General features: G+C 44.5%; 1 protein-coding gene across 2 annotated transcripts; it reads left to right on the top strand.

Moving 5' to 3' along the window:
- Window positions 1-34,706: 34,706 nt before the first annotated feature.
- SLC2A12 (solute carrier family 2 member 12) lies at window positions 34,707-69,426 on the top strand. 2 transcript variants are annotated; one of them, XM_075597371.1, is made up of 5 exons: window positions 34,707-35,006; window positions 61,617-62,957; window positions 63,772-63,852; window positions 67,622-67,754; window positions 68,861-69,426. In XM_075597371.1, exons 1-5 carry the CDS (start codon window positions 34,901-34,903, stop codon window positions 68,943-68,945), a joined length of 1,746 nt encoding a protein of 581 aa, XP_075453486.1. In that variant the 5' UTR covers window positions 34,707-34,900; the 3' UTR covers window positions 68,946-69,426. The 2 variants fall into 2 exon arrangements, with proteins under 2 accessions (XP_075453486.1, XP_075453485.1); XM_075597370.1 differs by having other exon boundaries at window positions 63,772-63,894.
- The last annotated feature ends 2,663 nt before the right edge of the window (window positions 69,427-72,089 follow it).

The raw sequence follows: 72,089 nt of genomic DNA, 5'->3' as shown, positions 1-72,089 counted from the left end.
GCGCGGCACGCCGAGGGGCTGCCACTTGCAAGCCGGGAAATTTCCCGGCTTGCGGAACTGGCCACACTTCAATAAAGTGTGTCGCCAGTGTACCATTTGACACTCAAATGTGATGTCACATGCCTTATATAAGACCTGTCCCATATAATTTAAGGCCAAGAAGATGAAGGGAAAACATCTCCGGCCCCTTTTGGATTATACAGCAGAGAAGACAGAGGGAAGGAATGAAGAAAGAAGGTAAGAAAAGAAAGAAGAAAAGAACTTAGGTAGACGTCTCTTCAATCAACAGATGATCATGACTTCTTCGCATTGGCTGTTGAGGAGCATTGCATCGTGGGTCAAGAGATGGTGCCCGAGTAGGATTCGGAGGGTGAAGACAGCAAAGGTAAGAAACGCATTGATTGTATATTATTTAATTTTTAGGCTGCCAATGTGCTTATCTATGTCCCTTTCTGGGTATAGATAATCGCAATTACATGCAATGCATTTTTTGTCAAATGTTTGTTTTTATTTAATTGTATTTGTGTTATTTTTTTTAGTTTGCCCATTCATTGTCAGTGCGGCAATCCAAGCACATATCGGGGGCATGGTTTACAACTGTGACAATCAATGGGTAGAGGGGGTGGGGGTAGTTGCCCCGGAGAGGGTGATTAGGCATCCCGGGTAGATATCGGATGGGGGTGGGGTTAACCCCTTAATTACTATAGCGGTTATTAACCGCTAAGGTGATTAAGGGGTTAATGGCCTGTAATTTGTTTTTGTAATGTTGTTGCTGACGGAGGATGAGGACGATGAGGACGATGAGGGGGAAGATGAGGGCAGCCTTCATCCTGGCAGGGTAAGTACAGCTTTAATTAACTTTATGCTGGCTGGGTAATGTTTTATTTTAAATGGGTAAATGTGCTTTTATCCTGATCTGGATAATAGGAATTTTGCCCATTATTGTACTGTATGAGTTGGGGTGTGGGGGGCGGGGGGTTGGGGGTAGAAGGGGTGGGTAGTAGGGTTGTTGTATTTTAATGTTTATTGATGGTAGAGGGGGTGGATGAATGGGGGTAATTGGCCCAAGGTGGGTGGTTAGGCCTTCCGGGTGGGTAGTGGGAAGGGTTAACCCATTCACTTTTGTAGCAGTTACCACTGCTATGGTAATTAAGGGGTTAACTTCTCCCACAACATTCCTTGTAGGCCTAACCACCCACCCTGGGCCTAGTACCCCCATTCACCCATCCGCTGTACCCCCAATAAACCAGGTAGTCTGGCTTAATCCCTTCATTGCCCTAGCGGCTTGCTGCTATGATAAGGAAACTGTTTTAATGTAAATTTTAATAACAGAGTATTGAAGCATGGGGTCTCCTGAGCTGAACCGCATTAATTTTAGTCTCGGGACCCCCTGCTTCCCGAGTTACAGGCCCTGGTTTGGGGGGCCGGTTGCTTCATTCTCCCGCGTAACGTGACCGGGTCATTTAAACGCACAGGAGATACCAGCACCCCATACCGGTGCCTGTAACTCAGGAAGCAGGGGGGTGCCCAAGGCTAAACTTAATGCGGTTCAGCTCAGGTGACCCCCTGCTTCAATACTCTTATTAAATTGACGTTAAAACTGCACGATAGCCTGTAAGAGCTCCATTTTGGCTTTATTTTTGTTAAATAAATCATGACACGGTGTAATATGTCATGTGGTTTTGTTCATCTGAGGTTGTTTTTACCTAATTTTAAGACCTGCTAAGGAACAGATGATTGTTATTATGTCCTGATACAATATGTAAAACCATAGAATTCAAAGAGGGTGTACTTTCTTTTTCACACCACTGTATATCAGTTATAATGGTATACATTTTTTTTGCAAGTCTCAGGTTATACTACTGATGATGTTCTGGGGTAGACAGTGGATACTGTTGTGGGTGGTGGCAGGCAGAAAGTTTATTTTTATGAATGATATGCCTCCTTTCCCTAGTCCTCCTTAATATTTTAAAGTTGTATACTACTGGTGGCGGCTGCTGCTGCTGCCGCGCATGCTGCTGATTATGTGTGTTTAACGTTAAAACCACATTTTTATTTTACAACTGCATTGAAACACATTCAAGGTATTTCAAAGGCATGGATGGAGATAACAATGCAAGTCACAAAAGCAATATCATTTTTCATTTTAAGCTTATGTAACACTCTTTCTCCCCCCCCGCCCCCCCCCCCCTCCTAAGGGAGATTTGCATATACAGGGCATTATAGTCCTAACCTGCAGGCTCACAGAAGGCCTGAGCCTCTGCTCATAGGGAGCTTGGGGGAGCTCGGTGCAGCGCCTTCACCCCTGAGGATCCTGGCGTAGACGGAATGGCTCCTCATGGAACATATGTAGGTCTACAAATATAGAAATATAACCTGGCGCATGTGTACATAAATTATGTGAATAACCAATATGAATATATATAGTCCATAAAAGGATATGAGTGACTAATATGAGTAAAGTCCTTTCTTCCAGACTTGAGTGGTTGATGAATGGGGGATGGACTCAGTTCTCAAAGCACATAGAGAAGATATTCCTCTTCACAGCAAATACTGTCCTATAGATTGAGACATAAACCGGGGAAAAACAATGCGCAGTGTTGTTTTTCAGCAATGAAGCCCTCACTTATGAAACTCAAATAAATTCCCACTTACTAGAGGTAGGTAGGCAGCATGCAGTGGAGAGAAACTGTATATGGTGTCTTCTAAGTCCAAAGGTTTTCAGGGTAACACGAACCCCACGTGGTGTCCCCAATTCCGATGGATATAAAAAGAACCTCCTTCTCAGGAAAGATGTCTCCTGAACCTGTCCCAGGACTCCTGTATCTTAATCTCCGACAACGGATGAAGAGAAACAGAGGATTGCGCAATATATAAAAACTTTAATGACGCCTCCAGAACTAAAACAGAATAATACTCACAAAAAGCGTGAGTTTAAAATCAAATTAGAAGTGCCCGACCTGGCACACACATCAGCAGTACTCAGTCTCTGTTAGTCCTTGCCAGTAACGCGTGTACCTCGCGTTGTTCTGGCGCGACCGTGATGATGTCACCGTCTCCGTTCCAGACTGGTAATCAGATGAGTGTCCAGGGCAGCGTCTCCTTAGGCTCCTCCCTACGCGAGCCCCTGACGAAGTGACGTTCCCCGTCATGAAACGCGTAGGGAGGAGCCTAAGGAGACGCTGCCCTGGGGAACGCGTCCCTTCTATGCCCCACATAATTTCCATACCTTCTGTACAGGTGGTGGTGGTGTGGGGGAAGGTGGAAATGGGGCATAGCAGGGGCTAAAATATTACATCAGGGTCCCTCCTGCCCATCTAACCCCCAATGGTGCTGGATCTCCTCGCTCGCTCCCCTCAAGCAGCAGCGGAGAGATCACTGGGATAAGGGAATGAAAGAAATTGTCCTTTGAAACAAAATAAATTGTCCTCTGCTTGCGTGGTTATGTGGTTATTAACCCCTTCACTCCTGGACTGGTTGCTGCTGTACTGGAACAATGTCTTGCATCTTTACATCATGGATTAAAATTCAGGAATAACACTGGGAATAAATGGGAAGCCACATTTATAGACTGCCCAAAGCTATCTTTAACATGTGGATCCAATACCCTCGTGGGAACAAAAAAAAACATGAATAGCCAAGTGACCCACAGTTCATAAGACTGGTCAAAAGGCTGTCCGGTGGGCAGGGCGCATGGGTCAGGTTGACGCCCATGCCTCTTAGCATACCTAGGCTACACCCATAACTTGGGGCCACTAAGTCTGATTTTTGACCCGGAGGGGTCACTAGCCTGACATCTGCTGTGCATCAGTATGTCAGTTTTGTATACATTATGGGTCTCTGGGTCTTGTCATAATTGACACTCTTTTAGACAGGGGGACTCTAAATCTGTGGGAGCCTTTTGAGGCTCCATCATAAAAATAATTACAACCCTTTGAGGCTTGGTCATAAAAATACAGAAGCTCATTCACCCATATCACAGCTGGATGTCCAAGTAATTCCTGCTTGAACTTACAAAAAAATACCTCCTACCTTACATTTAAAATCTGCTATCATGTGTTGGTTAGAGGGTATGGCAAGCAATGTATCTTGTCTTTTACCCTCGCAGACATGGAATGGCCTGCACATGGGGAATAATAATGGCAGGGACAGGGCAACAACAGTAATGCATGGCAAATCAGGTATTAACCCTTTCCTCCCCGTCACACCTTCCACTTATGATTTATAAAAATTTTCAATATATTTTATTTATTATAACCTGACTAGTTTTCCTAATTCACAAACTACCATGACAATTTTGCATGTCTCTAATCACAAGACCAGCTTTGTATTTGTTCTGTATGTGTTTCTCGCAGCTCTTTTTTTTCTCATGTCCAGGTACCTGGCTGAAATGTGGAAGTTTCAACCAAGAAGTTGCCCCACCAACATCCATCCCACAATTTTTTTAATATGGCTGCTGTGACATAAAACATATACTTTACTTTATTAGTGGAATAAAAGGTATTTTATACCCCACCATCATTATGTGTACGACATTCACATAATATGACCACATCCGGGGTTGCCACCACTCCGGGTTTCACCCGGAGACTTCGGGTTTTGACCAGGTGTCTCCGGGCTACGGGTTTACCCAGTAAACCTCCGGGTGGTGAGGGCAGTCCGCTGACGTCACTACTCATGACATGCTGTCTGCCGCCAATGTGGACAGTCTGGCGATCCGCCACACAAGCACTCCGATGTTATTAAGGGAACCCCGAGCCCAGCGCTTCTCTGTGCTCTGATGGTCAGCTACGAGTGCAGCACTCAGGAGGGGAAATCCCCTACCCTGTGCTTCTCCCTGCTCACACTCAGCTGTAAGCAGGGGAAATCCCCTACCCGGTGCTTCTCCCTGCTCGCACTCAGCTGTAAGCAGGGGAAATCCCCTACCCGGTGCTTCTCCCTGATTGCACTCAGCTGTAAGCAGGGGAAATCCCCTACCCTGTGCTTCTCCCTGCTCACACTCAGCTGTAAGCAGGGGAAATCCCCTACCCTGTGCTTCTCCCTGCTCACACTCAGCTGTAAGCAGGGGAAATCCCCTACCCTGTGCTTCTGCTCGCACTCAGCTGTAAGCAGGGGAAATCCCCTACCCTGTGCTTCTCCTGCTCGCACTCAGCTGTAAGCAGGGGAAATCCCCTACCCTGTGCTGCTGCTCGCACTCAGCTGTAAGCATGGGAAATCCCCTACCCTGTGCTTCTGCTCGCACTCAGCTGTAAGCAGGGGAAATCCCCTACCCTGTGCTGCTGCTCACACTCAGCTGTAAGCAGGGGAAATCCCCTACCCTGTGCTTCTCCCTGCACTCACTCAGCTGTAAGCAGGGGAAATCCCCTACCCTGTGCTTCTCCCTGTTCGCACTCAGCTGTAAGCAGGGGAAATCCCCTACCCTGTGCTTCTCCCTGCTCTCACTTAGCTGTAAGCAGGGGAAATCCACTACCCTGTGCTTCTCCCTGCTCTCACTCAGCTGTAAGCAGGGGAAATCCCCTACCCTGTGCTTCTCCCTGCTCTCACTCAGCTGTAAGCAGGGGAAATCACTTATCGGCGCTCCGGCGCTTCTCCTCTCCTGGACGGCCAGCTACTAGTGCAGGGAGAGCTGAGAGATACTTCCCCCCTACCTGTCTGACCTCTAGGTACCTAAGCAGAGTCTGAGGCAAGTATACTACCAGGACTGTGCTGCTGCAGAGTTACTAACCTCCATTCTATCAGGGAATACCTACCCTCCCTATCCTGGCTGTCCACCGTTTATCCCATACTCTGCAACTGCATCAGCCTGCCAATACTCATAACTGGATCTAAAAGGGTTTTTACATTCAGCAATTGCTCACTTGAATCTATAAAGACTATCTGGAATTTATAAATGGCTCAAAAAAGCCCCCTCTTTATCTAGATGCTGGGACACTTAAGAGACCTAATATTCACATGTGCATTGTTGTAGTTAAATTACAGGGCAGTCTGAAAAATACTTTGGTGAGTGCCCAATTTAATTTACAGGGCAATGTGAACAATATTGTATTGATTGCTGCTAATAACAGCACTAATATTGTTCCACTTTGAGTGATCTACACTACAGTCGACTATACCTCCATTGTTATATGCCCCATGCGTTTTTAACAATTTTTGTGCCCCATTATTTTTATCTTGTTAGAAATAAAAAAATATTTGAACCATATCACTAATACACTATCATAGGGGTTACCTCGAGGTTTTTTCATTACACTGTTCACAACAGTATTTCAAGTGCATTTCTGAGTCTGAAAACTGATACCAATTCCGAACAAAATAGATCTGTGAGTGCATGTAATTGGGGTTTCTATACTTTCCCTGTCTTTGGGGAAAGAGACCTCTTTTTATGCTATTGCCACTACCCTAGTGCACCCAGACTAATATCTAAGACTAAGAGTGAGCAGGTGGTCTTTTTTGTTTATACCCTCCGTGTGGTGGCAACGTCTTCCGGCATCTTCCCCTGCAACCACTGCGTCAAATGATGCCGCGTTGCCATGACAACAGGAATGGCACGTGACGTAACAGAATCACGTGACGTAACAGAATCACGTGACGCACATTGTAATATAACAAATGCTACTTTACGTCACAAAGTCATGCGGCATCATGTTGTCATGGCAACTTGATGCCGCGTGGCGTTGTGACGCGCGCTGCCGTATTGAGGTGAGTTGCAGGGGGAGATGCCGGGAGGACGCCAGAGGTAGGGGCTCTATTTAAAAAAAAAAAATCTCCGGGTTGGTCTTCAGTCGAAGGTGGCAACCCTGACCACATCTCAAAAATATAAATTCTTTATCTATATCTGACTTGGCACATCCAATTAGAAAAGTGGAATGGCTTTGTACTGCACTAGGTATTGACTATGCAAATTGACAAGGAAGCTACAAACCATAACTATATAAACAAGGCTACTGTGAACACACAGTTTATGAAGTTGATCAATTTCAATATCACGGCTCACTCATTAGAGTTTTGTGTTAGAGTATTTGACATTTTTACAGCTATAGAATCACACAATACAAGTCAATATTCCTTGGCCAACATTAAGAGAGTCATATTCTTAACCTAGTGCAGGTCTAACTTGATTCCCATGATTATGACTGATTTAAATGTGTAAACTATTTAAAGGAGACAATCTGAATGATTTGAAAGCTCCCTCAAAATATATATCAGATCTTAGCAGCAAAAGGGGAATATGAATAGAACAACATATAAGTCACAATGCACATGGAAACCAGTGCTTGTCTCATGAATGAAACAATTAAACAATGTTTGGACAATGCTGAGACAGTCAATCTTTGATTCCTTCCAGCCCGGTAGAAATTTGGAGAATGAAAGGAAATTGGGGATGTGCTAGAACTTCCAACCTTGTAATCTAAACAGAATAATGAGGACATATGTTTTAACCCATTGATTCATCTGTAATCCCCTGTTTTAAAGCAACACCCCACCCTGTCTGTATTATTGATCTCTGGTATGTTAAGAATAGCAAACTTGATTTGTTAATTGTGTGCTGTTAATTGTCCATCTTGTAACAGGCAGATTTATTGGGGGGAGGTCATGTGAATGTTTAGATGTATAAATCTGATACTACTTTAAGGGAAGCATTAGCTGGCTAGCATTAGCATCTTCAGGCTTCGCTTATAGTGCCGGCGACGGTCAGGTGACATTCACTGGAAAATCAAATAGAAATTTCCAGTGATCGCGACTAATCCGTAGCTCTGTCGCGCCGTCCTTAATATAAGCGCACGCAACGGCGGCAATGCATTTGTTTTGCCGCGATGTCACACCGCTGTCGCCGGCACTATAAGCAAAGCCTAAGAGTGAACATGTTTAAGTGAATATATATATAGTTAGTAGGTGGACTGGGGACTGCATCTTTCTGCAAACTCATCTACACAAGGCAACAAAGGTTAGCTTATCTGACCACACTATTATCCCATGCTTGTTATCCTGCACAATTAACTCCACCCCTGTACACTTTATTTACTGCTGCCTCACCCAACACTTGTCTGCAAACAACTGCCTCTCGCACCCCCAATCCCTCTGCAAACCCTGAGCAGACCCTAGCATTGCAAATGCAGCAAAACATTTTGCCAAGGAAAAGGCACACCTCTGCTGTTTACTCTGCACACACACTTGGCTCACAACAGTTTCATGCAACATTACCTACCTCTGTGATGATGAAAACAAACAAAAAGTCAAAAGGAGCACAGCAAAAAGGATGAGAACTGGAGACAGGATAAAAAATAAAAATTACAAATGTATTGCAACATGAAGCCAACGGAAGAAAAGATAAGGTAAACTCTGACGCATTTCCCGCTGTAGCTGGTGCTTTATCAAAGAATGATTCCTTCAGGTTAAAAGCAACGTTATAGAGACACCTCCGCAAGAGCAGCAATCAGCGTCCTACCTGGGAAACTAACCGCAGATAAGGAAACAAAATATCAAGGACAAGACGCAATAAAGATGGCTGCTCCTTGGTAAGAGGATCCTGAACAAGATGAACAAATACAAAATATACAAAATGATAAACCAACTATAAACAACAACATATAAATAAAAGAAACATTTATCCCAAAATACCATTAAAAATGGAGACTAAGTCAATATATATTTATTTGTTTATTTATAAAATGTTTTACCAGGAAGTAATACATTGAGAGTTACCTCTCGTTTTCAAATACATACATACCCAGCATTAACGTACGCAATGGGTCCAGAGTATGTATGTAAAGTGAAAATGTACTTAATGCATGTACTGTACTGCAATCGTCATATACGTGAATAACTGATGTAAATAACGCATTTGTAACAGGCTCTATAGTCTCCCTGCTTGCGCACAGCTTCGGTACAGGTAGGGAGCCGGTATTGCTGTTCAGGACATGCTGAAAGGCGCATGCGTGAGCTGCCGTTTGCCTATTGGACGATATGTCCTTACTCGTGAGTGTACTTAAAGTGAGTGTCCTTAAACAGGGGTATGCCTGTATATCCTGGGGCACATAGTTAAGATGACAAATAATACATGGTTACATAAGTGAACAGGGTATACATTATACACAAGACATAGCATGCACAGTTAGCGATAATATATATTATAGGCGTATGTAACAGTTACAGACCAGATTAAAATGTGAGACAGCTTTAGTTTTGAAAGAACTTAGACTGCTGGTGACTGTGAGAGTTTCCGGTAGATTGTTCCAGTTTTTGGGTGCACAGTAAGAGAAGGAGGAGCGGCTGGATACTTTGCTGAACCTTGGGACCATGAACAGTCTTTTGGAGTCAGATCTCAGATGATAAGTGCTACATTTGGTAGGGGTGAGGAACTTGTTCAGGTAGACGTGTAGCTTGAAATAACTAATAGTACACCGCTCACCAAATAGCAAATAGTATAGCCGGTGCAAAGGGATGGTACTGGCGTAGCAAGTAAAAAGGAAGACAATAGGTTGATCTTCCACAGATCCCTTATAACACTGCACAGACAGGCTAGTAGAATAGATAGCAAGAATATAGTGCTTGTATTTCTAAAGGGAGTGGATTAAGGGGAGGACCCTGGTAATTGCACCCAATACTAGGATAGAACAATTACCTAAAATGCCCAATGGGCAAAACAATAAACTTTTATTAAACGTATATATAGACGCACATTAATACGACGCAATAGATCAGAAGGTGGTAAAAACAACTAAAACACAGGCACGGGTATATAAGGAGGTAGTGATTAGATAGATATCAATAATACCACTACATAAATGAAGTCCTCCTGTGATAGCTCCGGTAGGGGTGGTATGTGGTGGGAGTAATTATGCCTAAATGCAGATAGCAGTAGGTGCTAATAGATATGTGGCAGGGAAAACCACCAAAAACCTGGGAGGGTGTAGTGGGTGTGTACAGTACTATTGATATAGTGATACCGGAAGAAATTGCCTCGCTTAATGATAGTCGTGAGAGGTTCAGCCTGTATTAGGGTCGATATAGCTGTGCAGCGCAGTGTTCTAATAGTTACACTGTCACCTAATACATCCAATGCAGTCCTCACTCTCCAGACCCTCAGGCAGCGGCAAAAGCCGATATGATGCACATAAGATGGCAAAGCAGCTACAAATAGTGACCTCCGGTACACAAACTGACACCCTCCCTCCCCAGTAAAGGAGCGATCTCACCCGTGACCTCTGACATCAACGCGATGACGTCATCCCGACGTACGTTTCGCGCTCGGGGGCTGGCGCTTTCTCAAGGTAGGAGGTCCCTACTGAGTCATGGTGAAGCGTATTTGTACACGTATTTGAAGGCGGTGCTTGGGAGCTCCCCAATCACGCTCCACTATAGTGATAGACAGTGTGGAAAGCGAATAGTAGCGCTCGAGGGGTATTGAGGGACTGATTGTGCTTTAACCCCAGACATGCTGTGAATCATATGGCGGCTAGGCGCAAACCAAATAAAAATATGTACAACACCTGTATGGGTATAAATATAGCTGTGTGTGTCTCTCGTAGTACACCACTTAAGGTAGTACACGCTTGCCAGGTAGGTGGAATATCAGATATATGGGCATCGGCTACATGATGGTAAGCCTGTCACCCTCCAGGTGTGTTAGTTGCACAGTATTCACTTGGTGCAGTGCTGAATGGATGGCAAGTGTGATAAAAAGTGCCTGATTACTGGTACATATGATGGTTATTTGGGACGGTTCAATAGACCTATACAGCTATAGAGTCTGATGTATGATATGTATTGATATCAGTGGAGGGATAGGTGACCAGATGGATATAGGTATAGTCCCTCCATGGATATTATCTTGGGGCCAACTTATAGATATAAATGGGCTGAAGAGCTGGGCATGGGGGTCCGGGTGTGTGGATATTTGTGGGTAGGTAAAGAGTGTAGGACTGTTCTAACCTATGGCGTCCGCCCCGTAGGTCAAAACGGACTCTATAGTTAACTGTATACCTGGATCCCAATCCAATGTAGTGTGCTGTAGAGGTTACAAATAGGACTTAGAAATAAACCCCTCATTAAGGCCGATGGGACTGAGTGTACTGAGCATGTATATCCATTTACACTCAGTCTGTAATAGTGTCCTGTCCCAGTCACCCTTACGTTGGCCCCATGGAATGTGTTGGATACCAATAAAGGTTAATTGGTCACTGTTCCCGTTGTGTTCATTTGTTACGTGGCGTGCCACAGGAGTGTCTGCGGCGTTCCGAATGGAACCCAGATGTTCAAGGATTCTCTTTTTGAACTGCCTAAACGTTTTGCCTACATACAGCTTGCCGCAGCCACAGACTATCAGATATATCACCCCCTCAGTGACACAGTTAATGAACTCATTATTTCTGAATGTTCGTTGTTTATGAGAGTCCATAAAGTCTGTTCTTTTTGGTACGTACCTGCAGGCCTTACATCGGCCGCATGCGTACGATCCAGTTGTTTTTTTGGCAAGCCAAGTGGTGTTTGGTTTGGCTTGGTAGTGACTTCTAACAAGGATATCTTTCAAGTTACGGCTTCTTCTGCTGGTAAGCTTAGGTGTGTGAGATATAGCCCCTTGTTGATCTTGATCATCTAATAATATGTGCCAGTATTTATTGAAAATGTGAGACGTGTAGCTTGCCTAGAAAGTATTTGAAGGCAATACAGGAAAGATGAACTTTGCGCCTAGACTCAAGTGATGGCCAGTATAGTTCTTTGAACATTTCGCAGTGATGTGTGCTGTAGTTGCATTGGAGAACAAAACTGCATATTGAATTGTAAAGGGTATCAAGTTTGATAACGTAGGTTTGGGGTACCGAGCCGTATACTATGTCCCCATAGTCAATAATTGGCATAAGCATCTGCTGTGCGATACGCTTTCTGACTAGCTGTCTTAGGGAGGATTTGTTTGTCTCCCTTTTAGAAAAGTGTTCCTGGCATTCACCTTCTAAAAATATCTGTCTGTATTTCTTTATTGACATCAATTTATAGTATTATGTCAAGATAACAGATATGGTAAATATTTAGCTCAAATGTGAATGTAAGATTACATTTGTTGGTATTAAGTGTATCAATAAAAGTGACCAGTGTAGGTAATTCCCCATCCGAAATAAAATTAATCGTCTCGCGTCTATAAAAGATTATGTTCTCCCAATACTGATTACAATCACCAAACAAAGTGGATTCCCACATACCCATAATAATATTGGCGTAAGAAGGTTCAAATGAGGTGCCCATGGCAGTGCCTCACTTATTCCAATCCTCAAATGGTATGGTGGTCCTTTCTGTCAGAACGTGATTACATTAAGTTTTTTAAATACTACTGATCCTTATGAAGTTGATTATTTTATAACAGGTCATATTTCTATTTCTCAGATGACATTTAAATGTATATATGATATGTGTACAAATATGGGTAGAACTATATCTATGTTATTGATGGATTCTATTCCTAGGTATAATTATTCCAGATAATCATATGGAAAGACTTTGGATGGTATTTTGTCAGTTATGAATTCTATATTTCTAGTATTCATTACCTAAGGATAATATTGTGTCCTGCTTAAAACAGGCTGCTGGATACAAAACCTTTTAAATTTTACTTTTTTTTTAGTGTGACAGTTATCGAGAGGTTACATTATTGAGTCACAATTCTTGAGAACATGGTCTGCCAGATACTTTCATTCTTGCCTTTAGTGAGATACTGAGAATGATTACAGGTTAGAGGCTTTTAGAATGTTTATATATTAGTGATCTCAATCTCTGTTTGACATTACATGCTCATAATATTTTGTATAGATCAATGTTAATTATAAATATATTTGTTTATCATATATATTCTGGCATTCCACTTAAGCCCAATCATTGTCACACTATTATGATGTGACATGCAAGCTCTTTACCTTGCTTAAATTATGACGCCTTTTGTAAACAACACACATCTCCATATATCCCTCTGCAAACCCTGAATAGGCCCTAGCATTGCAATGCAGCAAAACATTTTGACAAGGAAAAGTCACACCCCTGCTATTTAGTCAGCAAACATTCACTTAGCTCACAACAGCTTCATGCAACATTACCTACCTCTGTGATAATGAAACTGGTATGTACTTCAACTTTGTTCTTTCTCGTGGCCTCATTGAAATGTTACTCTGTCTATCCAATACAAACTCCTCCCTCCTGGCCCATACCCAACATCACCATACACCCTGGATTACTCAAAAGCCTTGCACTATCTACTGAAAATTGGTGGAGAACTCTGAAAACCAGCCCACCAACCACCGCACACTCAAATGGCAAACATCACAAATTTACAACTTGCAAACAACTACTCAAATTTCTACTCATACTATTACTCTTTTAAGCAGGTAAAATTAACCCTAACCCAGGCCCTCCCTTTTCAACACTGTCCCATACCCCTGAGAATACCCCCCTTCAAATTCCAAAAAGGTCTATCTGTCGCCTTATATTTCAAGATTTTGCAAAGGCTTTTTATACTGTTGATCATGGTATCTTGCTAAACAAACTCCAGTGCTCTGGATTAGGGGAACATGCTTTAAACTGGTTTCTTTTCTACCTATCAGGTAGATAACAACATATGTCCATCTCGGGCTCCAACTCCAACCCCTTGGATATCACCTATGGTGTCCCACAAGGCTCCTTTCTGGGGCCCCTACTCTTCTCAGTTTCCATCAATGATCTTCTTATAGCTTGTAAGGGAGCTTCAATACACATGGATGCGGATGACACAATCTTATATTCACACAGCCCTAACCTCTCTAACCTTCAATCTGACTTTTTGAGACTTGAAAATTGGATTTCCCAAAACAAACTGTTTTTAAACACTGATAAGACTGTAACAACAGTATTTGGGACCAAGGCTACATTTTTAAAGCTTCCAATGACTGAGCTCAAGATCAGAAACAACTCTAATACCATCCTAGCCCCTGTTACTAGTTTTAAGTACCTGGGCATATGGTTTGACTCCCATTTAACATTTGGGATGCACATTGATACCCTGACATCCAACACCTATGCCAAACTAGGTGTACTTTATAGGAACAAATCCTTCCTAAGTCTACTGGTCAGAAGCATCACACAGCAGATGCTAATGTAAATTATCGACTATGGGGACACAGTATACGGCTCAGCACCCCAAACCCACCTTAGCAAACTTGATACTCTCTACAATTCTATATGCCATTTTGTTCTCCAATGCAACTACAACACATATCACTGTGAAATGCTCAAAGAACTAGATTGGTCATCACTTGAGTATGCTGTAGGAGCAAAGTTCATCTTTCCTGTCTTGCCTTCAAATACTTTCTCTGCAAGCTACCCATCTATCTGATCAAGCTCCTCACCCCTACCACATGCAGCACTTATCATCTGAGATCTGACTCAAAAGACTGTTCATGGTCCCATGGTTCAACAAAGTATCCAGCCGCTCCTCCTCTTAACGTGCACCCCACAACTGGAACAATCTACCGGAAACTCTCACAGTCACCAGCAGTCTAAGTTCTTTCAAAACTAAGGCTGTCTCACATTTTAATCTGGTCTGTAACTATTACATATGCCTATAACATATTTTTTTTCTTCCTTTATTGGAGACATATATAAGGGTTACAAACAGTGGTTACAATCATTTCGGTACACTATGCATTGAAGTCATCGGCACATGACTGTAAGGTATAACAGGTGTCTCAATAAGTTGTTTCCTTGGTTTTTTAGTAGTGATAGAGGGGGAGACATAGGGCGGGGCGATAGATGGGGACGACAGGAGAGGGGGAAGATGGGGAGGGGGGGGGGATAATAGGATTTCTCTCCGATTCTTTCCACGCTTCAGTTGGTTAGTTATTCGTTAGTACCTGTTGGAGGGGTAGGGTTCCTGGGCTAGTCCAGGGTTCCCATGTGTTATAAAATTGGAGCATTTTTTGTTTTAGCATGGCCGTTAGTTTTTCCATGGCCATTACTGAGTTTATCCTGTTCACTACAGTCCTCCTTGAGGGAGCTTTTAGTTGCTTCCAGGCCGCCGCCACCGAGCATCTCGCCGCCGTAAGTATAGCGGAGATCAGCCTGGCCGCGGGGGCTCGGAGATCCTCTATTGGCTTACTCAGCACGTATGTCAGGGTGTCCAGGGGGACCTCCAGGCCCAGGGTGTCATCCAGGAGTCTTTGGATTCTAGTCCAGAACTTCTGGATCTCAGGACATGTCCACCAAATGTGGGGCATGTCACCCTTTTGTCCGCATCCTCTCCAGCATAGGTCAATTGTGCCAGGGAAGATCTGGCTTAGTCTACTCGGGGTCAGGTACCACTGAAATAGTATTTTGTATATGTTTTCTTTTGTGATGGTGCCTATAACATATTTTAACCTTAACTGTGCACGCAATGTCTTGTATATAATGTATAACCCTGATCCCTTAATGTAACTATGTATTTTTAACTATGTATTTGTCATCTTAACTCTATGCCCAGGACATACTTGAAAATGAGAGGTAACTCTCAATATATTACTTCCTGGTAAAATATTTTATAAATAAATACATAAATAAATATAAACTGGATAAACCCAATATCACTAATCTAAGCTAGCAGGTGCATTGAACTGGTGGTTCCAAATGTTGTCCGAAGAGTATAGCAAGGCTCCAGGATATGACCAAGGCTCCACATGACCCCTTCTGAAATGTAGGCCACAAAAGACCAGTCTTGTAAAAATATGTATTAACTCAGGTGCAGGAACACAACAAAAGCAGTTCCCATCTTTATTGCCATTTAATATCTAGAATGTGTACACAAAGAGATTCTTACATTCCCAATTTAAAAAACAAACAAAAAAACCCCCATAAGATTTCACATGTTTTGCTGCTTTCACCTTATTTTTGTTGAGAGAAAATGGACACAGCACACTCTTTGGCACATATTCACTAAACAGTGCTATGCTATAGCAAGCACTAAATCCCATTCAAATGAATGGGAGTTAGGACGTACTGGAGCTTACCATCCTCTAGTAAATATATTGGGCATTGCAGTTTATTCCATTTATTTTCAATTTAGTTCACAAATGGAGAAATTCAGAGCAAAGCCACAAAAAGGGGCTTTATCTATGGCTGCGTCCCCAGTACGTTCTACAGCGCATGCCGAGGCGTGTGCTGTGCGAACAAGCACTGCCCCCCAATCAGGACGGGCCCACTACGCACCTTGGCACACATTCGCCAGCCGTGTTCTACTACAAGTTTTTGCAAAGACAGGAAAACTGTCTTTACAACTTACGACGGAGGGCTGGCCACGCTCTCGCCGGTGGTTCAGCCAATGAGGGTGAACCATCCATGTGAGGTCATGGCCACGCCCCTGCAAAACCCATGCCAAGCCCCCCTGTCGCAATCTCCTGCATCTCACCTGAGGACTGGAGAGCACGGTTTGCATGCGTGCACGCACCCCCCCCCCCCTGCCGGGCATGCAGACTGGGACCGGGGCCTGATGCATCAATTAAGCATACTCTGCATGAATATATTTGTCGAGTTGTCTCATCTTGGCAAAATAGCCCATGACGTACACACAGTATTTCCTTCAAATACATTTCACCTACATTCATATCATATGTAGGTCATATAAAAGTTGAAGATTTTGAATATATCAGAAAGGGATTTTATACAGTATGTGTGAACACTGCAGTTTGCTGTTCCCAAGCAGGAAAGGGGAAGAAGAAAATGTGAATATTGCCTTCCTTTTGCCTTCCTATCTTGCAAGCCTTAAACAAAATGAAGACGTTTGAATAGATAAACCCCCAGGTTTTGTGAAACGATTACTATTATAATTTATTTAAGTATTTCACAATAATGCTGCATTGTAACTGGCATATTCATTATGTGTGTTATTGGAACTATAAATAAGTAAACAGTATGAAACAAAACAAAACCTGTTTCTGCACATCATGACTAGGACTCTTTTTCCTCTGTCACTGAGGAGGATGTGTCACAGCTGATCTCCTCTTCTCCCTCTACCACTTGCCCTCTCAACCCCATTCCTTGCCATCTCCTCAAACTTCTGGCTCCTGCTCTAATACCTACACTTGAATATATTTACAACTCCTCCCTCTACTCTGGTACCTTTCCCTCCTCCTTCAAACACTCAACAGTTATACTCTTACTGAAAAACAACAGGCTTTACCTTACCTGTCTCTCTAATGATCGTCTCCTTCCTGCCATTTGCTTCTAAACTCCTTGAACAACTTGTATCCTCTCACTTGCTCCATTTTCTCACCTCCTATTCTCTCATAGATCCTCTACAACCTGGCTTCTGCACTGCACACCATCAAAACAGCTGTCTCTAAAATAACTAATGATCTTCATGCTGCCAAAGATAAAAGGTCATTACACTCTGCTCATATTGCTTGATCTCTTGGCAGCTTTTGATACCATGGACCACCCTCTTCTCCTTCCCATTCTCCATAGTCTTGGTATCTGTAACAAAGCTCTATCCTGCATTTTCTTTTACGTCTCTCGTTGTACTTTCTGTGTCTCGTTTGCCAACACCTCCTTCTCCTCTGTCGACCTCTTCTCTTTTCACAATGTCTAGGGGTGTGCAATCTTTCCCTGCTGCACCCCCCTGCCTGCTTCCCTCCCTGCTCGCGCCCCCCCCCCCTCCCTTACCTTCTCTCCAGCATCAAATTACGCCGCAGGGTCATGTGACGTCACATGGCCCCGCGGCGTCATTTGATGCCACGTTGCCCTGGAGATGCGTCACCGAAGACAAGGTAAGTGAAGTCTCAGAGGTCTCACACGATCCCCCGGCATTAATTTAAATGCCTTGGGGGAAGAGCGCACCCCAGTTTGCGCACCCCTGGTCTAGGTGACCTTATCACATCTCTTGGTTTCAAATATCACCGCTATGCTGATGATACATAAATTAACTTTTCATCCCCTGACCTTACACCTGCTGTACAGACCAAAGTTTCTGAATGTCTCTCCTTGCTGAATGTATCATCTTGGATGGCCATCACTGACTCAAATTTAACATGTCAAAGATGGAGCTCCTCATACTTCCCCCCAGGCCTGGCCCTACTGATCCCTTCTACATTATTGTTGGCAGCACTATCATATACCCAGTATCCCAAGCATGGTGCCTAAGTGTCACATTTGACTCCTCCCTCACATTCACAATAGTCCAGATGTTTGGGGAGCGCAGGTATATGAAATAAGAAAAAAACATACAAAATATAGTACAATATGTCCGTTAATAAAGTGTTTTCTTGGTTGTCAAAATCCAACAGGTTGTGTACTCCCAAATTCCCAAATCTTTTGTGCACATCCATAATCAGTGGCAAATTATGTCTTTAAGGTGTGTCTGTATTTCTTGGGTCCACAAGTATGGCAACTTTTGTAAAATAAGGTAAAGAACCAAATAGTGTGCACTGATAAAAAAACTTTTTATCTATAGATAATAAAAGATAAGGTACACTAACATGGTGTCAGATAAAATTGCGCATTTAGTACAAATAATGCAGCGTAACCGGCTGGCATGTGTTGACGTTCTCCCCACTCTCTGTGAGGATTTGGCCTCGGTTCCGCCCCATGACACGTCCCGTGACGCATTGGGTGACAACCCTGGCGTGTGCACTGTGCGTGAGCACCGCAGTACTCCTGCCGGCACAGGACCTAGACTCCGCCCCCACGCTACGTACTGTGATGCAACGGAGGATGCTCCTGTCTCCACTACATGCCGGTGTCTCATGACAAGAAACACTTGAGGGGTTAATGCTGACAACATTAATTATTCCACAGCTGCGATACACTCCGCACATGCCTATCAGTACACAGTATACCTGTGATGACTCACTGTCTGCAGCCTTCCCATTGACTCTCTGTGCTTTCTATGCTCAGCCAGCCCCTAGGCAAATTGGCTGAGCATAAACTTGTGCTTATGTACAAAGTGCTTGCCTCAAGCATCCTGCTGCCCTGCTGTTGCCTCTGTGCATTCTGCCTTGATCTCTTGTACCTTTTTGACCTCAGCTTGTACCCGGACATCTACCTTCTCTGACCCCTGAACCCCGGCTACGCACAATGACCATTCTGACCTCTCTACTCCTGGACCCCGACTACACACAACGACCATCCGACTTGTCCAATCCTAGACCATGGCGAGTATCACGACTATCCTGACCTCTACTAACCTGACCCAGCTACACGACTACAACTCTGCAATCCGGACGCGGTTGTTGGTCGGTGTATTCTAACATCCCAACCTCAGCCCTGCGGTCCTATCCTGTTTGTGGTGAGCACTCGTTACACTCTCCTCCTCAGTTGGGCTCGAGTTGCTCATCTCGGCTCCCTCACTTCCGGGTGAAGGTCCCTGGATGATCAGCAGGCGGGCAAGTAGGCAGCGCGGCGTTCAGCGTCCCACTCAGTGATCCTCTGTCTTCCACTCAACGTGTTTCTCTGGGTACACCGGTTTAATCAGGAGACACATTCACAATGTAGCAAAAACCTGTTGTTTTTTCCTCCGTAATATTGCAAAGATACGCATTTTCTTCTGTCGCTCTAATGCTAAAACTATAATGTAGGCCTTCTCTCCCGTCTTGACTATTGTGGCCATCTGTTGTCTGGCCTTCCAGTCTCTCCTTCAATATATCCTAAACGCTGCTACTAGAATCATTTAACTCTCTCCTAAATCTGTCTCAGCATCTCTTCTGTTGAAATCCCTCTCCTGGCTTTTTATCAAATCCCATATTACACACAACATTCTCCTCCCTTTTTTTGGCTATACACTCTTCGACGCCTCCTTACATCTCTGCCCTAATGTCTCCCTATGCACCATACCAACACTTTCGTTCTGCTCAAGACTGTCTTCTGTCTACCATTTTTCTACCTAAAGCAATCTCCCATCTAAAACCTCTCACTTATTGCCCCACACCTCTGGAATACCCTTTGCCCCAATATGTGACTAGCACCCACTCTCTCCACTTTTAAGACTCATCATAAAACACACTTCTTCAACGAAGCATATGGGTAGCTCTGTGGCTAATACTATACACCTCATACATCAACCTTGGCCCCCTGCAGATGCACTTACTAGAACACCCTGCTAATGTCTCTCTATGTTCGTCCTACTTACCACTTAGATTGTAAGCTCTTCGGTGGAGGGACTCCTTTTCCTAAAGTTACTTGTATGTCTCAAGTGCTTATTCAAATTGTGTGTATGTATGTACGTATGTATTATTGTATATCTTTATTTATATCGCACCACAGTGTACTCAGCGCTTTACAAAGACAATATAGTATAGGGAATTATAATATAATAAACGAACCAAAGTCAGACAATAGACAAGTCACCTATGTAAAAACTCTGATCCATAATAATATCCCCACCCCCCTTATCTGCTTGCTTTATGATAAGGTCTTCATTCTCTAATTAAATTTTCTAATGCCTCCCTTTCTTTTCTTGTTAGATTGTGTTTGAATTTTGTAGATTGTTCTGTTAATTTATTTAAATCACTACTCACCATCTGATAAAATACCTCTAAAAAAATGCCCTTTTTCGTGGCTAGGATAAAATGTTGATCTGAGCTTTAATTTTGTATGTTTAAAATTCACACTGGTTCTGTTTAGTGGTAATTTACTGTCTGTTTCAATAACATCTCTTCTTTGTGACACGGTTTAAAAAATGTCTCTCTATAGTCCATTTTTTTAAAAAATAGATTAGCATCAATAAAAAGTTTAAAATTATTGGGGCCTAAAGTTGGCGCAAATGTGATGCCCTTAGATATCAATTTTTTTTTAAAATTCAGTTAATGTGATTTGACTTAAATTTAATATATTGCTAGTTTTCTGTGTATTTGTGTTTCCCTGTTTTAATAAATTTCGTCTTCCTCCTCCTCTTTTTCCTTAGTTTAATGGTTAACAGAAACATGAGTAATGCCCGTATTTGAATACTGATTGATAATTAATTGAATGCATAGTAATGGCTATAATTAGTCAGCTATAGAGATATGCTACATGACTCCTGACGAAGCTTAGCGAAACGCGTTGAATCTGCTGTTCCTGGGAGGACTGATGATCATAGCTGTGGGAGTACTGGCAGCAAAGTGGAGCCGGAAGACTGGAGAAGGTGCTTCTGCCTTGAATAGAGCCGTCACAGGAAGTGACTATGCGGATGCGATAGAGACAGTAACCGGACCGGCCAGACTCCAGGCAGACTCCAGCGATTCACGGTTCTCGCCAACGAATGTAATTTGCTGCAAAATGTGACTGAAATAGTCTCATTTGTTACTGTGCAATATATTTTTGTTTTTACTATAGAACACTATTGCAAGCTCTCTTCTTGCTCGGGAGAAAATACGCTAAAATGGCCTTACAGACATATACCCCAGAGGGTCTTTTCAAGAGCTCCCATCAGAGAAAGATGGATCACTGATATGCCATTTGTTTTAGAAGACATCTGTGAATAAGACCAACACATTCATTTGTAGATAGAACTTTATTTCTTAACTGGCCACACCATTATTTGTATTTTCTATTTTTTATATTTCATCGCGTGATTCACAAGCGCTCCCCCTACCTGGAAGACGACATACAACCCAATGAAACACCATAATTCATTATTGAATCCAAACCCCACCCTCTTATCAAAACCTATACACACAAAGAAATTAGAAGAGCAGAGTGGGATCCTCTATGGGGGTGTGGGGGGGGGGGCATGTTTTAATAGGAAAAAAAGAATTAACAGCCACCAATATTGCACTCACAAAAGAAGGATTAATGTAAACAACTCACTCTCACAGAGAGAATCTATCTGCAGGTCTTCTCCAACCAAATCAACCCCATAACATTTCAGGCTATCTGAGTTTTCATTGTACATTCAGCAAAATGTCTTGAGCCACTATGTAATAAATTGCCTTTTAAGATTTTGATAATATGTTTCATAATTCTTACTTTTAAAAACCTTTTAGTTCTTCCCACATATTGCAGTTTACAGCTACATTAAAGTAAATAGACCATAAAGATACTTTTACAATTGATAAACTATTTCACTTTAAATTCTTCTTGAATTATATTTGACAAGAATGATTTGTTACAAGTAACCATAAAATCACATGCCATATATTTACCACATCTAGAGCATCCCTGTGGTCTAGAGGATAACTAGTTTTATTGTTTCTTTCAACATGCTACAGGAAATACACATTTTCACATTCCTGCAGTAGATCGCCTAAAGACGGTAGACAACTGTCTTTAGAAGATCTACAGATGTATCAAGACTTACTGTCCTCAGTGCTGCAATTTTCACTGCTCTGTGTAGCTGCACTGGGGCTACAGTTCTCACAGCCCCGAGGACAGTAAGCTGCCTGGGAGGATTAAATCTGCGGGGTTCCATGCTTCTGAATGGGACCCCCCAGTGTTAATCCTTTTGGGCCATCTGCAGGAAGAAAACAGGGGTACTCACCTTTCCGATGAGCTGCTCAGCCGTCTCTGCATCTCTCCATCTGAATCCGTGTCCCTGCTCGCTAAAAATAAGCAGGGTTGTATTTCTTTCCCCCTGGATGACGTAGATGCCCTTATGTGGGGCTCAACATCATGAGAGGGGAGACTTTATGGCTATCCGGGTAAGAAAAGTGATACAGGGCACTTCGGATATTTCAAAAGAAATTTTTTGGGTCATCAGATAAATCGATGTTTTGACTGCTATGGCAGCCTTTCTCAAATGAAGTGGTGCCTGATTCATTTTTCTTACCTAGCTCTACACATGGATTTCAAACGGGTCTTCCCTGGTCTCAGGAACACCAGTACAAGTATAATATCTAGCTATCTTTTCTGGTGTGCAGCATGTTTCTTCTATTTTGCATATTTGGTCATCTACATCAAGGGGGCTGGACAGGATACGTAACACTGTCCAGGCTCCTTGATGATGTAGATGACTAAATATGGACATACACTGTAGCATCCCCTCATAATATAGAGCCCCATATAGCGTCATCTATGTCACCCAGGGGGAAGGAAATACAGCCCTGCTTAATTTCTGTGAGTGGAGACACAGATCCAGGCAGAGAGATGCAGAAACAGCAGCAGATTGTGGCGCAGCTCATATGAAAGGTGAGTTCCAGTATTTAACTCCTAAATAGCCCTGTAAGAGATGTGTGCAGAGGTATGCAATGGAGACCATATTGTAAGGTGAAATTAATATAAGGCTTTATTATTGCCTGTTCCTTTAAACAATACAGCAAACAAAATATACATAAAACAACAAATTCCTGTGTAACGGCTAACTTACTTCCCCAGTCCCTCTCTGCAAGGCTGGGGGGGAAGCCCGGGGGGAAGCCCCTTACCCACTTATCACCCCAAAGTCTCAGCGGTACCTTAAAACAGGTGGTCCTTTAGGTCAGTGGTGTCCAGGTAATTGTCTGCTTGAGGGTGCAGGCATAGAGGTCTGGTCCCCTTTTGTCTTGCTCTCAGAACACAGCCCTCCTTTTCCTTATGTCAGCTCCATTGTGAGCTAAGGAATCTCTCTCTTGTTTCTCACATCAGGCTTTTTCTAAGAGTCCTAATCAGCCAGGTGGAGTCTGGTTGATTGCCTGTGTGCAATTATCCAGCACACTTCTGGATTTAGATGTAGTTTATCTCAAACAGTGATATGTCCCTGTTACAAGTCCAGACTACAGAACTATGACATGTTGTCTAACCATTTAACTTTCATTGTAGCCCTGAGACTGAGCTTCAGACTCTTCAAATACTTTCTGGGCAAGCTACTCGTCTACCTCAACAAGCTCCTCACCCCTGCCACATGCAACACTTTTCATCTGAGCTCTGACTCCAAAAGACTGTTCATGTTCCCAAGATTCAGCAAAGTATCCGGCAGCTCCTCCTTCTCTTACAGTACCGTGTACCCCAAAACTGGAACAATCTACTGGAACTGCCACCACCAGTGTAAGTTCTTTCAAAACTAAAGCTGTCTCACATTTTAATCTGATCTGTAACTGTTGCATATGCCTATAATATATATTATCTCTAACTGTGCATGCAATGTCTTGTATATAATGTATACACTGTTCACTTATGTAACTATGTATTGTAACCATGTATTATGTGTCATCTTAACTCTATGCCCAGGACATACTTGAAAACGAGAGGTAACTCTCAATGTATTACTTCCTGGTAAAACATTTTATGAATAAATAAATAAATAAATAATATGTATTTAATAGAATTTAAAGGGTCAGTCATTTTACCTAAAACAGCAACAGCCGTTATTTTACCTTGTGGTTAACACGTATCCAGAAAGTATATGCAAACGCAATGGCCAAAGTACATCTCTGTGCAACAGGCACCAAAATCATAGATTATAAGCTCCCTGGGGCAGGAACTGTGCCTGTAAAAATTCCTATGTGATGCGTACTGCGCACTATACTGTAATTGTGAAGCACTTTGCATCCCATTTGGGAGAATAAAGTTATTATTATTATTAATATTATTGTAACGCAACATTATATTATCAGCCAATAACATCACGTTAAGGATGTCTTGGCCATCCAGAGAGAGAGAGACCTATTTTTAGTAAAGTACCTATTGATGTATATATATACCTCTCAAAACATTCCTATATACAACAAAAAAAATATTCTATGCAAAAACAATAGACAACGTACCAGCTAATAAGGTCATGTTAAGTATGTCTTAGCCATACATACCCAGAAAAATGGGTTGAGAGAGAGATACCGCTGAACAACTATCGGGAGCCTTCTCGTTTATCAATCTTGCTAAGACGAACGTCTCCAACCACTTCCCAAAAGTCTTTGGTACCTGCTTTTCCCTTCTTCTCCCCGGTTCTGTATCCTTCCTTAACTACACTCTCCAACAAATACTTAGAACATAGTCAAAACATCCCTATCTCCATATAATCATCTATCCAATTGTCATCTTTAGTGGCCTGTGGTAAATGATAACCCAGCAGGCCTGCCAGACATAAGTAACCCTCATTGAAGTTAAAGTCTGACATTGTAGCGTCCCCTCCTCCTGCTTTGCTGTAATAACATGGTCTCCTAACCTCCCTCCCCACAGCCCTGAACTGCTGGACTCTACTACAATGCCAGCGATGCCTAACATACCCCCCTCTATACCTGAAACTACTGAAACCTCACGCCTTATGCTCCCCATCTCCAGCGGCTCCACCTGGGGGCCACTTCAACTGACCCTGGGACTTAAACCCAAAACACCTCACACTCCTTTTTTACCCCTGATGGGAAACCTCCCACTGCTGCAAGAAAATTGAGCCAGCTAGCACCTCCTGGAGGGACTCAATTAACCCTGCCCCCCCCACTCCTGCCCCTTCTACCCCAGAACCACATTGCCCAATACCTAGGGTGAAGAACAAACGACAGAGAAGCCCAATGCTACATCCAATATGACAAAAATACACAGTAAAATACTTATATATTCTCTTGAAAAAGGGTCATTTAGTTTAACCTTTTGGCCAAAGCGTTGTAAGCTTGCGAGCCACAACAAGGCAGACACCCGTTCACAAGTCCTAACACTACCAGATAAAATACTAATATATATCTCTATTAGGATTAAAATTTACCTCTATTAGGAGGGAGAAAGACCACCATTGGATCTGTATCCAGTAGAATGAAAGGACCTAATCACTTGGGAAGTGGGGAAGGGCGGGCTTAAAACCTGGGAAGGAGGAGCCACTAACCTCCAGCAGCTGAGACAGCTGAAAATAAATTAACAAAACACAAAACCCCAGTAAGTCCTTTTTGGGAACCCCTGAGCCCCCACAAAATATATATATATATATATATATATATATATGTATATAACTGTCAAAAAGGAGAGCGATTGAGCGTGGCATATGTATACAACAAACGACAGAGAAGCCTGATGCTTCATCCAACATGACAGAAATACACAGTAAAATACTTATATATTCTCTTGAAAAAGGGTAATTTAGTTTAACCCTTTGGCCAAAGCGTTGTAAGCTTGCGAGCCACGACAAGGCAGACACCTGTTCGCAAGTCCTAACACTACTAGATAAAATACTAATATATCTCTATTAGGATTAAAATTCTCATTTACCTCTATTAGGAGGGAGAAAGACCACCATTGGATCTGTATCCAGTAGAATGAAAGGACCTACTCACTTGGGAAGTGGGGAGGGGCGGGCTTAAAACCTCGGAAGGAGGAGCCACTAACCTCCAGCATCTGAGACAGCTGAAAATAAATTAACAAAACCCCAGCAAGCACTTTTTGGGAACTGAGTAACTACCTGCAAAAGATGGTGGCTGCAGATGATGTAGAGGCCTACCTGATGGCGTTTGAGAAGGCGGCTGAGAGAGAAAAATGGCCTTTGGCTGAATGGGCAAGTCTGCTAGCACCGTTCCTGTGTGGGGAGGCCCAGAAAGCATACTATGATCTGGAACCGGCTCAAGCCAGTGATTACAGCGAGCTGAAAAAGGAGATCCTGGCGCGTCTAGGGGTGACAACGGCTGTCCGTGCCCAGAGGTTTCACTCCTGCACCTACAACCTGGATAAAGCCACAAGATCACAGATGTTTGACTTAATACATCTTGCCAGAAAGTGGTTACAACCGGAAATCAACACATCCAGCCACATTGTGGAGCAACTAGTGATGGATCGATTTCTGAGAGGCTTACCTGTTGCCCTTCGTCGCTGGATCAGTCAGAGTGATCCCCAAACAGCTGACCAGTTAGTCGCATTGGTAGAATGGTACAGTGCAGCAGGAGAATGGCTTCAACCCCCAATCCAAGGGCAGCCTCAGAACCGGAAGGTCCAGAGCCCCAGCAAAATTGCTAAGACTGTTCCAGGGAAAAGGGGGAATTTTGATGAACAGGTTGAGGTCTATAACCCCAGGGACATAACCGCAAGAGAAAGGAACTTTGTTAAGCGGGAAGAACCTATAAGGGACTATGCTGTAAAATGTTTTAAATGTCGAGAGTTTGGACATATGGCAAAGGACTGTCCCAGAATGGTTGAACCCATGGAATGTAATGTGGGTAGTAATAATGAGGATGATTACTCACTGAATGCTCAAACTGTGTGTTCCGCAAACAAAAATGGCCGTCTGAATAGTTACCCTTGGTGTTCCGTGCAGGTAGAGTGGAATAGGGTTCAGGCATTACTAGACTAAGGGAGTATGGTTACCCTCATAGATCCAGATTTGGTAAATGGTATTCAGGTAGATGACTCCCAACAGGTTGATATTTCCTGTATACATGGGGATGTACATAACTACTCCACTGCTGAAATACAGGTTGAGTCACAGTGTGGCTCTGTAAATTGGCGAGTTGGTCTTGTACCAAAATTAGCCCATGACATGATTATTGGTAAAGATTTTCCCCATTTTCGAAATTTATGGCCAGCTGCTGAAAAACTTGCCACTAGTTTGTCAGATGAATGTAATGATGATTTCCCATTTGCTGACATTTTGGGAGACGAACTAGACAGCACAAATAAGTCTGGGAGTAAACAGCCATACCCTGTAAAAGCACTAGTTGGCAACAACCCAGAACAAAGTGGTGCCGGACAATCTAATAATCCGGAACCAGACATTGACCTTATTGATTTAGAGGTTAGCCCAGGTAACTCTAAGAGTGCCCAGTGGTCTGATCCCACTTTTTCAGTAGCCCAAAAATCCATTTCAGTAAAGAATGGAACCCCTACTAATCCAGACAGAACCTTGCCTTATCCTTACTTTGAGGTGGATACCGATCTGTTGTATCGCCTTGAGGAAAAACAGTCTGTTAGAGTATAACAGTTGTTAGTGCCAAAAGCGTATCAGCGCACTGTGTTAAGCCTCGCGCATAGCCATGTACTAGGTGGTCACCTAGGGGTTGAAAAGAGGAAAGAACGCATTCTCAGGAGTTTTTATTGACCTGGGGTGATGGCAGCAATAATAGATTATTGTTCATCGTGTCCTGAATGTCAGCTCACTGCCCCTTTGCCAGCGTACCGTAGTCCGTTGGTACCCCTACCAATAATTGTAATCCCATTTGAACGCATTGCTATGGATTTTGTTGGCCCTTTAGTGAAGTCAGCCAAGGGGCATCAGTACATACTGGTGATATTAGACTATGCGACCCGATACGCAAGGACTCAGCAAAATCTATTGCTAAAGAGTTAATGATGATGTGTAGTCGGGTGGGGATTCCCAAGGAGATTCTATCAGATCAGGGTGCTCCATTCATGTCTCGGGTAACCAAGGAGTTGTGCAAACTTCTCCACAAATAATGTAAAACAAATATAAACACTGCGCTTCTCCATGTAAAGAGCATGCAGCTAGTGAAGGAAATGGCCATACAAATGTGCAAAACAGAAAGTGAATCCCTGCGCTTCTCCCATAGGGATAGCAATCAATGGGGAATATATATATATATATGTATGGTGTAAATATCTATAAGAAAAAAGGAGACTTTTGGTATACATCCTTTGATCAAATAATGCCAAGCCTGCTAACCACGTCAAGGTAAGTCCCTTTAGCAGGTCCCTACGCTAAATGCATACTAGTGTTATGTGAAATAAGCCCAGAAGGGGTTAAAATATCAAAGCATATGCTTGTATAACCTAGTGCAATTAAAAACTGGTATATACCAGTACAGATACTCACATGTAAGTGAAGTGGAATAAGGGGACCTTGCTAGGAGATTATATACCTAGAAGAGGAGGGGCTGGCCTGCCACAAACTGCTCATTAAGCAGTTGCAGGTGATTGGCTAAATATATTCAATTACACCATAGTAGTGTTGCCCTGTAGGAGCGTGCTGCTAAGGATTAAAATCGGCCCAACAAATAATGTAAAACAAATATAATCACTGCGCTTCTCCATGTAAAGAGCATGCAGCTAGTGAAGGAAATGGCCATACAAATGTGCAAAACAGAAAGTGAATCCCTGCGCTTCTCCCATAGGGATAGCAATCAATGGGGAATATATATATATACTGTATATGTATGGTGTAAATATCTATAAGAAAAAAGGAGACTTTTTAGATATTTACACCATACATATATATATATATATTCCCCATTGATTGCTATCCCTATGGGAGAAGCGCAGGGATTCACTTTCTGTTTTGCACATTTGTATGGCCATTTCCTTCACTAGCTGCATGCTCTTTACATGGAGAAGCGCAGTGATTATATTTGTTTTACATTATTTGTTGGGCCGATTTTAATCCTTAGCAGCACGCTCCTAGAGGGCAACACTACTATGGTGTAATTGAATACATTTAGCCAATCACCTGCAACTGCTTATTGAGCAGTTTGTGGCAGGCCAGCCCCTCCTCTTCTAGGTATATAATCTCCTAGCAAGGTCCCCTTATTCCACTTCACTTACATGTGAGTATCTGTACTGGTATATACCAGTTTTTAATTGCACTAGGTTATACAAGCATATGCTTTGATATTTTAACCCCTTCTGGGCTTATTTCACATAACACTAGTATGCATTTAGCGTAGGGACCTGCTAAAGAGACTTACCTTGACGTGGTTAGCAGGCTTGGCATTATTTGATCAAAGGATGTATACCAAAAGTCTCCTTTTTTCTTATAGATATTTACACCATACATATATATATATATATTCCCCATTGATTGCTATCCCTATGGGAGAAGCGCAGGGATTCACTTTCTGTTTTGCAAACTTCTCCACATAAAACAGTTAAAAACCTCTGTGTACCACCCACAAACTGATGGTTTGGTGGAGCGGTTCAATAAAACCCTAATGGCAATGCTGCGGAAAGTAATTGATAAGGATGGAAAAAAACTGGGATTTTCTGTTACCTTATTTAATGTTTTCTATTAGAGAAGTGCCCCAAGCATCTACTGGGTTTTCACCATTTGAATTGTTGTATGGTAGACACCTTAGGGGGATACTTGACATAGCCAAGGAGACATGGGAACATGAGACTACGCCCCATCGCAGTGTAATTGAGCACATAACCCAAATGCAGGAACGCATGGCAGCCATTATCCATTATGCCTATAGTGCGGGAACATATGGAAAAGGCCCAACGTAACCAGCGGAATAGCTATAATAGGAATGCTAGGGTCCGTAGGTTTCAACCTGGAGACAGAGTCCTAGTGTTAATCCCCACAGTAGAAAATACATTTCTGGCAAAATGGCATGGGCCATATGAGGTTATTGAAAAAATGGGTGAGGTAAATTATAAAGTGAGACAGCAAGGCAGACAAAAGCCTGAACAAATATACCATGTGAACTTACTCAAGCCCTGGAAAGAAAGGGAGGTTCTAATTACTGTGGAAACCATTGCCTCCCCCGCTAGGGAAACCCCAAATCCAGAAGTGAACATATCAAAGGCCCTGTCTATACACCAGGCACGGGAAGTCAAATAATTTGTTAAATTAAATAAAAGGGTATTCTCCGCAGTTCCAGGAAGGACTAGGGTTATTAAGCATGACATTATAACCGAACCAGGGAAAGGGGTCAATCTTAAGCCTTAAAGAATACCTGCAGCTCATAGAGAGGCAATTAGAGCAGAGGTTAAGAAAATGCTAGAACTTGGGGTGATTGAGGAGTCACAAAGTGACTGGAGCAGCCCTATTGTGCTTGTATCAAAGCCTGATGGGACTGTAAGGTTTTGTAACAATTATCGCATGCTGAATGCTATCTCAAAATTTGATTCCTACCCCATCCCAAGGGCTGATGAGTTAGTGGAGAGGCTTGGGAAAGCCCATTACCTCACCACACTACATTTGACCAAGGGTTACTGGCAGGTTCCACTCACAGAGCAGGCAAAGAAAAAGACTGCCTTTTCTACTCCTGATGGTCTTTTCCAATACAAGGTGTTGCCATTTGGTCTGCATGGGGCTCCTGCCACCTTTCAAAGGATGATGGACAGAATATTAAGGCCACATACATTATATGCAGCTGCATATTTAGACGATGTAGTGATACACACGGAAGTTTGGGAATCCCACCTTCCAAAAGTACAAGCAGTGTTAAACTCGATTTACTCTGCGGGGTTAACGGCTAACCCAAGTAAGTGTACAATTGGCTTAGAGTAAGCCAAATATTTAGGATATTCTATTGGTAGAGGGTTAGTGAAACCTCAAATGGCTAAAGTGGAAGCCATAAGGAATTGGCCCCGGCCAGTCACTAAGAAACAAGTGAGAACTTTCCTTGGCCTAGTTGGATATTACCGGAGGTTTATCTATAACTTTGCTACCCTTGCATGTCCTTTACTGATCTGACAAAGGCAAGAGCTCCAGTAATGGTAAAATGGTCCCCAGAACTAGAACAAGCCTTCAGGTCATTGAAAGAAGCCATATGTGCCCAAAAAGTGTTAGTAACCCCCGATTTTGCTAGGAATTTATTTTGCAAACCGATGCGTCGGACGTAGGGCTTGGCGCGGTCCTCTCACAAGAGAACCAGAATGAAGAACATTCTATCTTGTACCTAAGCAGAAAACTTAACCCACACGAAAGAAAGTATTCCATAGTTGAAAAAGAGTGTCTTGCTATAAAGTGGGCAGTAGACAGTCTTAAGTACTACCTGTTAGGCAGAAAATTCAGGCTGGTGACAGACCACGCACCCCTAACCTGGATGAGTCAGAATAGGGAGAAAAATAGCAGAGTGACACGCTGATTTCTAAGTCTGCAACCCTACAAATTCTCAGTGGAACACAGGGCAGGCAGTAGACAGGGGAATGCAGATGGCCTGTCAAGAATGCATTCACTGGTGTGCACGGTCGCTCACCCCACTAGGTCTGAGCTGGGGGGGAGGATATGTGACAGATATGAGGGAATGGTAGTGAAAAGGGGATATTACGGCCCTCAATTAGTGCGGGGTTTCTGCTCCACTCCACGGTTTGGAGATATACCAAAGGGAATCCAGACCGGGACTTCTAGCTCTCCCTGCTTTCACAGGACTGCAGCAGCTGATTGAGCAGGGAGATGATTAAAAGGCTGCTCTGAACAGAGCAAGACAGAGCTGTTTTACTCTCAAGAGAAGTGTGTGCTGAAAAGCTGTGTTATGCTGAGGAAAAGCAAAGGCTTTTGTTTTGTTTGTTTGATTTATTCCTGTTATCTGCTGTAGCATTTGTATGGCAAAATAACCAGGCCAAGCTTTTCACCTCTGTGTCAGAAGACTATCTCCTCTACCTGGAAGGCTGTGTGAAAGTGCTGATCCCTGGACAAAAGGTACAGAGCAAGAAGGTACTTTGTCACAGTGTCTGCTTTGTCGTGGCTCGCAAGCTTACAACGCTTTGGCCAAAGGGTTAAACTAAATGACCCCTTTTCAAGAGAATATATAAGTATTTTATTGTGTATTTTTGTCATATTGGATGTAGCATTAGGCTTCTCTGTCATTTGTTGTATATATATGCCACGCTCAATCGCTCTCCTTTTCGACACTTATATACATATATATATATATATATATATATATATATATATATATATTGTGGGGGCTCAGGGGTTCCCAAAAAGAGCTTGCTGGGGTTTAGTGTTTTGTCAATACCTAGGGTGACCAGATGTGCCATTTCTTTTGGGTTCTGTCCCAGTTTTAGGATCCCCATGGCTCTCGCCGACTGCGCATGCGTAATTGGCACTTCCAGGCTGCTCGTGTGCATGCACGACCAGCAAGCTTCGATCGCACATGAGCGACCAGAAAACGCCATTCGCACATGCACAGTCGTCAAGTGCCGATTGTGCATGAACAGCCGGAAAGTGTTGATCGCGCATGCACAGTTGGCAAGCGCTCTTCGTGTGTGCGCAGTCGGCAAGAGCCGACTGCGCATGCGTGACATTTGTCCTGGTTTTTGCCTGGACAAATGTGTTTACCCTACCAATACCTGAACCTAGCAAACCAGGCACAGGTCCAACCACCATTGGTTTCGCCACTGTAAGGAATCGGGGAGCGCATCACACGTGGTGCACTAACCCCTTACCTGATGTCTCAGCAACCCCGCTGTCCTTACAGCGCGCACACGCTCCAGCAGGAGCTTTTCTGACGTTGCAGAGTCTGGCTCCACCCCCTGCTTGCGATGCGCATCAACGTCACGCGTTGAGCACATGTGTAATGTGTGCACCGCTCCCAAGCTGCGTGTCAACTCCCCTGATTATGCCCACCTGTCTCCTGTGTCTCTCTTCCTATCTGTGCCTCCGCAAAGGCCACGCCTCCACTCTGCCCCCTCTCTCATTGGTCATGCTCACCCATACAGTATATGCTCAGCCGTGCCACTTGCACTTTGGCTGAGCATAGTTCCAGTTAGTGCTGTTCACCCACTTCCTGGTTCCTTGTCTTCCCTTGCCTTGTCTCCTAGCTCCTTCTTACAAATTGACCTCCTGTTTAATGACCCGGCATTAATTTGGACTCCGCACTTCTGGCTTACCAACCCGGCTTACCTCAGACCTTCCACATCTCTCCAATCCTGACCACGGCTTATGGACCTCTACACTCCAACTGGCTCCAATCTCTGACCACGGCTAAACGGACACTGACCATTCTAGCGGCTCCTACCTCAGACCTCGGCAAGTACCTGACCATTCCACTCTCTCTAATCCTGACCTGGCTGCCTGACCATCCACACTCCAGATGTGCCCCCGTGGCTGTGGGTGGTGTTTATACCCATTCCCACCTCAGTACCGGAATCCTGCCTTGTTTTTGGTGAGCACAGTGTTACAGCCGCTTTGCGGTCACCAACCAATGGTCGGTCCACTCTACCTCTGCCTCTCCCTTCCATTGGCCTGTTTGGTAATCTAGGCCTATCTGATGGGCCTTTTTTCTGCCCATGCCTTCTCTCCCTCTCTGGGCCCAGCTAGGGACTCTCTTCACATGGATCCTGCTTTGGCCTCTGCCTTCTCATGTCTAGCTGGGTCCCTGTCCCCTTGTGGCTTGCTAGATTCTCCCTCCCCATAAGAGTAATGATGCCCCCCCCACACTCTAGGGGCCTCTCCAGCCCCCGCACCTCCAGGATGCCACCGCCTCCTGGATGTCCCCTCTCGCTGATGTCTTCTTCGAGCCCATACTACTGCAGAAGCTTTACTGAGGGGATGGGCTCAGTTGACAGCAGATCCCTGATCACAGCGAGAGAACCATTTGTGGAGGAGTTCAGAGTATGAGATAGGTCAACAGCCCCTTAAATAACTAAGCTCTCCCTCATTCTCCTCCACCAGCACATCACTGCATGGCGACGCAGGCCAAAGGTCATGCTCCCTTCCTTAATTTTGTCAGAGGTTGCTTTTGTTTAAGTGCATACGTTTACGGTCTGATAAAAATATGTTTCCGAAATATTTCCATTCTCCTGTCAACATTATACAGAGTGAGAAGAAATCCCTTTATGGTAACATTAAAAACAAAAAGCTTGAAGAACTCGTTCTTTCAACCCTACACAAGCATAAACTGCCCCAAAGGTTTGGAAGCAAAGATTTATTCATTCCAATTTTAAAGCAGCTCACTGCTACGACATTTTTGCTTAGAAAAAAGAAAGTAATAACCTAAAGCAAAACTTTTATGCGTTGATATTTAATAAGCTTGAAATCCTGTATTGGAGATTGTATTATGCAAAGGTGCATGCAACTAAATTAATCACAAAAGAATGCAGTTAAGTTCATGCAAATGCTTAATGTTTCCAACTGTTTATATCAGTGCAAACACAATATGCTGCCGGACTAGGTCCCTCCCTCTGGCCCCTAATAGGCTGCTAAGAATAGTAGCAGCCTGTGTCACTGAAGGGCAAAGTATTTTGAAATAGAAACCAAGTTGTTCACACGGACCAGCACTTTACTCCTGTAGTCTGTGATAGCCCTTATGAAACCATGCTGTGCAAGATGAACTCATCAATATCTACATTGGTAAAGGGAAGTTCACCCATCCCATAGAAATCCTGCTGTTTTACTTTAACCTTGAACGGTTCAAATACTTACCCAAGGAAAATGCTTCCAGAAAGCAATACTGAGGACCTCATCCCACAGCAACAGAGCATCAGGGTATGTGCTGCAGACACAATTGGCAGCCCAAGTGCACTCCCAAGACAAACAGGTAACAGGTGATTGAATTTCAACTTGTCTATGAATATAGTTGGTGGTAATAAGATTTGTGTTGATTATTTTTGCTATGTATTCCGTGAGCAGGTTGTATTTTGCATAAGGTGGCCAGATAATAATGATAATTATTATTATTATTATTTTTAAATACTATACTGGTAAATGTACATTGACAATCAGAAGACATACGGTATGTTGTCGTCTTCAGAACACAAATAAATGCAAATGACTAAACTGGAGCAATGTAAAAATGCCCCCAAACTGGTGTCCTCTTATTAGGCTGGTCATGCACTTTGATGGTCATCATGGGTTATAGATGTTGGTGTAGCAGATTCAGATCTAATAAACTTTGCAATGAATGCCGGGAAAGCTGTGTTGCATATTGTGAGCTATTTGATGCTCTGCTCAGGATTGCAGGCCTTCACCTGAAAAGCTATATCAATTATAACAAATCAACAACAAAAATTAGAATGATAGTGTCCTGTTTATGCACCTTGTTGCTACTACAATAAATAACCCTTACATACATATTATGCTGCTCTCTTCTATGATACAACTGTTTGTTGACTTTTGTATACAGGCAAATTGTCAATCTAGATTCCCTTTTTTCCTTCTGTTATTTTAAATGATCTAATTATGCTGCTACCATTGTCCAAACATATGCAGTAAAGAGAATGAATAGCAAGCACTAGTGTTGTGCAATTTTACATAAATTTGATACGCACATTATTTTTTTACACATTTCTTTAAATTCACAAAAAAAAATGCCTTTATGTAAAGGCAGCAAAATCCCCAGGTCCTGATGGGCGTTCAAATATATATTATAAAAAAATTCTAGCAATTCTTTCCCCTTTTATGCTGGAACTCTTTAACTCTTTTTTAGAGGGTGAACCGATTCCAGCCTCAATGGCCGTTGCAAATTTAGCTATAATACACAAAGAGGGCCGAGACTCACTTCAATGTGGCAGCTACTGCCCGATCTCGTTACTTAATACGGATCTCAAAATCTACAGTAATATTCTCGTGAACAAGCTAAATCCCATATTACCGAGATTGATCCATATAGACCAGGAGGGATTTATTTCGATAATTGATATTATAGAGCATGTGAATCTCACCAGGAACAAGGCTATCCTGTTGAGTCTAGACACCGAAAAAGCATTCAACAGGATAGACTGGTCATTTTTAGACAGAACAATGCAAAGATTTGGATTCGGGGGGCCTTTCCTTGAGAGGGTCAGAGCTCTGTATCAGAATCCTACAGCCTTGGTCAAACTTCCGGGAAACAACCTGGACTCAATCAAAATTAAAAACAGCACAAGGCAAGGCTTCCCCCTATCCCCTCTTCCTTTTGCCCTGTCAATCGAACCTTTAGCCTCAAATATCAGAAGCAATCCAAATATTCAGGGAATTAGCATAGGTAAAACAGATTATAAAGTCTCCTTATTTGCGGACGATATTATTCTAACGTTATCCAATCCCCACACATCCCTGCCCAAACTCCAGTATCTTTTAACAGAATGTAGCAAAATATCGAAATATAAAATGAATAACGATAAATCAGAAGCTCTGAATTTGACCCTCCCATCACAGGAAATTAAACTACTACAACTGTACTTAAATACAAGTGGAATTCCTCCCATATTAAATATCTGGGAGTTAAAATTGCCAGATACTATGGCTCTCTTTTTCACTGTAATTACCCCCATTTATTTGCCAAGATCAAGAAAGATCTGCATGTGTGGGATAAGTACCAGATCTCCTGGATCGGGAGGATAATATTGGTCAAGATGAATATACTACCTAGACTGTTATATTATTTTCAGACCCTTCCGATCTTAATACCGACCTCAGAGTTAAAAAACCTGCAAAATAAAATATTCCAATTCATTTGGCAGGGCAAAAGACCTAGGACGGAAAGGCCAGTTATGCAAGCCTCTAGAGCAAGAGGGGGCATGGGGGTCCCGGATATATTAAAATATTATCAAGCAGCCCAGTTGTGGCAGGTTGTGGTTTGGAATGCTGACCCAGGCTGTTTTGCTGGCTGGGTGTCGAATCCCACTATTTGAGGGATACCTCACTAGCAATGGCTCTATGGTCCCCCGGGAGGCAGGAGGCTGATATCAAAATGTTCAAATTGGGCCAGATGGGGTGCACATGGAATATTTGGAGCAAAACAGAAGAAAAATACAAACTCACTTCACCTTTATCTGAACTCACCCCCCTCTTTAATAACCCATACTTCCCCCTGAGCTGTGAACCAAAGCAATTCGATCAGTTCCAATCTAAAAACATTGGAACAATAGCAGACCTTCTGAACAAAGGGAAGCTCCTTAGCTTCCAAGAACTCTGTAGTAAATATGAGGCTCCAGATCTCCAGTTATTCAAATATCTTCAATTAAGACATTTTCTACATAATATCCCGGAACCTCGCCTTCCCTGAAATTTCAAGTTTTGAATCAAACTGTCAAAGGGGAATCTATCAGAAGGGACTAATTACGAGAATATACCTTGGGATAGAGGCATCAATAGATACCCTAGATCATAACTATATGCTCAAATGGCTGAAGACTTAAACATACAGTAACTATTGATAGACATGACTGAGAGGACATCTTGGAGCACGCAGCCAAAACCTCAATCTGCACCACGACAAAAGAGAATATATATATAGTACTATCCCACTGGTACCTGACACCAGATAGGCTGAGGCAGATGTATCCCAAGGTCCCTGATTTGTGTTGGTGGTGTTGTGGACAGAAGGGGGATATGGCTCACATATCGTGGACCTGCCCCGCTATACAAAAATATTGGCTTATGGTTCAAGAGATAATTAGGATACACAACGGAAATGGCAATCCCTGTAGAATCCTTAATATATCTATTAGCAAAACCAGTTGAGGACATAAGTCATCCCCTGAGATGGCTGATTTAGTTTATATTAACGGCAACTAGGTGCTCGATAGCGGTCGCCTGGAAAAAACTTGCCCCCCTTCTCCAGATGTACAGTAGAGAAGCGAATAAATGTGGTTATGACCATGGAGAAATTGACCGCCTGTTACGCCGGTGCTGCCTGCAGACCAGACTCGTACCTTATACTGAGGTGGGGACGTATATGTGCACGCACCCGCAGCAGAAGGAGCGTGTCCGGAGTGTGGTGTTTTGGCGTTGCCAGGCCAGCTGTGCATAGGTGTAGCAATACTTGCCGGTACCGTTACAGAAGAGAAGAAGTCGTTGCCGTTAGCCAAGGTCAGGGAGAGAGAGATCCAGGAGGTCGAGGTCCAAGCTGTAGTCGAGGGATGAGAGAAGCTGCAAGGTCAAGTGGGAGCCAGGGTCCAGAGCCACAGAGGAACGTCCGATAAGTCGGGTTGCAACCTGAATAACGAAGAGCAAAGGGAAAGCCAGAATAGACGTCCGTAAGCAGAGACTATGTTGAGCAATGTGAGAGAGGTAAGACAGGTACTATATACTGTGGCTGACCAATGGGGAGCGGGGGCAGTCCTGGAGGAACACGAGGAGCTGTGATGGATTGGTACCTATGACAGGCAGCCAGGTGGGGAGCTTTAGGGTTGAGTAGCAGCCTGTGTGAAAGTTGGGGGCGTGGTTTCACTGCTAGTGCAGTGAATAAATTATCTTCGCCTGGCGCGTGCTCTGTAATGTCGGAGAGCGTGTGCCCAGGACAAATGGCAGCCGTCTGGGTGCGGGGTGCCTGCGGGGCAGCAGTGGCCTGTCAGGGACGACGGGGAAGCCCCAGATCCATGGGAACCTGGTGGGACCGGCGACGAGGGCGTCCCACGGCAACGGGAGCCGTAGGAGGTAAGGGGGGGTCACGCTGCGACTGCCGTGACCCCCGAATCCTCACAGTACCCCCCCTTCAGGGTCGGCCTCAGGACGATCCTCCCACGGTTTGAATGGGAACTTTTTACGGAAGCGTTTGAGAAGTCCTGGTGCGTGAATGTCTTTAAGAGGTACCCAAGATCTTTCTTCGGGTCCAAAGCCCTTCCAATGGACCAAGAATTGGACCTTACCCCTTGAGAGACAGGAATCTATTATAGCTTGGACCTCGTACTCTTCGTTGCCCTGTATGATCACTGGATCTGGTTTAAGAGTGTGGTCCGGAAAGAGGGGACTGGAGATCAACGGTTTAAGAAGAGATGTGTGAAAAACTTTAGGAATTCTCATGCTTTGAGGTAATTGAAGACGGAAGGCAACCGGGTTTACCTGCTCCACGATAGGAAATGGGACCCAGAAACCTAGGTGCCAATCTAGGGAACAGGGTTTTGAGGTGGATATTTCTTGTAGACAACCAAACCTTATCCCCTGGCTTGTAACTGGGTGCAGGTCGGCGACGACGGTCAGCCTGGAGTTTTGAAGTCTGGGAGGACTTTTGCAGCGCCGATTGTATCCTGGACCAAGAGTCCTGTAATAGTGTGATGCGTTCATCCACGGCTGGTACTCCAGCGGAGATATTGGAAATGAGCAGGCGAGCCGGATGGAATCCGTAATTAATAAAGAACGACGTCTCATGAGTGGATTCATTCCTTGGGGAATTAAAGGCATACTCAGCCCAGGGAAGTAATTCGTCCTGCGAATCAGAGACAAAACACCTCAAGTACTTCTCGAGAGATTGATTAACCCTCTCAGTCTGCCCATTAGATTGAGGGCGATATCCTGAAGAAAAAGAAGAAGATATGCCCAGTCTTCTGGTGAAGGTCCTCCAGAATCTGGAAACAAATTGAGAACCTCTGCCCGAAACGATAGATGTGGAATGCCCTGGATCCGGAAAAATTCTCTGGAGAAAATATCGGCTTAAATCGGCTTAAATCTTTGAGAGGAACGAAATGTGCCATCTTGGAAAAACGGTCCACCACTACTAAAGTCCATGGATATGTGGGACAAGGGGCACTCCGGAATGGGTAAAGGTATAAGAAGACCATGGTGTTTTTGACGAGGTATCTTATTGCGTGCACATACCAGACAGGCTCGAGTAAATTCAAGGGTGTTTTTGGCCATATTGGGTCACCAGAAGGTGCGACGGATGAGGTCCAGAGTTTTTTTGAATCCCGGATGTCCTGCTGAACGGGAAGCGTGCCCCCAATCCAGAATCTCAGGAATAAATTTGGAGTCTACGTACAAAGTAACCTTCGGAACTTCGAGATAACTAGGAATGTGTTCTTGAGACTTGATCTTTTCCAGATTCTTGAAAGCAGTGACCGCGAGGATCTTTTGCTTGGAAAGGATGGACTCTGTAGTTTTCTCCGGTCTCTTCAGAAGAATACTGTCTGGAGAGGGCATCCGCCTTGACGTTCTTGGTGCCGGGAATGTAGGACAAAATAAAATTAAACCTAGAGAAAAATAACGACCAGCGGGCTTGGCGGGAGCCCAAGCGGCGGGCGCTCTCGATATACAAAAGATTTTTATGGTCCGTGAGAATTGTGAATGGCTCTTTAGACCCCTCCAGAAGATGCCTCCATTCCTGAAGGGCCAATTTGACGGCCAAAAGTTCCCTATTGCCCACATCATAGTTCCTCTCAGCTGGAGAAAACTTCTTAGAGAAAAACCCACAAGGGTGGAGTTTCTCTCGGGGAGAAATCTCTGGGATAGTACTGCGCCGGCCCCGCTGTCCAAGACGTCTACCTCCAGGATAAAAGAAAAATTGGTGTCCGGGTGTCGGAGAATGGGAGCGGAGACAAACGCTTGTTTCAAAGTTTTGAAAGCCATGACTGCCTTAGGTGACCAGGCCGAAGGATCAGCTCCTTTTTGGGTTAGTGCTGTGATCGGAGCGATGATTGTGGAAAAATTGCGAATAAATTTCCGGTAATAGTTGGAAAACCCTAGAAACCGATGAATGGATTTGAGGGAATTGGGTTGTGGCCAGTCCACTACGGCTTTAAGTTTCTTTGGGTCCATGGCAAATCCCTTGTTGGAAATAATATACCCAAGAAAAGAGGTGGAAGACTGATGAAAAAGACACTTCTCCATCTTGGCAAACAAGCTGTTCTCTCGGAGGCGGGAGAGTACGAACTTCTTATGGGAGATATGATCCTGTAGATTCTTAGAAAAATGAGAATGTCGTCCAGATAAACAATAACAAAAAGGTTAAGGACATCCCGAAAAATGTCATTGATAAAGTCCTGGAAGACCTCCGGAGCGTTGCATAGGCCGAAGGGCATCACGAGATATTCGTAGTTGCCGCTACGGGTGTTGAAGACGGTCTTCCATTCGTCAGCTTTCCAGATGCGAATGAGATTATATGCCCCGCGGAGGTCTAGCTTGGTAAACAGGTTAGCACCTTGAAGTCTGTCGAAGAGTTCAGAGATGAGTGGGAGTGGGTAACGGTTCTTCACCGTGATGCTGTTCATTCCCCTATAGTTAATACACGGTCTGAGAGTACCGTCCTTCTTCTTAATGAAGAAGAATCCAGCCCCCGCGGGCGAAGTTGAATGCCTTATGAAGCCCCGCTTCAAGTTCTCGCGAATATATTCGGCCATGGCTTCCGTCTCCGGCAGAGAAAGGGTGTAGGATTTGGATTTGGGCAAAGTGTATCCAGGTACCAAGTAAATCGGACAATCATATGATCTGTGAGGGGGTAGTAGCTCGTATTGAGTCTTGCTGAATACATCCAAAAAATCAGCGTACGGGGCGGCTAAGTCTCCCTTGGGATTGGATGTATTAGCCAGCAGTTGAGGTGAAGGTACAGCTGGTGGGGATGACTCCTCTGACCTTGACCTCCAGACTATGGGATCTCGAGAGGTCCAATTGATATGCGGATTGTGCTGCTACAACCAAGGTAAGCCAAGGGTGACCGGTGTTCCAGGAGTATGGATAACATCCAAGGTCAGGGTCTCCTTGTGGGAAGAAGACAAAAGAGTGAGAGGGCAGGTTTCCAAGGAGATGTAACCCGGGGGGGGGTGGAAGTTCGTCGATCCCTACCAAGGCTACGGGAAATTTCTTCCTAATGAGTGGGATCTGGTTCTTTTCAGAGAAGGTCTGGTCAATGAAATTTCCTCCTGCGCCGGAATCGATAAATGCAGCTGTGGAAATGCGGAAGGTAGGACCAGAGAGGGAGACAGGAATGGTCAACTTCTTGGGAAGTTCACTTTTGGGAAGGGGACAAGGGAAGTTGGCACCCTGGGAGAGCCCCTTCGTACTCACTGGGCTTGGTCATTTCCCAGACACAGTGGGCATTCAGGGACCAGATGCTCAGAAGATCCGCAGTAGTAACATAACCCACCGGCTCGGCGAAATTGTCGTATCGGTGCCCGGGGATGTTGGACTCCGAGTTGCATCGGTTCTGGAGCCTCCAGAGCGGGCAGCGGGGAGACGGCAGGTCCTGTGGTTAAAGAGAATCTGGGACAAGGAGCACGGAAAGGCATAAATCGGGGATGCTGGCGCTGAGCACGGCGTACCTGAAGGCGCTGATCCACTCGATTGGCTTGGGAGATGAGTTCCTCCAGAAGCCCTGGACTGGGTTGTGAGGTGAGTTCGTTCTTCACAGAATCCGTTAAGCTCCACCAGAAGATGGAGACTAAAGCCTCCTGGTCTCATCGTGTCTCAGCTGCTATGGTCCTGAACTCCAAGGTGTACTGGGCCACGGAACGACATCCCTGAGAAAGCTCAAGCAAAGAGTCGGAGGCAGTTTCTTGGCGTGCGGGGGTATCGAAGACCTGTCGAAAGTCTCATCTAAAGGCCGCGTAATCGCGGGTAATTTCGGGACGTAGTTCCCAAATTGGGGAAGCCCATGCCAGCGCATTCCCTGTGAGTAGGCTGTACACATATGCCACTTTCTTACGACCAGTGGAATACTGCTGCGGGGCCATCTCAAACTGGATCTTGCATTCATTGAGAAAACCGCAACAGGCGTGCGGATCCCCCGCGTACGGTTTAGGTGCCGGGATCTTCGGGCCTGAGGTCGCGGCGGATACTGGTTCTGCCGACAGCAGCAGTGCGGCCACAGGAGTGCCTGAAATGAAAGGTCCTGTACCTGTTGAGTGAGGAGAGCAATTTGATCAGATAGGGCCTGGACTTGTTAATACATAGCCATCATCATGGAGGCCATGTCAGTCTGGTCTGCATCTTGTGGGCTTGACATAATGTTACGCTGGTGCTGCCCGCAGACCAGACTCGTCCCTTATGCTGAGGTGGGGACGTATATGTGCACGCACCCGCGGCAGAAGGAGCGTGTCCGGAGTGTGGTGTTTTGGCGTTGCCAGGCCAGCTGTGAATAGGTGTAGCAATACTTGCCGGTACCTGTACAGAAGAGACCGTTAGCCAAGGTCAGGGAGAGAGAGATCTGGGAGGTCGAGGTCCAAGTTGTAGTTGAGGAATGAGAGAAGCTGCAAAGTGAAGTGGGAGCCGGGGTCTAGAGCCAGAGAGGAACGTCCACCAAGCCGGGTCGCAACCTTAATAACGAAGAGCAAAGGGAAAGCCAGAATAGACGTCCGTAAGCAGAGACTATGTCGAGCAATGTGAGAGAGGTAAGACAGGTACTATATACTGTGGCTGACCAATGGGGAGTGGGGGCAGTCCTGGAGGAACACGAGGAGCTGTGATGGATTGGTTCCTATGACAGGCAGCCAGGTGGGGAGCTTTAGGGTTGAGTAGCAGCCTGTGTGAAAGTTGGGGGCGTGGTTTCACTGCTAGAGCAGTGAATAAATTATCTTCGCCTGGCGCATGCTATGTAATGTCGGAGAGCGCGCACCCAGGATAAATGTCAGCCGCCTGGGTGCTGGGTGCCTGCAGGGCAGCGGTGGCCCGTCGGGGATGACGGGGAAGCCCCAGATCCATGGGAACTTGGTGTGAGTGGCGGCGAGGACGTCCAACGGCAGCGGGAGCCATAGGAGGTAAGGGGGGGTCACGCTGCGACTGCCGTGACCCCCGAATCCTCACACCGCCTTTCTAAAACAGTTTACTGATTTCAACAGAACGTGGGAACCATGGCTGGAAAAGTAAGAAGAGACGAGAGAGACCTAAGTACCTGGGAATTGACCGTAAGGATCAGACCAAGAAGCGCAGGATAAGGGGATTTCCTTTTCTATTAGCTCTGGTTGAACAAAACAAAATTGACCAGAATCAGCTAAGAGATCACTGTGAGACTACCGTCTGGGCCGGGTGGCAGACTGGGTAGATAGGGGTTAATATCCTTGTCTCCCTCCCCCCTCCCCCACCTTCCCTGTTGGTTTTTACTTCATTTTTTCTTTTCTAGTTGTCTGTCACCCCAAGTGCAACTGTTATTCAAAAGCTACAGTATGTAAGACTCTGCATTAGTCGTGATAGATGATTGTTGGACTGATGATGTTAGTCTGTTCTGTTTTCGATGCGTGGGCACTGTTAGCCGAATTACTGCACCTGACTGCAGATGTATTTTGTCAATATTCATATGCTGAAAAAATCAATAAAAAATATTTGAAACAAAAAATTCACAAAAAATGTTTCCAAAATTTGGAATATGCAAAGAAACTGCAATGTTTGTGCATTTTTAATGATACAAATTTGCGTAAATAGCAGTATACTGTATAGAGAGGGGCACATTGACTTTTAATACTTGACAACATTTTTTTCCACAGTCTGACGAATTTTTGGCAATTATTTTTTGTGAAAAGACAGCAAATTTTGCATCATTCGTGAACTTACTGGTACCCAACAAGATTAGCATTACATGGGATATAATTAAACTAAAAACTGTAAAAACTTACATTTTAATAGGAGGTAACTCAAACTTTTGTCTTTCAAAAAAAGCCAATTACACTGGGTTGTTTAATTTCTGCCCATTCTTTTTCTTACTACTTTGTTAAACAACTGACAAATCCTGGGTTATTGCAAGGATTAGTATGGGAAACCATTAAAGCCATGTTGTCTATTATCAAAAGCTAAACATAAGAGTTCCACAGCAAAGGCAAAGCCAGGTAATTCAATAATAATAAAGTATGCAACAGTAATACAATGAAGAGGTAAATGCAAGGAACATTTTATCACTCTAAGAAAACATTACATAGAGTCTTTTGATTTGCTGTAAATGTATGCCATGTTATGGACACGGCCATCCACAAAAAATGAATGGAATAAAAAAAATGAATTATCCCATTTTTCATAGTGAAATCCTCTAATTATTTTCTGCAATCCATACCTAGGTGGGGTGTAAAATCCTAACCCCATCATAATGAAATCAAAACTGGTGATAGAACAGCTGTTGCTTGGCAAATATTTTTTATTTTAACGTCACACATCTCCAACATGAAAATAGATGTACTTTAATTCCTCTGTCAATTTGGGGTACAAGATCTCTCAAACAAGTGAGCACCTCCAATAAAACCCTTGTATTTTTGGATTTATTAGCACCTAGTATATATAGTATTCATATATACATGAAATAGAAGTGGATGTAAATTCCCTATAGCCAACTGATCATCTATCAAATCAGTCATCGATCTGCAATTAGTTGAAGGCTCAATGTTGCAAGTAATGGGAGACAGGTAGTGGCGCACCCCTTGGATCTCCCTCATATTATTATTATCGTTTATTTGCGAAGCGGCAACATATTCCGCAGTGCGGTACAATGGGGGTATAAACTTATGTATATGACATAAACAGTTACAAGTGAGGACGGAGATGTACAAACAGATACAGAGCGGTAATGAGGGCCCGGCTCGTGAGAGCTCACAAACTAGAGGGAATGAGGGACAATGTAGAAACAAGAAGGTACGGAGGCTGCTTATTGTAGGATAAGGTGGGGCTCAGGTTAGAATAAGGCCCAGTCTGACAGCTGAAGCCATTAAGGTTTTTGTTTTTTTGTGGGGGGGGGGTGGAATTTTACGTAGGGTGGAGATTGGTCCAGCCACACAGCTGCTACCAATGGGGTTGGAGGAGGAGGAGGGGAGTTGGATGTTGGAGGTATAGCGAGTAGGCTTTCTTGAAAAGGTGAGTTTTCAGGACGTTTTTAAGCATCCGAAAGCAGGGGAGAGTCTGATTGGACGTGGTAGGTAATTCCTGAGAGAACGGGCAGCCCGGGAGAAGTCTTGTAAGCAGGAGTGAGAGGAGGTAATAAGGCAGGAGGAAAAGCAGATTTTGGTGGCATTTAGGTATGTATTTGGCGATGAAGGCTGAGATGTAAGGGGGGGACAGTGTCTTTCAGACCTTTGTAAGCCAGTACTATGGGTTCAAGTTTAATTCTAGAGCTTATGGGAAGCCAGTGTAGGGATATATGTGGTGCAGCAGTAAAAGTGGAGCAGTGAGCTAGGTAGAGGAGTCTGGCAGCACATAGGTACTGTACAATAGGTTTCAATAGTTAGTCTTCTTGCTAAAAAGGCAAATATCGCAGTACTTTAGGAAAGGAGCTCAAAAAATATTAGCTGGCCCAACAAGCAAATGTAATAAATGATATACAAAATGTCATCATTACAGATTTAAACCATTGATTACTAACAAAGTTTAATTAAATACCTACACAAAATGAAAATTGCAATGCACACTAACATACTGTACATTGGAAATATTCCTCTATTTTTAACTTTTGTTTCATAATTTAGATTTATCTAATAGGCAGTAATAGCTCTTCAGATTTAGGCCTAGAAGTCGAAACCCAAACAATGAAATAACAAATAAAATGGTACAAACAATACATACTGGTGGCCCATTTAGCAAGATCTCATGGCTTCAAAACTAAGGGGGTTATGCAGTGATACGTGGGTTTTCTGGGTGCTATGCACAAAGCAGTGATAAGTGCTTTTAAGTGAGATAACTGCCTTTATAGCGTGATACTACCTGCTGTGAGATTCACAAAGCAGTGATAACAGTGCAGTATCGTGCTATAATGGCTATTTAAAAGCACTTATCACTGCTTTGTGAATCTCACAGAAGGCAGTATCGTGCTATAAAGGCATTTATCTCACTTAAAAGACTTATCACTGCTTTGTGAATCTCACAGCAGGCAGTATCACGCTATAATGGCTTTTTATCTCACTTAAAAGCACTTATCACTGCTTAGTGCATAACCCCCTATGTCTACTGTAGGTTGGTAAGAAAATACTGCATCAGATTTATCCAATAAGAAAATCCATTTGGTTTCAATGGCAATGTTTTTCCCTGGTAGATTTTTCAGTTTTTCAGCCTGGGGACTCTCATAAATAGCTCCCATTTTTTTAAAGGCTAATTTGGAGCTCATATCTAATTGAGGAAATAATTATTGTGATCAGTACTAAAAACAACAAAACAGGTAGCGCTAACCACAAAGATATGACGTAGTATATAATACCCTATGTTCAAATGATCAAACATACATAAGGGGCTGCCTAGGATACAAAAAACTGACCCCCTGGTCAGAACTAAGGTATGGACAAAAGATAGTATCCGTGGGCGCCTATATTAACAACTACTATGAAAAGGATATATGAAAACCAAGCCTGTTGGCTGAAGGAACGTGGCTCCTCACGGTGTGCTTGAAAGAAAAGAAAAAGCACAACACATAGCGTAATACTGTAGAATATCTGACAAACAACACTTAAGACAACATATAACAGCTGAGAAGTAGATTGGTGAAATTACACAGTAAAAACATTTAATAACAATTATTATAATTCACAATACACATGGACATGTATTATGTGGACAAGTAAAAAATGAAATGAATTAATGATTCAAGTACTCCGCAGCACCGATGATAATAGTTGCAATGCCTACTCACCAGATGGAATAGGTTTGCAGGCAGTGGATAATTTAGAGAGTATCCCCTCTCGTTTCTTTAAGCTGCTCTCTGCTGACTGGCGTCTCCGTCTGCACGTGTGTGTAGATCGTCAAACAGGAACTCCCGCAACACGCTGGGAAGGACGTCCAATGGTTTGTAAAGAAACGAGAGGGGATACTCTCTAAACTATCCACTGCCTGCAAACCTATTCCATCTGGTGAGTAGGCATTGCAACTATTATCATCGGTGCTGCGGAGTATTTGAATCATTAATTCATTTCATTTTTTACTTGTCCACATAATACATGTCCATGTGTATTGTGAATTATAATAATTGTTATTAAATGTTTTTACTGTGTAATTTCACCAATCTACTTCTCAGCTGTTATATGTTGTCCTAAGTGTTGTTTGTCAGATATTCTACAGTATTACGCTATGTGTTGTGCTTTTTCTTTTCTTTCAAGCACACCGTGAGGAGCCACGTTCCTTCAGCCAACAGGCTTGGTTTTCATATATCCTTTTCATAGTAGTTGTTAATATAGGCGCCCACGGATACTATCTTTTGTCCAGTGATCAGTACTAACTTAACAGTAGAGGCTATTTTAGAAGTTAGCAAAATTATATTTTTTATTATCAACGCTTGGCCAAAAAACTATATTGCAAAGGTGACTAATGTGTATGGAATCTGAGAATAAAATGACTCCCATGCAGCAGCTGTGCAGAATTATTATTAAAAATACAATTTGTGACATATTACATTGAAGTACACATGCACCACTCTGGCACATGAAATTCTTGGTTAGTGGTTTATTATTCTAAAAGGAATAGTCTACGTAACAGAGATAAAACGTGTGTCTGTAAAAATAAATAAATAAATAAATATATACATATATATATATATATATATATATATATATATATATATATATACGTTTTAAGTTATGGTGGGTGAAAAAGGCAACAAGAAACCTTCACCGTATTGCACATAGCAAATAAAAAGATGACTTGTGAGCACATTCACATGTCTTAGGCAGGTGTGCAACCCTGCCTTTCACCATTATCACCCAGCATACAGCGCTTCCACTGCAGCAAGGGATTGTGGGAAATGACATGCAAATGAGCACACAATGTGTCACCTTTTGTCTGAAAATCCATTGTTACATTGAGCCCATATAAGCTAATGCTCACTGTTAACACAGCTTTAAAGCACAGCATGGGAATCAGATGCAAAGCCAGAGAAACCATTCACAGACATGTTTCAACCTTAATGGTATCATCAGTGTGAAGTTAGTTGTACTGCTGGCTCTGCATTTTCAAGACTGTAGGGTTTACCATCACGTTTTAAGTTATGGTGGGTGAAAAAGGCAACAAGAAACCATATATATATATATATATATATATATATATATATATATATATATATATATATATATATATATATATATATATATATATATATATTTATATATATAATGCAATTGGCTTCCTTAGAAAAAAAATAAAAGATAAAGTGTTACCTGGTTTTTTTTTGCTATAGAAAATGAATACATTTGTATATTTACTGGGTCGGTCCTGCATAATTCCATTATTCTACAGCTCTGTTTGTCTAATGATGTGCATAAACAAAGGGAGGGGGGACTAAAAATGTACATTGCATAAAAATCAACATGTCACTGTCCATAGTTCATGCAGGTCCTAGCCTCCTAGGAGGGATTGCTCCTTTAATTTGGAGCCTCATCTTGCTTTTCTTTTTTTTGTAGTCAAAATAATATGCTCTTATATTAGAGTAATGGTTCTCAAACTTCTTCCCAGGGCTTCGAACTACTAGATTTTTTGGGCCAACCAATAATCTATTGACAGCTGATTTGTTAAACTGTTGTCTTGCGTCCTTTTGAGAAGACAGAGTACCTTATTAATCCACATAATGATAAGTAATTAGCTAAGTAGCCTAGTGATCCGTTCTCCTGTGTTCGATCGGCGAAGATTCGGCTCGGGGGTTCTCTAAATAGCTGTCAGTGCAGCAGAAGAGGACCAAAGATGCAAAGTTCTGTGGGGAAGATCATGTGACCAGGCAGTCACTAGACACAATTGGTGCACTGCTAGAAAGAGGGCAGGGCTCAAAAAGGGGTGTGCCAGAGCCTGTTTCAGAAGAGGAAGGGGATGTGACGTTGTAAATGGTTGCTATAGAAACAAAAATGCTTGTTACATTATAGTATATTAAAATTTTCATTCAAAGTTTTTTTTTTTAAATGCTTTTTTTAGTATTTTCTCATAGTACAGAACTGATTTTTAAAAAAAACACACAGGATATTGCTTGGTCTGCAGCTTCTAATTGTGCAGTTCATCAATATTGTGGCTATAGTATGACGTGGCCCCTAAGTGCTCCAGATGTACAGTAAATTCAAAAGATTTGCGATACCACACACTGAAGACCATTCACTCTTAAGGAATGTAGTGTGAGACAGCTATAAATCTGCATTTGGCATGAGTCAGTGAAATAAATAAAAGGTGCTGTTACTTTAGCACAATTAAATTAGCCATTTTTCAATAAAATTGCCTTTCCCTGAATGCTTTCATATTGCTGGATCAATTCCTGCAAGCCAACATATGCAGTTTTTCTATGAAGGGATCTGTATTTATGCCTAGTAACCCCTCAATGAACTTATTTTGTGGGTTTTTTTTAGCATGTAAACCAAATTATAATTTTTCAAGCGCCATATACCAGTATGTATAGCTATATTTATATACAGCCAACCATGTATGCAGAGTTATCATGCAGGTATTGCAGTACAAGGGGAAAAAATTATTATAGAGATCGGAGCACCAAGTATGAATTGGTGACTCATTTTATTTTTCATATGAAGCATACGTAGCATAGATGCTTACAACCTTATTTTTGTGCCTGAGGCATAGGAAGGCTGAGGGATTTGCCCAAAGTCACGAGGGTTACATGTCCACTCCCTGTGTGCCTGGCTCTCTGTGCCTGGCTCTCCCACCTCAAAGGTAGTGACATTACCACTGAGTTGCTGTACAGTACCCCAGCCCAGAAGTGTGGTAGAAATGGAAGACACACGTGTTTCAGCATGTTTACAGTATAAAATGTAAAAAGGGAGAGGAATGTCTACCCCATTAAGGAGACTGATTGTATAGAGTAGTTTAATCAATGCTGAGAAAAGTTAACATTACGAAGAGGCACGAAGACTGAAATGTACTGTACATGTTATGGAACAAGAGCCACATTTCTGACTCACCCCCCTCTCTCCTTTGCAGTTTCTGCCTGTCAGAGTTTATTCCCAGCTGCATGGAGTCTGCAGACACATACTGTGCCTGCGTGGCTTGCAACAATGTTGCACTCCTTGCCTGCGAGCATGACATCAGTGGGCTGCTACAGCAGTCTCTGAGATCCTCACCAGAATGGGCTAGTCTGCCCCCCCTCCTGTTTGTTCAGACATGGTCTGCCCCTAGACTTTTCCTTTGCCCACACCGCACCTCACTTCCTTTTCAACCCTGGAGACAGTGAGTAAAGAACCTTTCTCTGTTTATAACCCTTGGTGAGGCCATCTCTTTTTACCGGTTTCTAACTAATAATCACCAATACACACCATCCACAAGCATCTGTACCCTGCTACCTTTTCCCAATAAAGTGGAGGAAATATTACAGGACTTGGAGTGATTTAAAAGGGAACTGTGTTAATGCTATCGGGAGCCATTCATACCAACGTGCCCTGGCTTCAGAATAGTAAAAAGAGGACCGTGTGCCTTGGGAAATACACACAGAGGAGCTGCTACCCACAGCCTTTATGCTAAAGATACAAGCGAGCAGCTTACGTAGCAAATAAATAAACAGCAGTCTCTCACCACATTGCACAAGCACGTTGCTACACAGAGCCACAAGCCTCTACACAGCAAACTACCACAGCTTTATGCAAAGACAGTGAGCAGCCTTACTTTGCTAATACTACACAAAGGAATCACACAGCAGCTACTACTCAAAGACTTTATGCTATACAGAATAGTCTCTGCACCCCAGGACAAGCAGCAGCTTCACTCTGCCAGACAGGGCAGCAAGCTTTATACAGCAAACTGCACACAGCCTTGCAACTAACAGTGCTTCTCTCACAATACCTAATTGCCTTTTTCTCTGTCTGAGTCCACCCGCTGCTCAGCCCCACAGTGAGGAGCCAACGGACATCTGTAAGTACAGCTACCCCAACGCTGCACGCTGCAGGACACCGCTCGGCATCATCTGAGACAGACGCCCATCGCTGACAAGGTAAAAGACCGCACGCCACACGCACTGGCAAAGGCCTACACACACCTACAGCATGGCAGAACTCAGAGCCTCACCAGACATCACGCAGGAAAGCGATCTCTCAGACACAGAGACCGCTGCGCATCTGCAACAGGCGCAGGCAGGCGCAAGGCCTAAACGGACAGTCACACTGACACAAAAGGCCCGCAAAAAATATGAGAATGACATTGAAGCACACCGCGAAAGGTTAGAGAAGGCCTGGGAGGACACTGGTCGTGAAATATGTAACGTTGCAAGCACTAGTGATCAGGAGAAACAAATTAGGCAAGCTATAGCCCAATTGAGGTCAAGTCACAAACGTTACCAAATGCTGTCACAAACATATCTCGCCTACCTAAAAAGAATTAACACAGAGGAAAGCCTCAGCGAACGCGACCAGCAGGAGGCAACTGACCTGGAGCGTGACGGCTTCGTGCAGACCACTATTACTGAGGCCGAAGACCAGAGAAAAGACCTTTTGCTGGAAACTGCATCGCAGCGCTCAAGCATATCCAGACACTCATCAAGGTCAGCAAGATCAGTGCAATCTCACGCGTCTAGCGCAAGCGCGAGCGCTACCAAGGCGCGAGCCACAGCAGAGGCCGCACGTGCCAGGGCCGAATATGGTCGGAGAGAGGCAGCCGTAAGGGCAGAAAGAGCGCGCATAGAAGAGGAGGAGCAGAATGCCGCCGCCGCTGCCACTGCCGCCGCTGCCACTGCCGCCGCTGCCAATGCCGCTGCTAATGCCACCGCCGCCAATGCTACCGCCGCCGCTGCAAATGCCGCCGCTGCCGCGGCGCGTAAAAAGGCCGAATTGGACGCGGATCTAGAGGCACTTAATCAAGAGAAGGAAGCCGCCGCCGCCATAGCCCAAGCCGAAGTCCTAGAAGCAGCTGCGAGACAGGACGGCGGGGAGCTACCGTACAGACGGATAGCTTCAGAGGATCCAGCCCAACGCACTGAAGACTACGTAAGGAGCCTCTTCAGTGTAAACACCAGCGCACCATCTCAACACGGAGGGAGCGACACCACAGACAACGAAGACTCGCTAGGACCACGAGGAGAAGACGCTGCTCTGTCAATGGCATACGCTGCCTGGGATAGCCACAGCCGCAACAGTGATCCACACGCCAGAGCGCACACGGATGCACCACAACAGGCTCGTAATCCAGGTACACCCACGCGGGAGAAAACAGCCCCTCACACTGGCCAGCAGCCATCACGCGTCCACGCCAAGGAAGAGGCGACCGCACGGACCGTCCCAGCAACTACCTCAGAACGGGGCAAACGCGCCGACGTCTCAGGTCTGACAGACATAGCCAAGTACATGATCCAGCGCGACTTGGTGCACGCAGGACTCATCAGCTTCGACGACCGCCCTGAGAACTACAGGACGTGGAAGTTCACGTTCAAAGACGCAATCGACAGCTTGGACTTCTCAGCAAGGGAAGAGCTCAACCTGTTAGTTAAGTTCTTGGGGAACGTATCCAGGGAGCAAGCGCAGAGACTTCGGACGGCAAACGCACATCAACCCCAAGTAGGTCTGGACCTAGTGTGGGAAAGGCTAGAAGAGACCTATGGCAGCCCTGAAGCAGTCGAGGATTCACTCTTCAAAAGAATCGAGAGCTTCCCCAAGATCACGAGTAAAGACTACTCGAAGTTACGAGATCTTGGAGACCTGCTGCAAGAACTGGAGTCCGCAAGGAAAGACCATTCCTTAATAGGTCTCAACGCCCTAGATTCAGCTCGTGGAGTGAGACCCATCCTGGAGAAGCTACCCTTCAACCTCCAAGAAAGGTGGCTTTCACAAGGTTCCAAATACAAAAGGGAGAAGCAGGTTGTCTTCCCCCCATTCTCATTCTTCGTGAGCTTCATCTGCGAAGCGGCAAAGACAAGAAACGACCCCAGCTTCATCTTAGGGGCGCAAACCACATCCAGCGCCAGCCACCCGAGGAACGAAAGGTCAATAGCAAGGTGCAAGGACTCCAGAACACCCATCTCGGTCCACAGGACGGACGTGCCCCCTACGACCCACGCGAGTCCCAGCCAGACGGCCGACAGGGACAAAAAACCAAGGGACCTTAACAAAGAATGCCCTATCCACAAAAAGCCGCATCCACTTAACAAGTGCTTCGGATTCAGGATGAAACCCATAGAGGAGCGAAAGAACCTACTCAGGGAATGGGGAGCCTGTTTCAAATGTTGTGCTTCCACAACTCATTTATTCAAGGACTGCAAAGAAGCTATGAAATGCACAGAGTGCGATAGCGACAGGCACATAGCCGCTCTACACCCGGAAGCTATGAAGCCCAAAGCAAGCAAAGCCCCTAACCCTCCGACAAAGCAGGGCGGGGAGGAAGAAGTGGGAGACACACCCCCCCCGACGTCAGTAGCATCCAAATGCACAGAAGTATGCGGAGAAGGAGACGACGGTAGATCTTGCTCTAAAATATGTCTGGTAGCAGTGCACCCAGAGGGACAACCCCAAAGAGCCAAACGGATGTATGCAATCATCGACGACCAGAGCAACCGATCGCTGGTCAGGTCAGAATTCTTCGATATGTTCGGCATACAAGACAGTACTTCTCCTTACACTCTCAGAACGTGCGCAGGGCGAATGGAGACTACAGGGAGAAGAGTGAATGGCAACACCATATGCTCAATAGACGGCAAAGTGAGCATGCCCCTTCCCACACTCATCGAGTGCAATCACATGGCGGAAGATAGGACTGAGATCCCCACGCCAGACGTGGCGCGACACCATCCCCATCTAAAAACCATTGCCGATCATATCCCACCACTAGACGAAGATGCCCAGATCCTGCTGCTACTTGGCAGAGACATCATGAGAGCACACAAGATCCGCGAACAGCGAAATGGGGACCACAACGGCCCAAGCGCCCAAAGGCTCGATCTAGGATGGGTGGTAGTTGGAGAAGTATGCATAGACAGGATACGAGGACCCGACAACGTAGGCGCCCTACAGACGAACTTGTTGGAGAACGGTCGTATATCCCACTTCAAACCTTGTCCGAACCACTTTCAGGTCCACGAGAAGCTCGAGACCAAAAGGAACTACGGAGACGCGCCTGTGGCAAGAAAATACCCCAATGACCTAGGGAGTACAGTGTTCCAGACAACAAAGGACGACGACAAACAGGCGCCATCAATGGAAGACAAAGAATTCTTGAGGTTAATGGATAAGGAGCTCTTCAAGGACGAATTGGGCAGTTGGGTGGCCCCACTACCTTTCCGCTCGCCAAGAAGACGCCTCCCAAACAACAGAGACCATGCCATGTCTAGGCTCGCTTCGCTCCGCCGTAACCTACAAAGGAAACCGGAGACCAAGGAACACTTTGTGGTCTTCATTGAAAAAATCTTCCACAGTGGCCATGCAGAGTCGGCGCCCCCAATGAAAGAAGGCGAAGAATGCTGGTACCTCCCGTCGTTTGGCGTCTACCACCCCCAGAAACCTGGCCAAATCCGAGTGGTATTCGACTCCAGCGCTCAGCATCAGGGAGTCTCCCTAAACGATGTTCTCCTCACCGGGCCGGATCTGACGAACAGTCTTCTGGGAGTGCTGATCCGCTTCCGCAAGGAACCTATCGCCGTAACCGCAGACATTCAACAGATGTTCCACTGCTTCCTTGTGCGAGAAGACAACCGTAACTACCTAAGGTTCCTGTGGTACCAAGATGACGACGTAGAAAAAGAAATCACGGAGTACCGCATGAAAGTACATGTCTTCGGGAACAGCCCATCACCTGCAGTGGCAGCCTACGGCCTCAGAAGAACAGCCCAAGACGGAGAAGCAGAGTTCGGGAAAGACGCCAGGAGCTTCGTCGAAAGAGACTTCTATGTGGACGACGGATTAAAATCAGTTCCCACCGAAGAAGAAGCCGTAGATCTACTCAAGAGGACACAAAAGATGTTAGCGAAGGCCAACCTAAGGTTGCACAAAATAGCTTCCAACAGTGCCACAGTGATGAAGGCGTTTCACGCAGATGATCAAGCACCAGATCTCAAGAATTTGGATCTGGGGACCGACACGCCTCCCATACAGCGGAGCCTGGGGATAAGCTGGAATCTTAAAACAGACACCTTTACGTTCCAGGTAGCCATCGAAGAAAAACCCTTCACACGTCGCGGAGTCCTGTCCACCGTTAACAGTCTCTACGACCCGCTAGGATTCGTGGCTCCTGTCACTATACAAGGGAAGTCCCTCCTCAGAGAAATGTCCTTCGAAAAACAGGAATGGGACACCCCACTACCTCCAGAAAAACGGAAAGAGTGGGAAACGTGGAAACACTCCCTGAAGGCCCTCGAGCAACTGCAAATCCCACGCCCCTATTCACCTATATCTCTCACCGCCGCACACAGCAAAGAGCTTTGCGTGTTCTCAGATGCCTCCACCAAAGCTATAGCAGCGGTGGCCTACCTAAAAACCACGGACGTGTATGGAAGTTGCCACATCAGGTTCATCCTTGGCAAAGCTAAGCTGGCGCCACAACCTGACCATACTATACCCAGACTCGAGCTGTGTGGTGCAGTGCTAGCAGTAGAACTGGCGGAGCTTATCGAGAATGAGATGGACAGCAAACCAGATGCCGTCAAACTCTACACAGATAGCAAGGTGGTACTGGGATACATCTACAATAAGAAAAGGAGATTCTACGTATACGTAGCTAACCGCGTAGAAAGAATCAGGAAGTCAACCCAACCAGAACAATGGCACCACGTGCCCACAGAGCAAAATCCCGCAGATCACGCCACCAGATCAGTACCCGCATCTCAACTGCAGAATACGTCGTGGCTCACAGGACCAATGTTTCTTGCGCAGCCTGCGGAAACGCTACCAACCCCAGTTGACGATTTTGAACTCGTGGATCCCGAAAAGGATACGGAGATAAGGCCCCCACAAGTATCCGTGGTACTCACCAATGTATCGCACAAAAACGCATTCGGATCACATCGATTCCAACGCTTCTCAAAGTGGACGGCCCTTCTGCGAACAGTAGCCCATCTCGGGCATATAGCCTCCTCCTTCCGCCAGACACCAGACGGTAAAACTACCGGTTGCCACGGCTGGCACATCTGCAAAGAGCTGCGCACCGTAGAGGAAATTACAAAGGCTAAGGAAACTGTTCTGAGTCATGTTCAAAGGGAAACATATGCGGAAGAGATCAATTGCATTCGCGGAAAGAAGAGTGTTAACAAAAACAGTCCACTTTGGAAGTTGAATCCCTTCATCGACAACGACGGCCTCATGAGAGTAGGAGGCCGCCTCAATAAGTCCCAACTGAGCAGGGAGGAAAGCAACCCTCTTATCATCCCTGGCCGGCATCACATCGCCACTTTGTTGGTGCGCCACTACCACGAACAAGTCATGCATCAGGGACGACACTTCACCGAAGGCGCCATTAGGGCGGCGGGCATTTGGGTCGTTGGCATGAAAAGGTGCGTGGCCAGTAATCTCCACAAATGTGTTAGGTGCCGAATGCTGAGAGGCAAAAGCCAAGACCAAAGGATGGCGGATCTACCTGTCGACAGACTTAACACAGAACCCCCCTTTACCTATGTAGGACTCGATGTATTTGGGCCCTGGATGGTCATCTCACGTAGAACTAGAGGCGGGCTAGCAAACAGCAAACGATGGGCGGTACTCTTCACCTGCATGAGTACACGAGCTATACACATCGAGGTTATAGAATCTATGGATGCTTCAAGCTTCATAAATGCCCTCAGAAGGTTCTTTGCAGTCAGAGGACCAGTTAAACAAATACGCTCCGATTGTGGTACCAATTTCGTTGGAGCATGCAAGGAATTACAAATAAACACTAAGGACAATAGAGACAATAGTATCCAAAGATACCTGCGCGACCAAGAGTGCACGTGGACATTCAACCCTCCTCACTCCTCTCACATGGGCGGAGCATGGGAGCGCATGATCGGAGTGGTTAGGCGTATCTTGGATTCTATAATGCTAAAAACCGACCTGACTCGACTCACTCACGAAGTGCTAACCACATTCATGGCCGAAATATCAGCAATAGTCAATGCTAGGCCCTTAATCCCAGTGTCAACAGATCCAGAATCGCCAAGCGTTTTGACACCAGCAATGCTGCTGACCCAGAAAGTAGGGAACGTCCCCACCCCAGTCGAAGGCTTCCACTCTAAGGATATGCACAAACGACAGTGGAGACAGGTGCAGTACTTGGCCAACACATTTTGGGATCGCTGGAGACGTGAGTATCTGGTGACACTCCAAGAACGCCACAAATGGCAAAAAGTGAAACCAGATATCCAAGTGGGGGATGTGGTCTTGTTGAAAGATAAACAGGTGGCAAGAAATGAATGGCCCATGGGACTTATAATCAGAACTATCCCAAGCGAAGACGAAAAGGTTCGCAAAGTGGAAGTACGAGTGGCCCAGAATGGGATCGTTAAAACCTTCTTAAGACCCATTACAGAGACTATCCTTCTAATACCCAAATCGGACTGTGATGGGGAAAAACTGGTTACCAGTGCCGTGGACTTTTAAGAGACATTGTGGTGCGTCAAGCTAACCAAGAGCTGCGCACCCACCCGGCTTCCCTTACTGGAAAGCCTGGCCAAAGGACTTTGATGCCAGTGGTACCAGCCGGTATCACATTGCTATGGAAATATGGACCTTTGCAGTATATTGTTATGTTGTATGTATTGCACATATGTTCCACATAGCTTGCCATATAGTGGTATCTACAGATACCAGACGGGGAGTGTTATGGAACAAGAGCCACATTTCTGACTCACCCCCCTCTCTCCTTTGCAGTTTCTGCCTGTCAGAGTTTATTCCCAGCTGCATGGAGTCTGCAGACACATACTGTGCCTGCGTGGCTTGCAACAATGTTGCACTCCTTGCCTGCGAGCATGACATCAGTGGGCTGCTACAGCAGTCTCTGAGATCCTCACCAGAATGGGCTAGTCTGCCCCCCCTCCTGTTTGTTCAGACATGGTCTGCCCCTAGACTTTTCCTTTGCCCACACCGCACCTCACTTCCTTTTCAACCCTGGAGACAGTGAGTAAAGAACCTTTCTCTGTTTATAACCCTTGGTGAGGCCATCTCTTTTTACCGGTTTCTAACTAATAATCACCAATACACACCATCCACAAGCATCTGTACCCTGCTACCTTTTCCCAATAAAGTGGAGGAAATATTACAGGACTTGGAGTGATTTAAAAGGGAACTGTGTTAATGCTATCGGGAGCCATTCATACCAACGTGCCCTGGCTTCAGAATAGTACAACTCCATCTGTTCAAGCACTACACTCAATGCCAAAAACTGATGAGATGAAAAAAATGGATACAGAACTTTAATAAGTTGATGTTAAGAAACATATATTTAAAGTAACGCTTATTTCTAAAAATTCCCTGAAAGCTGGAGAAAATAAAGCATTGCATTTAATTTAATAATAATAATAAAAAAAAGTCCTGCTTCTATCAATTACTGTTTTATATATTAATGTTTTGCTGTTAGTGTTCCTCGGGTTTTGTATCTTGTGTAACACCTTCCCCTCCCCCTTTGGGAGAGCTGACCTAGATGCTACAAGAGTGTGTGGTGCACACCCGTTGGCTCAGGAGGGCTGAGAAGGATCGGCGGCATATTGAGACCAAGGCAGGCTTAGTTCTTCACCTCTGATGTTCTTTCATAGTGCTGCGTGCCTCCAGCTGTAGTGGGCTCCAGGATATTCTGGGGATCAGTCCCCACCACTGCATTCCGATTCTCCCCTGCCCAAGGACTGACACTCAAGCGGAGTAAAAAGGAACATGGAGCTTTATTGTAGACACATCCACTGCAGATCTTTCACGCAGCTGATGCAGGTACAGAGGAACACAGGTCCCTCTAGGTGGTGCAGGCCCGATAGTGTGAAGTCATGAGTCTTGGTGTTCCCCAGGCCTAAACCTGGAGTGGGCATGCTTTCCCCTGATGGGGAAGACTGATAGCCCTTGTGCTCTCTCCTCCTCCCAGCACAAGAATAAACTAAATTTGGCCACTCCTCTGATTAGGATTCCAGAAGGGGCGGGCTCATGATCTGTACCTATCCTGATAGGCTTACATAGGTCATGAGTCACCACCTCACTTCTGTCCATCGCAGAGGAGGCTGCAGGGGGTGTAATACCCACAGATTAACCTGTTATTGCCCTGGATTTATTAGGGACTTACATAACAGGGAGAAAGATAGGCAGATGGGACTTACCCTGTTACACTTGTAATCTTGGATTGATGACCCCCATAATATCTCCACTGCCGGGGGGCAAGCATTAACATCAATGTATCACCAACATGTTATAGATAAAACACTAGCCGGTTTCAAACAAATATTTTTTTTCATTCAAATGCAAAACCTGTACATTTATATTTGACTACTTATCAAATTAATCTTTTAAACTAAAAATACTGATAATTGTGTATCAATTCATAAAATGCCAGATGCAGTTGAGTTTGCCCTGGTGCCCACAGACCATTATGATCAACAATCACGCAGGAAAACAGCTGTAACCTAACCCAGCTCTGGGGCCGGTCTTTCACCAAATATTTGAAGAAGAAAAACCAGGGGAAGATAAAGAATCTCAGTAAGGGGCAGTTAAATTCCAGGATCAGTAAGCAAGCTACATATAAATAAATTGTGTATTTTAATGGTCAGTCACTCCCAAGTATCATCTTCAGATGCGTTAAGGGCAAGATAAAGTAAGTAATGCATCAAAGGGCACGAAATGCCACATGTGCCAATTAAAGAATAGTATACTCTGAAGAGTTATAATGCACAACCAAAGTTGATTACATTGTAAGTAATGATATTTGAACACTTTCAGTGATGTAGATGGATTAAGTTCACTGTACTAACAGCACTGAAGGTGTTACTTGTTAACTGGTTACAAATGCACTGAAGATAGATGACCCACCTATTGAAATGTATGCAAAAATAATCGAAAGAGAATGATCAGTTATTTGACCTAATCCGTAACGCAATACCAAACCCAAATATGCTGTGCTAAAATAGCGACACACCTTAAGTCTTGGAACTCAGGATGAGAATGATGCATTGGGCTTGGTTCCTGTATGCCACGATCTATGCTACTTTTTGGGACTTACAATACGTGCCTTGCTCTTTGCATGGTATTCCTCAGTGTTAAAGTTGTTTACTATTGTAAAATATGCAAAAATATGAACATTGCCTAAAAGCTCCCATTTTTAGGTATGGATCAATTGTATCCTGTTATGTCTTGAATACATGAAGGACTTCAGTCTTTTGTTACATACCAAACTGAGTGAGATACCTACACTATATTTATGTTAATACAGAGGAAAGGGAAAAAGAAACAATTTTGCCGGTTATATTTCAGGAAATTAATATATCTTTCTGACGCCAGGGAATGACCAGATCACTTTCTGAATCAGTACACTGTTTTTACCTTGTTACTTTCCTTTCTAGTAAGATATCCGTATTGTTTTCCTTAGACACACTGACTGTACAGTACACGCTATAACAGTCCCCGGGTAAAACTGCAAAAAGATCAAGTTAATCATTATCTGTGCAGATTTCGTTAATTTATACAACACTCTGTAAAATTGGCTATGTTTTGTTTTTGTCTAGGGTGTGGAACATTTACTGCTCTTTCATCAGTCATTGCTGCCATAAGTGGACTCTTAGTGGGTTATGAACTAGGAATCATCTCCGGAGCCCTTCTTCAGCTGCACAGTTTATTAGAACTTACCTGCAAACAGCAAGAAGTAATAGTGAGTGCATTATTGATTGGAGCACTTTTAGCATCACTTGTTGGTGGATTCCTTATAGACTACTATGGAAGAAGAATTACTATCATTGTTACATCTTGTTTAATTGTTCTAGCAAATCTACTCCTGATCATCATTGGGTCCTATGGAAGCCTAATTGTGGGACGTATTTTCATTGGAGTTGCCATATCTTTATCTGCCATTGCAACCTGTGTATATATCGCAGAGATTGCACCTCAGCATAAGAGGGGTATGCTTGTGTCTTTAAATGAACTCATGATTGTCGTTGGCATTCTACTGGCCTATATTTCCAATTATGTGTTTGCAACTGTTACTAATGGCTGGCAATATATGTTCGGCCTAATAATTCCACTGGCCGCATTGCAGGCCATTGCTATGTATTTTCTTCCTCCAAGCCCTTGGTTTCTGATCAAGCAAGGCCGTGATGAAGCTGCTGGCAAGGTACTTCAAAAACTAAGGGCAGCCTCAAACACTAATGAAGAACTCGCTGCTATCAAATCATCCATAAAAGCTGAATACCAGTACAGATTTATGGACTTATTTTGCTCCAGGGACAACATGAGGGCCCGTATGGTCATTGGCTTAACGTTAAGCTTTTTTGTACAATTTACGGGACAGCCAAACATTTTATTTTATGCTTCTACTGTTTTGAAGTCCGTTGGGTTTCAGAGTAATGAAGCCGCTAGCTTGGCTTCCACTGGCATTGGAGTTATCAAAGTTATCAGTACCATACCAGCAACATTCTTTGTGGATAAAATTGGCAGCAAAACTTTTCTCTGCATTGGGTCTGCTGTTATGGCCGTGTCTTTGGTTACCATGGGGCTAGTAAGCCTTAAAATAGATGTCAATTTCAATAATATCTGTAGAGTCCACCCCCATCATAACCAGTCACTTGACGATTCCCCATTTTATGAGGTAGAGACAATAACTGAAAGCAACACATCTCTCAGAGAAGAGTTCAATGCAATAGCATCAACTAGTACATCTTTTCTCCATGCCTCAAGAAATGGGACTAAAGCGTGGAACTGGACCACTCGGTCAGTGTATGGAACATCTGGAGTCACCCCTAAAGAACTCAAGGTTAAATCAGAACCAGGGGAGGTTCCGGTGTTTCTGAAGTGGTTGTGCTTAGCAAGCCTACTTGCATTTGTAGCTGCTTTTTCCATAGGTTTGGGACCAAGTGAGTATTTATTAAGGGTGGTGTTTTGGTTCTAAAAAATATATACATGTGTGCTTTGGTTTTGCCAGAACTTGATTCCTTATAGTGTTGAATTTGTAAATATGTCATGATAAAGAGAGTAGTGCATTAAAGGGCCAGAAATGCCACATGTGCACATTGAAGAATACTATACCCCTAAAAAGCCCTAAAGAGCTGATTAGTGCACATTGAAGTTAATTACATTATAAGGAATGATACTGAAATAGTTATGTCTGATTTTTACTTTCACTTCAAATTATCTGATCTTTGAATCTGGGAGTGGAATGTTTCTTTAAAATATGTATCTGCTCAAAAGTATTGAGCAATACGTTTCAAACTGGAATGTTAACCCCTACAATAAAACAAACATACTCCTGATTGCATAGTGCTATTGAATATCCAATACACATACATCCATAACAAGCTACTGTAATTGCAGGCACTGATACAGCAAACAATCCAATATACTCTGTTGATTACAACCTAAACAATCCTTACTCTCTTATTATCATCTTTTCTGTAGTTCTGTCTACTACATTATACCCGGTGAGCTTGTCGGGACTTGTTTGTGATATGTCCAGTAAGATTTACACTCCTTGCATTGTTTTGTGACATATTACTATTGGCAGAGTTAAATGCATAACTTGGCAATTAATAAGATTGCTTTCCCTGCTCTTCGTGGTCAGCTACCTGTAGTTCCCAGGTGCAAAGGATTATTAACTTTAATAATGTGTTTTAATCACACTACGGTATTCCAAAGATTTTCACTGAGCACTTCTACATTCCTGTCTTACAGTGGCTTGGTTGGTGCAGAGTGAAATCTTCCCTGTGGGAATAAAAGGCCGGGCCTTTGCATTAGCAAGTAGTATGAACTGGGGTATGAATCTCCTCATTTCCTTGACATTTCTCACGCTAACTGGTAAGGATATTTTGCCGCCTTAAAAAGAACACGGTGAACCCTTGAATAAAAACAGCACTTGTAGTATTTCTGTACTCCCTTATTTTCGACTCTCAATTCAACTGCACTTCCTCTCGCCAATCATCATATTCCGAAATGTAACTGTAATCTTAGACTTTCTAAACTACTTGAGTTTCCAAGAATAAGAATCATATGCTCTTAACCAGGTGTGACTCACTCAACTCCTCAAGGGCCACCAAAAGACCAAGTATTAGCCTGAGTCCACGCTGCCGCTGAGCTCGTTCATGCTTGAAGAGCGGTGACGTCACCAGCTCTCCAAGCATGAGCGATCGCTGTCCTGCAACATTTTTAGAGCAGGAGCGGGGGGCGTGGCTATTATGGGAGGGGGCGTGTCATTGGCTGGATAGGGGCTGTCTCTGTGTCTGTATATGTGTCTGTCTCTGTGTCACTCTGTGTCTCTCTGTGTCTGTCTCTCTCTGTGTGTCTCTTTGTGTGTGTGTCTCTGTGTGTGTGTGTGTGTGTCTCTGTCTGTGTCTCCATTTTCACTCTACCCCCCTTCCCTCCCCTCTCTCCCCCTTCCCTCCCCTCTCTCCCCCTTCCCTCCCCTCTCTCCCACTTCCCTCCCCTCTCCCCCTTCCCTCCCCTCGTCTCCTCTCTCTCCCCCCCCCATTGCTCTCTCTCCCCCCTTCCCTCCCCCCTCTTCCCTTCCCTCCCGCTCTCTCCCCCACTTCCCTGCCCTCCCCCCCTTCCCTCTTCCTCCTTCCCCCCTTCCAACCCCCCGTTCCTCCTCCCCCCCTTCCCTCCTCTCTCCCCCCGCTTCCTCCTCTCTCCCCCCACTTCCCTCCTCTCTCCCCCCTTCCCTCCTCTCTCCCCCCTTCCCTCCTCTTCCCCCCACTTCCCTCCTCTCTCCCCCCCACTTCCCTCCTCTATCCCCCCCTTCCCTCCTCTCTCCCCCCCTTCCCTCCTCTCTCCCCCTCTTCCCTCCTCTCTCCCCCTCCTTCCCCCTTCCCTCCTCTCTCCCCCCCTTCCCTCCTCTCTCCCCCCTTCCCTCCTCTCCCCCCCTTCCCTCCTCTCCCCCCCTTCCCTCCTCTCCCCCCCTTCCCTCCTCTCTCCCCCCCTTCCCTCCTATCTCCCCCCCCTTCCCTCCTCTCTCCCCCCCCCCCTTCCCTCCTCTCTCCCCCCCTTCCCTCCTCTCTCCCCCCCTTCCCTCCTCTCTCCCCCCCTTCCCTCCTCTCTCCCCCTCTTCCCTCCTCTCTCCCCCTCCTTCCCCCTTCCCTCCTCTCTCCCCCCCCTTCCCTCCTCTCTCCCCCCCCTTCCCTCCTCTCTCCCCCCTTCCCTCCTCTCCCCCCCCCTTCCCTCCTCTCCCCCCCCCTTCCCTCCTCTCTCCCCCCTTCCCTCCTCTCCCCCCCTTCCCACCTCTCTCCCCCTTCCCTCCTCTCTCCCCCCTTCCCTCCTCTCCCCCCCTTCCTCCTCTTCCCCCCCCATTCTCTCCTTTCCCCCCCCATTCTCTCCTTCCCCCCCCCTTCCCTCTCCTCTCCCCCCTTTCCTCCTCCTCCTCTCTCCCCTTCCCTCCTCTCCCCCCCTTCCCTCCTCTCCCCCCCTTCCCTCCTCTCCCCCCTTCCCTCCTCTCTCCCCCCTTCCCTCCTCTCCCCCCTTCCCTCCTCTCCCCCCTTCCCTCCTCTCCCCCCCTTCCCTCCTCTCCCCCCCTTCCCTCCTCTCTCCCTTCCCTCCTCTCCCCCATTCCCTCCTCTCCCCCTTCACTCCGCTCTCCCTCCTTCCCTCCTCACTCTCCCATTCCTTCCTCACTCTCCCCTTCCCTCCTCTCTCCCCCTTCCCTCCTCTTCCCCTTCCCTCCTCACTCTCCCCTTCCCTCCTCTATCCCCCTTCCCTCCTCTTCCCCCTTCCCTCCTCACTCTCCTCTTCCCTCCTCTCCCCCCTTCCCTCCTCACTCCCCTTCCCTCCTCTCTCCCCCTTCCCCCCCTTGCTCTCCCCCCTTCCCTCCTCACTCTCACCCTTCCCTCCTCACTATCCCCCCCTTCCCTCCTCTCCCCCCTTCCCTCCTCACTCCCCTTCCCTCCTCTCTCCCCCTTCCCCCCCTTGCTCTCCCCCCTTCCCTCCTCACTCTCACCCTTCCCTCCTCACTATCCCCCCCTTCCCTCCTCACTCTCCCCCACTTCCCTCCTCACTCTCCCCCACTTTCCACCTTACTCTCCCCCACTTCCCCTTCTCTCTCCCCCCTTCCCTCCTCTATCTCCCCTTAATCTCCCACTTCCATCCTCTCCCCCCCATTGCTCTGTCTCCCCCCATTTCTCTATCTCTCTCTCCCCCCATTGCTCTCTCTCCCCCCCTGATCTCATCCCCCCCTGCTCTCACTCCCCCCCATTGCACTCTTTCCCCCCATTCCCTCCTCTCTATCCCCTCCTCCGTTTCCCCCCTTTTAATCCATTCCCCCCCCTTCCCTTCTCTCTCCATTTCACCCCCTTCCCCTCGTTTCCCTCCTTTCCCCTCTCACTCCGTTTCACTCCTTTCCCCTCGTTCCCCCCCCCCTTCCCCTCTCACTCAATTTCCCCCCCTTCCCCTCTCACTCCGTTTCCCCCCTTTCCCATCTCACTCCGTTTCCCCCCTTCCACTCTCACTCCATTTCCCCCCGTCCCCTCTCACTTCCTTTCCCACCCGCCTCTCCTCTCACTCCGTTTCTACCCCCCTTCCCCTCTCACTCCGTTTCCCCTCCGCTAAATTCCATGTTGTTTGGTGTGTGACAGGACATTAGAACATGCCCCCTCTCTTCCCATTGGTCAGAGCAGGGACATGTGACCCTGCTCTGAGCTCCAAAGTATAGCTCTCTTGTCTCCCTAAGCACAAAGCTTGAGAGTGTTGGTGCCTGCACATGAGCGCCCGTGCGCACAGCTTGAACGGAAGGGTGCACATTCACAGAGGTAAGCGCGCTAAGCGCCAAGCACAGTCAGCGCCAGCAGGGACTCAGCCTTAGAGATATCCTTGCTTCAGCACAGGTGGTGCAGTTATTCCGACTGAGCAACTGATTGAACTACCTGTGCTAAAGCAGGGATATTGTGAAAACCTGGCCTGTTAGGGGCACTTCAGGACTGGCGTTGGCCGCCACTGCTCTAAACTATTTCCTTGTTGTTTTTTTAATATCCTTTTTTTGTTTTCACGTAATCTGAATAGCACATTATAAAAACAAGCTCCTACCGTTTTCTTAAAAAAAAAATTATATATATATATATATATATATATATATATATATATATATATATATATATATATATATATATATATACCCCCTCTATTTAATAGTTATTTATTTGGTGTTTTCTGTGTACAAAGTTGATTATTGCATATACAAGAATGTCTGCCTTTAAAAATTAGCCATCTATTTATGATACCCAATAAACATAGATGTGAATAATCTATAACATCAGAATTGATACTGGATTTTATACCATGATATTACCTTTCAGAGGCCTGCAACGTAACCACTTTTTTGTGGGACTAAATATTTATGAGTAAATCCTTTTCATCCATTTGCATATAATTTATGAACTTTTAGATGATTAAGACATTCATATACATGTAATTAATATTGACCACTAATTCCATCCCAACCCTACAAAGTGATACATTCAAGACAATACCATCACACTCCAGTGGTTTGGGGGGTTACAAGTTCGTCATATTGATAGTCAAATCATTTTGGTTTATTCAACAGAGATCATTGGCTTGCCTTGGATGCTTTTCAGCTATGCTCTAATGAGTGTGGCATCGCTGGTGTTCATTATAATGTATGTTCCTGATACAAAGGGACGGTCGCTGGAGGAGATATCAATGGAGTTAGCAAATAGGTAGGTTACTAGTGTATTTGCTTGATGTTCAATAGTACAGTATAATCAACATAGGAAAATTACTGTTATCACAAATATATTTGTTTACTCATTATTCAAAGCAGTTCCTGTCCATGTTTCATTATAGACAGATGTTCATTACTACAACTGTAAAGCCTCTAATGTTATGTATGTGGGGCGGAACTATTGGAACCCTAAGCAAAGAAAAATGAAGTTACTCGTAAACTACCGTAAATAATGATTGCAATATATAATTAACACCATTTCTGCTTTAAATAAGGATATGGGGTGGAAAACACATTTATCCACTCCCATCTAGTAAGTACTGTTTCCAAAGTTTGTCAACGTGTAATTGTTTTTCCAAGCGTGGATAAAACAAAAAGAGAAAAAAGGACAACCAATAGTTCAATATGTGAAACTCTGTGGGTGAGTTTTGTAGAGGCCAAGTGTGATCCTACTCACATTTGTGCAATATCCAAAAAGCGTATCCCAAACAATGGCAATATCAATTCGTCTTGTCTGGTCAGTGCATGGACTACACAAATTTATATTGCCATTGTTTCAGATGCGCTTTTTGAATTTTGGAAAAATTTGCGTAGGATCACTTTTGGCCTCTACAAAACTCACCTACAGAGTTTCACATATTGCACTATTGGTTGTCCTTCTCCTTTTTTTCTCTATTTGGTATACCCTGCGCTCACCCACGCTCGGAAAAACATAAATGTCTTGAGAGAAGTACGCAACAGGCACTATAATATCCAAATTCCAGTGATAAAATATGCTTGTTACTTAAACCTGTTGTCAGCGCAATTCAACCAACTCAGTCCTCCCTAATATCAACAACTCTTTAGGTATACATGTTCTGCAGTATGTTCCCAAACATAAAGTGATGATGATGGGGTGCAGTTGTAGCTCTGTGGTAATGAAGTGGATAAACCCAGTTTGAATCGCAGTGTCCGTTCTCTCAGTGAACTTGGGCAAGTCTCTCAATCTCCCTGTGCCTCAGGCACCATTACTGACTTTGCAGTTCCCTCCAAGTTCACACTTTTTTAAAAAAAAGTTAATTTTCAGCTTGAAAATGATATTTTTCCCATTTATATTTTCAGGCGCTACACGTGTCACTCAGTTTGTTATAGTTGTCAAAGCAGAAAGAAACTCGTGCCAATGGAGCTGGTACAAAACAGTGCATAATCTTTCTCCAAGGATACAATATGGTTTCTGCAAAACGTATTGAACACCAAAGCGCTTCATGTAATAATTTAAATGTCGGCTATCATTTGTGTTTTTCCCAATGGGTGGCAGCAAAATGCTACATTTGTTAATTATCAATGTACTCAATTCCAGTACTGTCACTAAAAACCTATGCTGCTAGCATTATCAGTTGATTCTATTTATACATAGGCAATGTATTTTGTCTAGTGATATATTTGTATTATTTGTATATTTGCAAATATTATGCGTTTACTATAGTGCATTATATTATTATATATTTTTTTCTTCTCAATAAAATCTGAAACTAATTATCATTTCATTTCACAATATGTCCTTAGCGTAGGTAATTTCTGTTAACATTTGGCAGTAATGTACTGGTATTACCAACTGTAACTCTGTTTTACATTCAGTCCAAAGTATGACCAAAGTGAACTATTGGCAATAAAATAATTATCCTTAATCTTGATTGCAGACTTTTTATTTATTTTATTTGCAAATTAAACACGTATATTTTCAAATGTTTTTCCTATTGTTTCGTTCACCCCCCATGATAATGCAATCAAAATGATCAAACTTCCCTATCAGTAGACATATGCAAATCTATTCCAGGTCACTTCCCCAAACTCCCTGCAAATTTCTTTGTAAAGCATCAAAACATTTGTCAAGGCTTTAAAAAAAAAAAAAAAAAAAAAAAAAAAATGAATTTGCATGGTCCAAAATACATGCTGCTTAAATTATATAAATATACTGGTGAAATTGGAAGATATTTGCCAATATTCTGCAACTTTTTTGTTGATGTCAAAAAGGGTTTCGAAAAAAAATATTAGTGGTTGGTGGTTTTTGATCAATGAATCTCAGGAAACTCTAGAGCATTACTTACACCAATATTGAGAAAACAATTGCAAGAGAGTGTATCCCATAGATAAAAAATTATTTAATGGATCATTGAGCAAACAGCTACATAATGGAGCCCATGGCCCCCACCAACGCGTTTCGAGCTTGCCGCTCTTTATCAAGGTGCATTGGTGGTTGGTGGTTTTTTCACATCTTTTTCTTCAGACGCAAATGGCTAAAATCTGCCAAATTTGAAACCGTGTGTGAACATTTAACACATCTGTGTGTCAGTTGGCATGACAGGAAAGAAGCGGTAGGTAGGGAGGAAACAAAAGACAAAAAGGCCTAGTGCTACATCCAATGTGACAAATGATATATTTAAATATGTATCTGTTTATCTTCTCAGAAGAAAGGGTCATTTAGTTTCATTCTTTGGCCAAAGTTCAAATAGTAGAATTCGCACTCGTGCTGTCCCATGTGTATAAGAAAGATGTTCCTGACAACCCCTTTCAGCCGTCGGTAAGAGTACGCCAATGTCTCCTACAGTACAGTATGTGAGGTCAGTTTGAATAGCTATATTTAGTAAAAAGTCCACTAAAGACGGACTATAATATTAACAACAACATAATATTAGAAAAAACAACTACACAAAAAGAATACAATAATACAATACAAATGATTGGCTGCCAATCAGATCACAGAGCCCCTCCCCCACATGCTGCAGCTGCCCCCAGCACACAGAGTGTTACCCTTGTGACGTCACGGACGGGGAGCAGGGCTGCTGGCATGAACGAGCTGCGCATCGATTTTGTTATGTGTCTAAGCACATAGTGCCTAATGTAAGTGCAATAATTATTGCCTGGATAAACATTTCACTGGTACATGCAATGTTGCACTAAGTGTGTTATCTTTTCACATCGAGGGAATATGCTGCTGATTCCTGTTATCATCCACTGACTGGGTCTGCATTGTTGTATCCACCGCCTATCTTTCACTGGGAGAGTGTGAGTCCCCAATCGTGATTTATTGTTTTTGATTGCTGAATCTGTTTAAACACACTACACCATATATATATATATATATTTTCCCCACATGTGGTGATACCTGCGCTCCCCACAAGCTTCTCCCCACCATCCCATGACAGGAGGAACTGGATCTCCTCCACAGAGGGTCGAGCAGCGAAGTTCACCATTTTTATTCTTTATCACATATGAGCACTTTAAAATAATTGTTCACATTATTATTCACAGTTTTTTGTTCCTTTATTAGAAGCGCCTCACATTTTTTGTTTCACAGGTGCTGGGAACGCCAACTCGAACAAACCCGGGTTCACCAACACCAACCAATAACTGAGCAACCTCACGTGACCTCTACGCGTTTCGCACTTGCGTGCTTCGTCAGGGGGGCACGTTCGGAGGTTGCCTGCGCGTATTAAATAGCCTCAAGTGGCATTATGCCACAAGACCCTTCCTGCACCAGTAGATGTATTATGGCCCATTCAAGTGAACCTGTTTTATGGCCTTTCTCTGCTATGCCATGGTATGGCCCATCTGTAGGTACTAATACTGCTGTACCTGCAAAAAGCTCTCAATCTCTCTGATGGAGGGAGAGCTGTCTTTTACAGGAGTTTAGCATGAACTGCAGAGGTGGGATGAGTGAACTTCGAAACAGCAAGGGGACACTAACCTCCATGTTGTCTTACCAACTGAAATTAACAAATGCACACAGCCCTAAAAGCTTAGAACCCAAATCCACCACATCATATACATGGGCGTCCGCAGAAATTTTTTCAGGGGGGGGGGGCATAATTTATAACCGCAGCGCAATGGCGGTCCCGGCTGCGGCACAGATTGGTCCCAACTTGGGAGTGAGACGGCTTTCATTGGTAGGTAGTGTTACCAATGAGAGCCGCATCACTCCCGAGTGCTACCAATGACAGTGCGCTGCGCTTCCTCCTGCGTAGCAGCATAGGCTAGCCTACCACTAGCTGCCTGCCGCGGCGCCAGGGGCACCCACCCACCTCCGTCTCGGTCCACCCACCTCCATCCCGGTCCACCCAGAGTCTGTTTTTGGCGTTTATAGCGCCGTTAACGTACTGTACGGCGCCATAAATGCCAAAAACAGCCCAGGACTGCGAGTGATCCAGGCAGAGCCGCCAACAGAAATCATGGGGCCCAGGACAAATGAAAGGAGCAGGCCCCCCCCGAACCCATAGCCCCCCCCCCCCCGAACCCATAGCGCACCTACCACAAAAAAATATCTTTTAGAGCGCAACTTTTACTTAACCGT

Source organism: Ascaphus truei, chromosome 4, assembly GCF_040206685.1.
Source record: "Ascaphus truei isolate aAscTru1 chromosome 4, aAscTru1.hap1, whole genome shotgun sequence".
NCBI lineage: Eukaryota > Metazoa > Chordata > Amphibia > Anura > Ascaphidae > Ascaphus > Ascaphus truei.
This window is presented reverse-complemented; position numbering and strand designations above follow the sequence as displayed.

Bases quoted from the DNA above. Each gene is read 5' to 3' on its own strand.
- SLC2A12 (XM_075597370.1), top strand. From the start codon at position 34,901: ATGCTTCCAGAAAGCAATACTGAGGACCTCATCCCACAGCAACAGAGC. The intron at 35,007-61,616 runs GTAACAGGTGAT...GTTTTTGTCTAG, and splicing joins TGCACTCCCAAGACAAACAG to GGTGTGGAACATTTACTGCT. The intron at 67,755-68,860 runs GTAGGTTACTAG...TTATATTTTCAG, and splicing joins TCAATGGAGTTAGCAAATAG to GCGCTACACGTGTCACTCAG.